The 70,673-nt window shown below is 52.1% G+C and overlaps 1 protein-coding gene across 1 annotated transcript; it reads right to left on the bottom strand.

Annotated features, from left to right (window-relative positions):
* Window positions 1-46,533: 46,533 nt before the first annotated feature.
* Window positions 46,534-66,847, bottom strand: LOC144265837 (tripartite motif-containing protein 72-like). Its single transcript, XM_077818868.1, has 6 exons — window positions 66,664-66,847; window positions 64,622-64,762; window positions 56,277-56,358; window positions 54,794-54,894; window positions 52,151-52,261; window positions 46,534-47,958 (listed from the first exon to the last, which is right to left on the bottom strand). The coding sequence occupies exons 1-6, from the start codon at window positions 66,845-66,847 to the stop codon at window positions 47,381-47,383; spliced, it is 1,197 nt and encodes a 398-aa protein (XP_077674994.1). The 3' UTR covers window positions 46,534-47,380.
* Window positions 66,848-70,673: the final 3,826 nt, after the last annotated feature.

Genomic DNA, 70,673 nt, shown 5'->3' with positions numbered 1-70,673 from the left:
CCTCCCATTATAAATCAGGAGCTGGATTGATTTCATTACATAAGAACGGCCATAGTGGGTGAGACCAAAGGTCCAGCTAGCCCAGTGTCCTGTCTGCCGACAGTGGCCAGTGCCAGGTGCCCCAGAGGGAATGAACAGAACAGGGAATCATCCAGTGATCCAACCCCTGTCGCCCATTCCCAGCTCCTGGCAAACAGAGGTTGGGGTCACCATCCCTGCCCATCCTGGCTAATAGCCACTGATGGACCGATCCTCCATGAATTTATCTAGTTCTTTTTTGAACCCTGTTATAGTCTTGGCCTTCACAACCTCCTCTGGCAAGGAGTTCCACAAGTTGACTGTGCGTTGTGTGAAGAAATACTTCCTTTTGTTTGTTTTAAATCTGCTACCTTTTAATTTCATTGGGTGACCCCCTAGTTCTTGTGTAAGAAGAAGGAGTAAATAACACTTCCTTATTCACTTTCTCCACACCAGTCATGATTTTATAGACTTGTATCATATCATCCCCATAAACCCGGTGTGACCCCTCCAACTTCGTTCTGCTTTTCCCAGGGGAGAAGGAGGATCATAGAATCATAGAATATCAGGGTTGGAAGGGACCTCAGAAGGTATCTAGTCCAACCCCCTGCTCAAAGCAGGACCAATCCCCAATTTTTGCCCCAGATCCCTAAATGGCCCCCTCAAGGATTGAACTCATAACCCTGGGTTTAGCAGGCCAAAGCTCAAACCACTGAGCTACCCCTCTCCCCAGGATCTAACCCTGGACCCAGTCATGGCCCATCCCCTGCTGGAGATCTCGCCGGATGGGAAGGAGGTGAAATGCGGGAGTTTCAGGAAGAACGTCAGTTCCAGCCTCAGCCAATTCGACACGGCCAACTGCCTGGTGGCCCCGCAGAGCTTCAGCATGGGGCGGCATGACTGGGAGGTGTTCGTGGGCCAGAAGACACGCTGGAACCTCAGGCCTGGCAGAGAGACAGGGCAGATTGATCCAGAGGAAATCCCGGTGGCCGACCTTGGCTGAGGTTTGTGCCGAGGGCTCATGGCTCATCGGCTACAACCAGGAGAAGGCCAGGAAGTTGTACTGGGCATTTGACACCAACCCGATGCCCTTTGACTATAACCCCAACCCTCAGACCATCGGGGTCTATCTCGACTACGAGGCCCGGGAGGTCTCCTTCTACAACACCAATGGCCCCAATGAGCCGATCAGCCTGTACACCTTCCACACCGCCTTCTGCGGCACCCCCGTCTATCCCGTCTTCGACCCCTGCTGGCACAACAAGGGGGGCAACACCCAGCCCCTCAAGAGCCTGTGACTTGCCAGCTCCCTATTAGGGACACGGGGGTAGAGACCAAAGCAATCGCAGCCTCCAAGTACCAGCATAGCTATAAGGCCAGCTAGTTATGCCGCACACGTGGGTGGATAGTTGGTAAGTTGGGACTGCACCAGGGACTTCGGATGTTAAAGTACGAGTCTCTTCTGCTCCAGATCCCAGATGCAGTTGCATGGCATGGCTGTTCTGGCTGCATCCAAACTCCTGTGCAGGAGAGACATTGAAAATACAGTGAGCTGAGACAATGAATGCCACAGCAGGCCCCTTCTGACACCCCGTGCCCAGCGCTGACACCAGTGTCACCTCCTCTGCTGAGCAGCAGCTGAATTCAGGGCTTCTCAGGCCAGCTGCCCAATGGAGGAGAAATCAGTGACCCAGAGCCTGGGTGTTTTCTCAATGCACCTTTATATTGCACCAGATACACCAGTCCTGGCACAGAGGTGGGCACAAATGGCACACAGACAATCCCTTCGTTCAGAGATCTCAGCCCAAACATCAGTGTCTGGGGAATGCAGTCTAGTTAGAGAGACTGAGGCAGGAACAAACTCTCCTGCTGCTTGCAACAGTGCCCCCCAGAAAGCCTGCATCCTAAACTACCATCACCACAATTGTGAAATCCCCGTCATTGGAGGTTTTTAAGAACAGGTTGGACAAACACCTGTCAGGGCTGGTCTAGATTAACTTGGCCCTGCCTCAGTGCAGGGGGCTGGACTTGATGACCTCTCAGGGTCCCTTCCAGATCTATGGTCCTACATCTCTTCCAAAGGCTGAACACTTGCTCACACACTAAGAAAAAAACACTTAAGATGTCTTAACAGCATCATCTGGTGGCTCCTGCGCTAACCACATTCAACCTGTTTCCCTGAACTATTGAGGGTTTTCCTGGCCAGTCCTTCAGAAAACCCTCCCTTCCAAACATCATCCCTGTATAAGTCACTGTCAGGGCATTTCATTGTCTCAGCTCTCTGCATTTTGCCTTGATCTACACAGATGGTCAGTCGTGATTGGCGTTATATCAGCTAACTCAGGGAGACATGACCAAAGAGCACTCAACACCACGGTGATGGGCATAGAATAAGATCCAGAACGCACTAGAAAAAGAGGAGCGAACAGATCCTCCCCAACCTTCTGTTGCCCGGCATTTCTTGCTGCAGGACCTGCACCAGACCCCCTATAACACAGAGACCAGGGCTAGGGTTTTCCAAAGCGACGAGTGATTTGGGGTGCCCAAATGGAGAGATCTGATTTGCAGAGCACTTTCTGAAATCCCAGCGCTGTAACTTACTTTTCAAACTCTTGGCCTAATTGTGAGCGGGATCCCAGGCCCCCCAGGAGAGATCAAACATCCATTGTCTCTGTTTAGATTAGTGAAACCCCACTGTGCACCTAATTCCTCTCTGCCCCACTAACCCGTCCCTTGTATTAATCATATTAACTTTCTCAGGAGCGTTTTGATTTGCTATGGGCTTTAGTACATGTGTGGCTAAGATTTTACAGGGCTTGTGCTTTTGATTTCGCCTCAATGTGATTTTTATTTTGCTCAATAGAAAAAGATAATGGAATTCTCCATGGTTCCCTAGCGTCCTGAATCCCGACTCGGTGTCTCTCTCCAGAACCCAGGAAATCCAGGGCTGGCTGAGTTTCTCTTAACCCCCTCCTCAATTTAACCCTCCCACTGCTGTGGACACATAGACACTGCTGAACACACAGTCCTTCCACTCCATCTTCCTCCTGTAATCCCAACTCCCCAGCTCACTGTTGTCACCTTTCAGGGGGCTCAATTCAGACCAGGGAGAGGTGGTGTCAACACCTGCCTTGTAATCCTGAGTGTCTCAAATGCGTCTCTGCTGTCCCAGCCCAGAAACCCACAGCCAGCTGACGGGCGTGTCGTTCCCCGAGTGCCGTGCAGCCCTGGATCGGTGCTTTGACTGCAGAAGCCTGCTTGTTACACCATGGCCACACGCTGGTCTCCGCCAGCCTTGGTGACTACTCACAGGGTGAGCCCAGCGCCCTCAGAGCTAAACTTCCCCCATTTCGGCTGCCCTGAAGTGCCCAGCCCTCTCCGGGGCCACTCAGAGATGTAATAATGTCCCTCACTCCCTTATCCAGAGCAAAGCCCAGGATTTACCCCCAGCTGCTGCTGGAACGGAGCTTTGCATGTTCAGCACCGCTGGTGAGTTCGGGTACGTGCAAGAAAGACACAGTGGTTACAAGCAAATAAAAATGAAATACGCTTCCGAGTGGCTCAGCGTAACTCAACAATCTACTGCCTGGGTCCCTATCGACAAAACAGGGATCATGATACTGACCTCCGTTTGTAAGGCCTACCTGAGAGATTAAAGCTGCTTGGAATGTTTTTCAAACACATTTTTAAAACATCAGAAATTTCGCCTGTTTTGAAAAACAGAATTTTTGGTGAAAATATTTAATTTTTTTCAAAAAGTTCCTTTGAAAAAATCAGACAGAAACTTTCCATTAAAAATACTGGTGGTTTTGCAAAATGGGTTTGCTCTTTGTTTTCAGTTTCCTTTTGTTGTTGTTTGTACCACCCCGTTGTAACCGAGCCTCAGCTTGTCAACAGAAATGTCGAATCAGTCTCACTGCAGGTACGCTAAGGGCTGCAATAAGGAGGCTGTGTTGGTGAGTATCTGAGTGTGTGTTTGTTGTGAGTATCTATCTGAGTGTTTGTTGTGAGGACAGTTTGACCGTGTGCTTGATTGGTGGTTTGAAAAGGGCGGGAACTGGGAGTGCTTTGTTCCAGGTGAGAATTAAGTGGGCCTGACTGTATAAAAAGCCAGACAGCTGCGAACCAGCTGAGCAGTGAACAGAAGGAGTTTGCCTGGGAGTTCGCCCGGGGAGAGCCCACTGAGGCTTACATCTTGCCTAAGTCTCTGAGTAATTACAACTCCTGAGGAAGCTCGTAGAAGGAAGGTAATATGGATGGGGGGTGTTCAGCTGTTGTGACCCACACTGGATGTGCCATGTTTGTCTTTCTTCCACAGGAAAGAAGCGACTTTGTCTGTACAAAGTGCAAGCTGGTCTCCATATTGCAAGAGAAGGTTCAAGGTCTGGAGCAACAGGTATCGACCCTGCGTTGCATAAGAGAAACTGAAGATTTCCTGGTCAGATGTCAGGATGTGCTTCTACGGGCACAAGGTTCTGAAGATTCAGAGCAGGCTGCACATCGGGGACAGGAGGATGGTGAAGAAAGTCGGCATCATGTGACCTCCAGAAGGAAAAAGGGAAACTTCCATGTACCAGCAATGCCGGTACAGGTAAGTAACCGTTTTCACGTTCTCTCCACAGGTACTAATGCAGAGAGTGGACCAGACGAGACATCTGAGGGAAGGGAGCAGAAGGAGACTCCGCCGACTGGAAGGCATGAGATGCGCTGTCCTAGGGTTGGGGGTTCCAGGACCACCGCTCCCAAGAGAAGGAGGTGGGTGGTGGTGGTTGGGGATTCTCTCCTCAGGGGGACTGAGTCATCTATCTGCCACCCCGACCGGGAAAACTGAGAAGTCTGCTGCTTGCCAGAAGCTAAGATTCGCAATGTGACGGAGAGATTGCCGAGACTCATCAAGGCCTCGGATCGCTACCCCTTCCTGCTTCTCCACGTGGGCACCAACGGTACTGCCAAGAATGACCTTGAGCGGATCACTGCGGACTATGTGGCTCTGGGAAGAAGGATAAAGGAGTCTGAGGCACAAGTGGTGTTCTCGTCCATCCTCCTGGGTAGAGACCATCGAATCATGGAAGTCAACGAATGGCTATGCAGGTGGTGTCGGAGAGAAGGCTTTGGATTCTTTGACCATGGCATGATGTTCCAAGGAGGAGTGCTAGGCAGAGACGGGCTCCACCTAACGAAGAGAGGGAAGAGCATCTTCACAAGCAGGCTGGCTAACCTAGTGAGGAGGGCTTTAAACTAGGTTCACCGGGGGAAGGAGACCAAAGCCCTGAAGTAAGTGGGGAAGTGGGACACCGAGAGGAAGCACAAGCAGGAGGGTCTGAGAGGGGAGGGCTCCTGCCTCATACTGAGAAAGAGGGGCAATCACCGGGTTATCTCAAGTGCCTATACACAAATGCAAGAAGCCTGAGAAACAAGCAGGGAGAACTGGAAGTCCTGGCAAAGTCAAGGAATTATGATGTGATTGGAATAACAGAGACTTGGTGGGATAACTCACATGACTGGAGTAGTGTCATGGATGGATATAAGCTGTTCAGGAAGGACAGGCAGGGCAGAAAAGGTGGGGGAGTTGCACTGTATGTAAGGGAGCAGTATGACTGCTCAGAGCTCAAGTATGAAACTGCAGAAAAACCTGAGAGTCTCTGGATTAAGTTTAGAAGTGTGAGCAATGAGGGTGATGTCGTGGTGGGAGTCTACTATAGACCACCGGACCAGGGGGATGAGGTGGACGAGGCTTTCTTCCGGCAACTCATAGAAGTTACTAGATCGCAGGCCCTGGTTCTCATGGAAGACATCAAATCATCCTGATATCTGCTGGGAGAGCAATACAACGGTGCACAGACAATCCAGAAAGTTTTTGGAAAATGTAGGGGACAATTTCCTGGTGCAAGTGCTGGAGGAACCAACTAGGGGCAGAGCTCTTCTTGACCTGCTGCTCACAAACCGAGAAGAATTAGTAGGGGAAGCAAAAGTGGATGGGAACCTGGGAGGCAGTGACCATGAGATGGTCGAGTTCAGGAGCCTGAAAACAAGGAAGAAAGGAGAGCAGCAGAATACAGACCCTGGATTCAGAAAAGCAGACTTTGACTTCCTCAGGGAACTGATGGGCAAGATCCCCTTGGAGAATAACATGAGGGGGAAAGGAGTCCAGGAGAGCTGGCTGTATTTTAAGAATCCTGATTGAGGTTACAGGGACAAACCATCCCGATGTGTAGAAAGAATAGTAAATATGGCAGGCGACCAGCTTGGCTTAACAGTGAAATCCTTGCTGATCTTAAATACAAAAAGAAGCTTGCAAGAAGTGGAAGATTGGACAAATGATCAGGGATGAGTATAAAAATATTGCTCGGGCATGCAGGAGTGAAATCAGGAAGGTCAAATCACACCTGGAGTTGCAGCTAGCAAGAGATATTAAGAGTAACAAGAAGGGTTTCTTCAGGTATGTTAGCAACAAGAAGAAAGTCAAGGAAAGTGTGGGCCCCTTACTGAATGAGGGAGACAACTTAGTGACAGAGGACGTGGAAAAAGCTAATGTACTCAATGCTTTTTTTGCCTCTGACTTCACGAACAAGGTCAGCTCCCAGACTACTGCACTGGGCAGCACAGCATGGAGAGGAGGTGACCAGCCCTCTGTGGAGAAAGAAGTGCTTTGGGACTGTTTAAAAAAGCTGGATGAACACAGGTCCATGGGGCCGGATGTGTTGCATCCGAGAGTGCTAAAGGAGTGGGCGGATGTGATTGCAGAGCCATTGGCCATTATCTTTGAAAACTCATGGCGATTGGGGGAGGTCCCAGATGACTGGAAAAAGGCTAATGTAGTGCCCATCTTTAAAAAGGAAAGAAGGAGGATCCTGGCAACTACAGGCCAGTCAGCCTCACCTCAGTCCCTGGAAAAATCATGGAGCAGGTCCTCAAGGAATCAATTCTGAAGCACTTAGAGGAGAGGAAAGTGATCAGGAACAGTCAGCATGGATTCACCAAGGGCAAGTCATGCCTGACTAATCTAATTGCCTTCTATGAGGAGATAACTGGCTCTGTGGATGAAGGGAAAGTGGTGGACGTGTTGTTCCTTGACTTTAGCAAAGCTTTTGACACGGTCTCCCACAGTATTCTTGCCAGCAAGTTAAAGAAGAATGGGCTGGATGAATGGACTATAAGGTGGATAGAAAGCTGGCTAGATTGTCGAGCTCAATGGTTAGTGATCAATGGCTCCATGTCTAGTTGGCAGCCAGTATCAAGTGCCCCAAGGGTCGGTCCTGGGGCCGGTTTTCTTCAATATCTTCATTAATGATCTGGAGGATGGCGTGGATTGCACCCTCAGCAAGTTTGCAGACGACACTAAACTGGGAGGAGAGGTAGATATGCTGGAAGGTAGGGATAGGATACAGAGGGATCTAGAGAAATTAGAGGATTGGGCCAAAAGAAATCTGATGAGGTTCAACAAGGACAAGTGCAGAGTCCTGCACTTAGGACGGAAGAATCCCATGCACCGCTACAGACTAGGGACCGAATGGCTCAGCAACAGTTCTGCAGAAAAGGACCTAGGGGTTACTGTGGACGAGAAGCTGGATATGAGTCAACAGTGTGCCCTTGTTGCCAAGAAGGCCAATGGCACTTTGGGATGTATAAGTAGGGGCATTGCCAGCAGATCGAGGGACGTGATCCTTCCCCTCTATTCGACATTGGTGAGGCCTCATCTGGAGTACCGTGTCCAGTTTTGCGCCCCACACTACAAGAAGGATGTGGAAAAATTGGAAAGAGTCCACCGTGGGCACTCTGATCTGGGTCGGGCGGTCTGTGCCATTCCCAGCACTGTTTTCAGTGGGGCCTTTGGTTCCACTATAATGCAAAGAAGAAGTAATAGCCGAGAGAGACGGATAGAAAAAGAGAAGCAGTCGGAGACAGAGAGATATTGATTGACCAAGTAGGGGGCCCTGGCTCATGCCCCCAGGCAGGGAATCCCCCTGGCCTGCTGGCTCCTCAGCTGCAATTTGGGGTGGCTTGGAGCAGTGGAAGCTTGCTGGATGAATGAGAAGAGGAATTGGAAGTGGAGAAGAAGGAGGACCCACACTCCCATGATCAGTAGGGACCCTGCAGTGGGGGTGCGGAGAGACATCAGGGTGCGGGGGGCTGAGTGAGGGATTGGGCCCATCTCTCAGGGTCTGCTGGTGGGTTGTGGTGGGGTGGAGTACAGGGAGGAGCCCAGGACTAACAAAAGCCCATTTGGGACTTTTCCAGAGCGATTTAGGGCTGGCTTTAGGCCAGAACTGGCAGGCTGAGTATGTGATTTTCTCGAAATGGGAGTGAAAGCAGGGGAACTTTCCAGATATTTACAGTCTGTTACTGGCACGGAGAGCGCACTGATAAAGTTTGTGGACTACACCAAGCTGGGTGGAGTTGCAAGTGCTTTGGAGGATAGGAGGAACATTCAAAATGATCTGGACAAACTGGAGAAATGGTCTGAAGCCAATAGGATGAAATTAAATAAGGACAAATGCAAAGTCCCCAACTTAGGAAGGAACAATCCGATGCACGCATACAAAACAGGCAATGACTGCCTAGGAAGGAGAACTATGGACAGGGATCTGGGGGTCACAGTGGATCACAAACTAAATATGAGTCAACAGTGTAACGCTGTTGCAAAAAAAGCAAACATCCTTCTGGGCTGTATCAGCAGGAGTTTTGTAAGCAGGACACGAGAATCGATTCTTTTGCTCTGCTCCACACTGATTAGGCCTCAACTGGACTATTGTGTCCAGTTCTGGGCGTCACTTTTCAGGAAGGATGTGGACAAATCGGAGAAAGTCCCGAGAAGAGCAACAACAATGATTAAAGATGTAGAAAACATGACCTGTGAGGGAAGATTGAAAACACTGGGTTTGTTTACTCTGGAGAAGAGAAGACTGAGAGGGGACATGAGAACAGTTTTCAAGTACATAAAAGTTTGTTACAAGGAGGAGCAAGAAAAATTGTTCTCCTTAACCTCTCAGCATAGGCCAAGAAGCAATGGGCTTACATTGCAGCAAGGGCGGTTTAGGTTGGACCTTAGGAAAAACTTCCTACCTGTCCGGGTGGTTAAGCACTGGAATCAATTGCCCAGGGAGGTTGTGGAATCTCCATCATTAAGGATTTTTAAGAGCAGGTTGGACAACCACCTGTCAGGGATGATCTAGAGAATACTTAGTTCTACCTTGAGGGCAGGGGACTGGACTAGATGACCTCACGAGGTCCCTTCCAGATCTATGATTCTCCTTGCAGCCCTCCCCCTTTCTGATCTGTGCTTCTCTTCTTTATCATTACCACACAGCTCCTCCCGAGCTGAGCTTCACCCTCAGTTGAGCCTGGCCCACCCTCCAGGAGCAGCCAGTGTGATGATCAGGGTCCAGACACCCCAGGGTAATGTAAAAGTGTCTCAAGGAAGTCTCTTATGAAAGCTGGTGACACACTGGTGATTAATTGTCATGGAGTCCCTGGGCGATGCTCTGGAACTGCTCCCTGTGAAGCCAGTCAGGACTGTGGGGGAGTCTCCTCTCGGGGAGCAGCCTGTCTGCAGGACACACAGCTCACCCAGCTTCCACCTTCCTGGGTCTGACCTCGGAGCATTCAGCATCCTCTGCCCCTCCGTACGCTTCCCACAGCGAGTCCACCCAGGCGGGGTCCTGGGGAAACCAGGGGGTCCTGCACCCCAACTGCACAGTCAGAAGTGACCCTCAGCCAGCCAGTAAAACAGAAGGTTTATTAGACGACAGGAACATGGTCTAAAACAGAGCTTGTAGGTGCAGAGAACAGGACCCCTCAGCTGGGTCCATTTTGGGGGGCAGTGAGCCAGACAACCCCGTCTGCACTTCATTCCTCATCCCCAGCCAGCCCCAAACTCACTCCCCCTCCAGCCCCCGCTCCTCTGGGCTTTGTGCTTTCCTGGGCCAGGAGGTCACCGGATTCCTTTGTTCTCCAAACCTTTAGCTCTCACCTTGCAGGGGGAAGGGCCCAGGCCATCAGTGGCCAGGAAACAGGGTGTCGGCCATTCTCTGTGTCCAGACCCCTGCACACACCTGCCCTCTAGGGCTCTGCAACGATCATACACCCTTATCCCACCACCTAGAGACTTAAGATCTGCATAGGGGAAACTGAGGCACCCCCACAATATTCAGAGGAAACATTAAGAATAGTCCCGCTCCGTCACATTAATATCACTGTGAAAAGTCTGTATTTAAACTACAGGAAGAATTATGGATACTCACTGATATGCTTTAAAGTGTACGTTGAAAGAAAGGGAGAAACAGGTCTCTCTCAGACAAGAGGGAAGGCAGCTATCTACCTGTCTCCAATGTACATGAAAACAATGGAAGCCCCGTTTACATAGGAATCAGTAGTGGGGTGGGAAGTCCACAGGAAGAGGAGAACAGCAGGGGATCATCCTGACTCTGGGGACAAAACAATGAGTTTTGGAAAACATAAGCAGAAGCAAAAAACATTTTGGCATCTGTTACTGAGGGACCATTAGGTACAACACCCTGCAAGCCAATGAAGGTTGGGTCCCGTGGTCTGGAGCACTAGAGATCCTGATACCTTGATGTAAGTTAGGAAATTGCTTAGGCCAAGATTGTAACTTGCTCGAATTAAGTTTTAGTCACTTTCAAGTGTGTCTTGTTTTGTTTGTAACCAGACCCAGCCAGCTGGGCTGTCAAAGAAGTATCCGAGACACAGCAGAGAACATGAGTCTTTGTTGGCTGTGGCCATGCACGTTGCTCCATCCACTCGGCAGGAAATTTGCCAGGTTAGTCAAGAGCTGCACTGAGACCACTCAAGTGAGCACTTCTTTGGGAAGCTGTCTCGCCTCGTTCCATCAGACATGGGGGGATATCGCCACCAACAAACGGGTGCTAGATGTCGTCACCCACGGCTAGATCATCCAGTTCATCTCGCTCCCACTTCATCCCTCTTCAGGGGCCCTTCTCCCAGGAGCCTTTTACAAACAGAAATGGCCTCGCTGCTCCAGCTGGGAGCCATGGAGGAGCTGGCTCAGGAAATCAGAGGAAGAGGTTTCTACTCCTAGTGTCTCCTCATCCCGAAGAAGAAAGCGGCGCAGTGGGGGGGTCTGCAAGCCATCCTAGACCTGAGGAAACTCAACCAATGCATGCACTGCCTCAGGTTCAGGATGGAAATGTTTGCCTCCACCAGTCCGTCTCCCTCCAAGCTGGATCGTGGCTCTCGACTGGCAGACGCCTGCTTTCCTATCCGCCATCCACCCGGCCCACAGCAAGTATCAGATTCACGGGGGCGCGTGAGCTGCCAGCCATCCAAGTACAGGTAGCCGTGAAGTCCCAGCTTCCTTAGATGCCCTGCCACCAGGCACTTCGTGAACACCCCTGCTGCCGCGGAGAGTCCAAAGGGCAGTAACCTGTACCGGTAATGGCTGAGCTCCCCTGTGGGTCTTCCTAGTTGCCTTCACGCTGGCATGCAGAGTCAGTGAGATCCAGGCCCTCACGGCTGGGTTGCTCTACACATCATCCCACAGGGACAAGGTGGTGATGAGACCAACTCATCTCCCAGGTGGTCTCAGGATTCCCCTTGAATTCTTCCCAGAGCCGCACCTTTCTCCGGGGGAAAGAAGCTTCACACTCGAGATGTCTCCAGAACCTGCTCTACCCCCCGGACAGTGCGACAGATATTGCAACCCCAGGCCGTATCTTGGGGAACCACGCTAGGAAATCTATGACTGGTTTGTATGATTCTCTTCTGCTCCATGGGGGAGGTTAACGGCTCCTCCAGGAACTAACACCAGTGTGGGGTGGTGATTACCCCGGGATTGTTAACAGCTCCAGAGAGCCACCACCCGCCGGAGAGGCTTGTATGGGCTGGCTCAGGCTAGGTTTTCCAGAGACTGAAGGCTTTTGTTATACAAGGCTGAGTTTATCCAGCCTGGTGGCCTCTTTCTGATCCAGCAAACGGACAGGACTTTTGGTCCAACAGGCCCAAGTAGTCTGAGGAAGGGTTGGGATTTTAGCCTCCCTGGTTGGGGGATTTCCGGTACATACAGTGTGCCTGTAAATCCATTTCTTGTCTCCGTGTTTTCCCTGGAGGCTTTTCTCCTGAAGAAGTGAGCTTGCTTTGGAGACACCGTTTGGGTCACTGGTCAATCGCTTGTCATGTCTGTGGAGAGTAACCACGGCACAGGTGCTGGCCTCATGGCAGACCGGCTGCTGGGGATATCCCAGTGAACCACAGTGGGCCACAGCCAAAAACCTCCGGTCAGACGGGAGTGGGTCACGGGCCCCTGCCCGGAGAGAGCTGACAGCTGGAGGCCTGAGACCCAAACAGGCATTTCTACAGCAGGCCACGGAGCGGATCAAAGGTGCAGTTACCCTGAGACTGTGCCAGACGGGACCCAGCTCTTCAGACTTTCTCCTCACCTCCTTTCACCCCAGAGACGCTCCAAGGGGATTGCTTGGCATGTCTCCAACTGTGACAACTGTATGCTAAGTGACTGTTCCCTTTGGTTTTCAGCTCAGAAATTTCCGTTTAGATTTTTTTTCCCAAAATGTCAAAATATTCTACAGAAACAATCCCCCGGTTTCTGACCAGCTCCATCAAAAACCCTTTTACCTGCCTAACGTTTTGGAAAATTCTGGCCTTAAGTTTTCCCCTCTCTAGAGTCTAGAGGGAAGAAGAAGGCTGGGCCAAGAAGGAAAACTTAAAGGGGGATTTTTATGGGCAGGGTAGAATTAGTAAAAGTGAAAGTGACACCGGGGAAGAGTTAACAGCTGGTTACACCAGTCACACTGTGAGATAACAACGTGACTTGAGGCAGAGGGGTGGCTCGTTCTGTGATAGCCAATGGGATTGAAGGGACCTGCATGCTGTACAGCACTCCTGCGCTCTTATTGGCTGGGACGGTATAATTCCAGTCGATATAATTACAGACCGACGGAATATCTACACCGGTGCTTGCCTCAGCCCTTCAGATCTTCCCTCGGCCCTGGGGCTGCGAGTGCCTGGCTCTCGGCGGGTAAGTCAGTCCTGCTCCATGGGGGTTACCAGTCGCTAGATGGGGGGAAGGATAGCTTGGTGGTTTGAGCGTTGGCCTGTTAAACCCAGGGTTGTGAGTTCAATCCTTGAGGGGGCCATTTAGGGATCGGGGCAAAAATTGGGGATTGGCCCTGCTTTGAGCAGGGGGTTGGACTAGATACCTCCTGAGGTCCCTTCCAACCCTGAGATTCTATGAGAGAATGGGCCGTGAGGGAGCAGCGTTGGCTAGTGACTAGGGCAGGAATGAAAGATCTTGGGTTTCTCTTGGCTTTGACTTTAACTCGCTGGGGGAGTTTGAGCAAGTCAGCCTTGGGCCGGGGGGCTGCTGGAAGAAAAGTTTGCCCTCGCGTCTGATGAGTGAATTTGGGCTGCACCTTGCCCGCTCCCTGCGCCCCCAGCCAGCCGGGGGCACCCAGCCACAGCCACAGGCAATCGGGGCTTCCCTGGAAGGGGAGCCGTCCCTTCCCCGCTCCCTCCCCTTGTCTGGATTCATCCTGCTGGAGGAATTTTCCCTTCCAGAGAGGAAGTTTTGTCTCCCCCACACACACACACACTCTGGTCAGCACCCCCTCCTCCCCGCATCAGGATGGATTGATTCCCTTCCCCTGGATCCATCCCCCGACCCCCCCGCTCCCTGGGAATTTCTCCCATCACATCCAGCCCAGTCCCCTGGATCAGCTTCCAGCCAGGAGCCTCTTTCCCCGGACAGCGCTAGGCAGGCAGCCAGCAGCCCAGTGAGCAGGGGCGGGAAGGGAAAGATATATGTAAGCGGGGGAATTGTCCCGCTCTTGTGGGGAACTTTCCTGGCTTCTGCACTACCCCGGTGAAGTGGGCCAGCGAAAGGATCCGAGTCCTCGCTCCCACTTCCTTTACCCAGTGGCCTCCCTGCCCTTGAGGACTCCCCTTCCACTCTCCTGTCTGGCAGAGTCCTCGTAACCTCGACAAGGCTGCCCCAGGATTCCTGGGGGGCTTGACCCCCAACCCTGCTGCGGTCACCTAGGACAGGGGCTCGGGTATCCCCACTCCGGGGCACTCTCTCTGCACCGCGCACTTCTCTGACCCACTGACCCTTACATACAAGTTAAAGCAAACGCAAGTTATTTAATCAACAATTAATTTAAAAAAGAAGAAGGGAAAATGGGAAAGGTTAAAGGAAACACATCACCCCGCTCTGTGGCAGGGAACATCACAAACAGTGTCTCTGGAACGTCCGGGCAGTTCACAGTCTGTTCCTGGTAAGTCCCGAGCCTTCTTCTCCAGCCCTGGCCCTGCTGCAGGGATGCTGTGGGATGGACACTTGCTCTGGTGGGGGCCACACGTCCTCGGGCTCTAAGTGGTAGGACCCTTCTGCCCAGTGTCGCCCCCACCCTCTTGGGGTTACGATCCAGAGCCCCTTGGCTGAGGCGTCTCCCGCTGCCCAGGGTCCCCCTCGCTCTCCCCAGCTGCTCACCGCACCCAGCTCCGGACTGCTCCAGCCCCAGCTCCACCACTCGGTCTCTGCTGCTCGGCCTCCAGCTCCCTGGGCTGCTTCTCTCCCCCCTCTGGCTCTGGTTGCTGCAGCTCTGCTCCCAGGGCAAGTCTGCTCTCTCTGGGCTGTGCCTCTGGTCCCTCTGGATCTGGCTCCCCAGCTCTGCTCCCCAGCTTAGCTCGGGCCCCTGCTTTCTCCTTAGCTCAGCCCCACTCAGTCTGACCCAAGCAAATCCAGCTCACACAGAGGACGGGACCTCCCTGGCCTCCTGACTCCCTGATTAGCCGGCCCACCCTGTCAATCAGGCTGACCTGGAGCATTGGCCTCTCCCCATTGCTCCTGGGGGCTGTCAGGCTCAGGGTCCTGATTCCCCATCAACCCTTCCCCCTCTTTAGTACTGGGAGCTAGCAACTAAAACTCCCCCTCTGAATGTTAGTAAGGAGGCAACAGTCCCCTTACATAAAGGAAAATAATGAAGCAGAAAGCCGCCTTTTAAAGCTTTGCTTTCGCTGATTGCAAACCCGGGAGCCAGTCATGCTCTCCGCCAGGACATTAAAGACAAACCAACCCCCCAAAAAAAGGCAGAAGCCCGAAGCCACCCAGCCTGGGAAAGCCCCCAAACTAGCAATGTGCTGCTTAAGGAAATGAAATGGCGATTACACACACACAGAAGCCAGTCTGTGCTTGTTCCCCCCTCGCCTTTGGCCATGTCCCACCAGCTGCTCCCCTCCCACAAACATTGCAGCGTGTGTGAGAGTCCGCGAGCTTCAAAGCGGGGTGTGTGTGTGTGGGGGTTGCAGCCCTGGGGACTGGGAGGAGCTGGAGCACAGACACCTGCTGGGCTGGCGGCTGGAGGGAGAGGATGGGCACCCCCCCCAAACTGACAGAGGACCCCCAAATACAGACACCTTGCCCTAAAGGCAGGAAGAGGCAGAATGGAGAAAGCAGTGGGTGGGAGGCATTGGGGGTGCAGGGGACAGTCAGAGAGCCAAGAGGTAATGATTAAATCCATCAGGGATTAACGTGGATGTGTGTTTTCTAGGAATAAAGCAGAGGCAACAACATCCCCAGATCCACTTAGATCTGGTCAGTCAGATTGCCTGGATCAACTTGAGACAAGCCTTGGAACTTGAAATTGGCGATGGCTGCCCCAGTAGGTAGATTTTTCCTCTTTTTGCTCTAAGGATCGCGGCATAAGTATCCCCCGCCCCCGACCCCACTCACCCACTCCTTTTTTTAAAGTCGTAATTTGATCGCTGGTCAGCGTGAAGGGTGATACCAACTCAAGTGAATAAGGAAGAATATATTGAATTAACAGGTAAAAAGACATGCATAGTCTGGGGTCATGTGTCCCTCAGGCTGGAGAATAGAAAAGCACGTCAGAGAAGTAGCGTAACTCAAGTCGACGTAGCTTAGATCTACTTGCCGTGGGGTCCACACGGCACTGGGCTGACGGGAGAAACTCTCCCATTGACTCCCCTTACTCATCTCGTCCCAGTGGGGTACCAAACATTTATATTCCAATCGATTTATTTTATAATTATATGGTAAAAATGAGAAAGTCAGCCATTTCTCAGTAACGGGGTGCTGTGACGCTTTTGTATTTTTATGTCTGATTTTGTCAGAAAGTAAAAGGAAAAGGAGGACTTGTGGCACCTTAGAGACTAACCAATTTATTTGAGCATGAGCTTTCGTGAGCTACAGCTCACTTCATCAGATGCATACCGTGGAAACTGTTGCATGAAACCGTGGATGCAGTTTCCACGGTATGCATCTGATGTAGGCAGTTTCCACGGTATGCATCTGATGAAGTGAGCTGTAGCTCACGAAAGCTCATGCGCAAATAAATTGGTTAGTCTCTAAGGTGCCACAAGTCCTCCTTTTCCTTTTGCGAATACAGACTAACACGGCTGTTACTCTGAAACCTGTCAGAAAGTAGTTTTTAAATGAGGTGAAACTTCGCAGTCAGCAAGACAAATCAGCCTCCTGAAAGGGGTCCAGTAGTCTGGAACGATTGAGAACCACTGATCTGGGTGCCTTCATGTGAATAGAGGACCATCAAGGTTTAACGACCCTCCTGTGTCACCATGCCTTGGAATTTCCCTCTGAGATGGAGGTAGAAGGACAGTAGGGAAGGCACAGACCAGGCTTACAATCAAAATGGAGATGGTAGCTGGATGCATGCACACAGGGAGCTCCGAAAATTAATCCAAACTCATGAACTGTACATAGGTTCCCCAAATCATCACAGTCCCCCCTTCTCCCTTTGCCCACATGCCCTTGCCCATAGCTCTGGCTCATTTTAAGGTCCAGATACTGAAGTTTAGATAAAGCCCCGGTGCAACTTGATCACAGTTGGAACCTGAGTTAGTACATGAAGATGGTGAAAGATCTGCATCTCTACCATCTGCTGTGTAAAGAACCAGACGTCTCGGAGTCATCTCTTGCTTTCCGAGCTCCAGGACCGTTTCAGCTGTTCCTTCGCTCGCTGAACTGCTTTCTGATATTCTTCAATTCCCTGTTGACAAGGAAATGAGACAGAACCACTTGAGCCTATTTTCCTTTAGTCACAAATTCAATACGCCCAAGATCAATTTCCCTTCCTTGCTGGGAACAGGCTGTACTGGTCTGAGCCCCTTTAGACCAGTCTAGGGCATCCATAGTTAACACCTCACAATTTTTGTGCCTAGAGAGGAGCACAGCAGCAATATGAGCTCGGTCACCTCCGTCCAGCCCTGATTTTACCGAGGCTGTCAGAGCATGCTTTGCTGTGACCTCTCACACCTTTCCCGATGGGGATGGGCATTCCCTCATGTTGTCATGTTTGGGTCGGTGGTGGTTGTAGCTGAAACACCTTAAAACTACTGTAGGACAGAGTACTTTTTGGAGTAGCATAGAACCCAGGAGTCCTGGCTCCCAGGCCCCCTGCTCTAACCCACTAGACTCCACTTCCCTCCCAGATCCAGAGATAGACTCGAGCATTCGGAGGCAGCATTGCCCAGTGTATAGGGTAATAGACCAGGGCTCAGGATGCATGAGGTCTATTCCCAACTCTGCTACTGACTATTTGTGTCACCTTGGCCAAGTCATTTCCCCTCTCTGGTCCTTTGTTTCCCCTCCCGCTCTTTGTCTGCCATTTCTACTTGCTGTGAGCTCTTCAGGACAGTGACAGCTTCTCATGGAGTGTCTGGGCAGCACCTGGCACCTGGGAGCCCAGGTCAGTGTAGCGCCCGGTGTAACGGGCTGCAGTCTTGGTCAGGAGGTCTGTGCAACACCTAGTGTGATGGGGCCCCTATCTCAGTCAAGGAGGGTCTGTGGAGTGCCAGGGTCCCCGATCTTGCTTGGGGCAGGGGGGGGGCGGTCTGTGAAGTGCCCTGCCCCATGGAGGGCCCCAGTGTTGGTCAGGGTCTTTGTATAAAGCAATGGGGCCTGGAAAGACTCTCAACTGCCCTTTTGCTCTCCCACCAGAGCAATAAAATGTGGCCAAGGAAAAAAGCTACCAAGACTGGCCACGAGGACATACCAGGTGAGTGAGGACGACTAGCCAGAGACCAAGCATCTGATCCTGCACAGAGCCAGCCAAGGGGGGAGCAGGGGAAGAATGGAGGAGCTGGAGGGGAAAGTGGGGGGAGAGAGAGAAGAGGAGGAGGGGCAGCTGGGGAACGTGAGGAGGGGGGAGCTAGAGGGAACAGAAGCCAGGCCTCAGTCAAACTCAACAGGAGGTCACAGCTCCCCCCAACCTTGGAGTGGTGTAGGGGGAAATCTGGAGGGTTAGGCCTATAGGATCATCAGGGGTCTCCCATGGCCTAGTGTACGTTCCCAGGCTAAGCGGGGTGACCATGGGCAGCGACTTGGATTCCCCCCTGCAGACTTTCAGTGCAGTCCTGGCTGTCACTGGGCAGGGGGAGCGGTCCTGCTGAAATGACACCCCCACTGGCCGGAGTGCTGGGTAGAACAATCCTTAGGGTCTCTCGTCCCATGGGTCCCCAAAACACATCCCAGACTGGGTATAACTCTGTGTTGGCAGGAGCGGGGCGTGTAAGACACAGGAGGTAACTGTCCCACTTTACTCAGTGCTGGGGAGGCCCCGGCTGGAGAACTGTGTCCAGTCCTGGGTGCCGCGCTTTAGCAGAGATGTGGGCAAACTGGAGAGAGTTCAGAGGAGAGCAGCAAAACTGATGAGAGGTTCAGAAACGCTGACCTGTGAGGCAAGGTTAGAATAACTGGGCATGTTTAGTCCGGAGAGAAGTTGGAGCGGGGACCGGATGACAGTCTTCAGATACGTTACGGGCTGTTATACAGAGGATGGGGATCAATTGTTCTCCAGGGCCTCAGAAGGCAGGACAAGACGTAATGGACTTAATTGGCACTGAGGGCAATTTAGGTTAGCTATTAGGGGAAAGTTTCTCACTCTAAGAGCGGTTAAGCTCTGGAACTGCATTCCAAAGGAGGTCGTGGGATGCCCGTGACATAAGTTCCCTCTAAGCCACATGGCCGTGCAGCAGGCTATCAAGGGCCGCATGGCGGGGAGAGGTGCCTCTCCCCTGTCCCCGGGCTGCTGCAGTGAGAGAGCGCTGGGGGGAGTCCTCTCTCCTTTGGGCAGCCCTGGGGCAGCCTGCACCCCAAATCCCTCATCTCGGCCCCCCCCCAGAGCCCAGCACCACAACCCTCTGCCCCAGCCCTGAGCCCCCTCCCGCACCCTGAACCCCTCATCCCCGGCTCCACCCCAGACCCCACATCCCCAGCCAGAGCCCTCACCCCCCCGCACCCCAACCCTCTGCCCCAGCCCAGAGCCCCCTCCCACACTCCAAACCCCTCTGCCCCACCCCCACCATCCATCACCTCCATGTTGGTGCACATACAATTCATTCCGCACATGGACGTAGAAAATTCGAGGGAACATTGCCCGTCCCTGGAGGTTTTTAGGAACAGGCTTCACAAACCCCTGTCAGGGCTGGTCTAGGGTTACCTGTCCCTGTGCAGAGGGCTGCTTTAGGTGACCTCTCGAGGTCCCCTCCCTCCCCACATTTCTAGGATTCTGTGATTCTATAACAAGGATCCATCAGCTGGCACTGAGATGCGGCCACCTCTGGGATGGGGCAGCTGTATATACACCCCACTGCCGGCCGCACAGCACCCTCTAGCGCGGCATGACTGGGGTGTTGGGGCCAGCACTGACTGAAAGGGGAGAGCAGCCCTCACTGAGCCCCCTGCCGGGCTCCCTGCAGCACCACACCCCCTACTGCCCTGCTGAGTCCAATGGCAGAGTCCCTCCCAGTGCTTTCCAGGGAGATCTCCCCTCCAAACCGCGACCCGGCCCACTTCTGCTTAGCATGAGACGGGCTGGGCTCACAGCAGGGGTGGGAAATCTGTGGCCCTCCCTAAAAATCAATATCAGGGGATGGCTACGATGGAAACAGCCATAAACCTGCAGAATAAAACCTTTCCTCCGACCCCCTCTGCCTTTCCCAGTGGAGAAGGAGGATCTAACCCTGGACCCAGACACGGCCCATCCCGAGCTGGAGATCTCAGCGGACGGGAAGGAGGTGAAATGCGGGAGTTTGAAGAATGTCAGCTGCAGCCCCAGCCAATTCGACACGGCCAACTGCGTGGTGGCCCAGCAGAGCTTCAGCTCAGGGCGGCACTACTGGGAGGTGTTTGTGGGCCAGAAGCCACGCTGGAGCCTGGGCATCGTCTCGGAGCGAGCGGAGAGAAAGGGCAGATTGATTCAGAAGACCTCAGAGTCTGGTGAGGTCTTCACCGAGGGCTACTGGCTGATCGGCTACAACAAGGAGAAGGCCGGGAAGCCATACTGGGTGTTTGACACCAACCAGATGCCCTTTGACTGTAGCCCCTACCCTAAGACCATCGGGGTCTATCTCAATTACACGAGCGGGGAAGTGACCTTCTACAACGCCAATAACCCTGATAATTTGATCCCCCTGTACTCCTTCTACAACGTTGCCTTCAAGAACGCCCCCGTCTACCCCATCTTCGACACCTGCTGGCATGACAATGGGGGCAACGCCCAGCCCCTTAAAATCCTGTGAGTGGCTGATTTACTAGTGGGGGTGGGGACCAAAGCCATCCCAGCCTTGGGGCTACCAGCATATACCGCGGGCTAGCCAGCTTCACCGCACTGTTCTGAGAGCCACACTAACCTCACCCAGCGACCAGGCAAAGCCGGCACGGTCAGCTGAGACAGGCCGGGGGGGTTGGGAAGGGGCTGAAAAAGCAGCAAGCTGAGACCATGAGATACTCACTCGCTACGGTATATTCACCCTCCTTCCCAGAGCTACTGGAGGGGGTTTCCCTTCAGCAACACCCCACCTCCACCCCCCGCCAAGGCCCTTCCTCCAATGCGTTTCTTACTATCACAGTATCTAGGTTACCCCTTCCAGAGCCAGGGAAGGACCCCAGGAGTCTTGGCTCCCAGCCCCCGACCCCTGCTCTAACCACTAGATCCCACTCCCCTCCAGCATTGGGGAGAAAACCCAGGAATGGATCCAGATTGCACCTGGTGTCGTCATTCTCACCAGAGCAAAGTGCACCTAAAACGCCACCCAGAGCATAAATGAAGGGACAAGCTCGTGGGGAGGGGTGAATTCTGCTCTCAGACAGGCCGATATATGTCACGAGTTACCCCATCAGGGAGCTCAGGGCTGATGCTGCTCAGTGCAAATGAGGAGTAACTGTTGGACTCCCTGCAATGTAAAGCCAGCGTAAGAGCGAGGACAGTGAGATTCGGTGTTGACACTGGATTTGATTTACATTGATCCAGAATGCACTGGCTGCTGTATCCCTTTCTACCGCTGTCTGCAATCTGCTGTTGCCTCTCGCTGCTCCAGCCCAGGGATTGTGATTCTCTGAGGATTTTATTTTACTTTGCTCAATAAAGAAAAATATTTGCCATAATTCCCCAGAATCCTGAGTTGTGACTCAGTTTCTCCGTCCAGATCCCTGGGAATCTGCAGCCTGCTGAGACCTTTCCTCGGGTTAACCCTTGTGCTGCTGCAGATGTATACTGTGATGGGGTCCCCCGGGCACAACTTGGAACTGGGGTACCACTTTGCCCTCTTAACTCTCCACCCTGGGCTGTCTCTCACAGTGCTTTGCTCGTGACAAGGAGCAAACCCCTCCGGGCACTGTGATCACTCAGCCATCAGCATGTGGAGCCCCACACCCCGCTGAGTTGCATGAAGGCTCCCTGAGCCACTCACGAATCACACAGAGAAAGGCACCAGCCAATTCCCCCAGCTCCACAGCCTTGCACCCCAGAGCTGCACCATCTTGCCCTGGTTAGAGGCCTGATGAGTGCAAGTATTTAACCCAGTAAATCCCTCCCTCCATGTGGAGAGGACACCAACTAGCCTTTGTAGCCTGCAGGGCCATCCCTAGCTATTCTGGGGCTCTATGCAGGCCCCCCCCCGGGGGGTGGGGAAGCAGGCCCCAGGCTTCCATGGGGGTGGAGTGGGGCTGACTTGGGGAGCAGGGGGGAAGCACCCTGCAGCACTCACCAGCGGCTGGGACTGGGTCGCTGCACTTCCTGCTGCCTGGCCCTGCCGCAGTCCTCAGGGGAGTGGGGGCCGGGCAGGGGCAGGAAGAGGCGGGGCAGGGACTGGAGCAGCAGGCAGCTGCGCAGGGCACCAGGAAATGTGGTGCCCCAAATTGCCTGGTGCCCTATGCAGCTGTGTACTTTGCGTAGGCGTAAGGATGGCCCTGGGAACCTGAGCTGAGATTTCCCAAGCACTTCCCGCAAAACACACTGTTTTAGGTAAAATATAAAACAGATTAATTCACTCCAGAAAGACAGGCTTTAAGTGATTATATGCGGTAGGTACAAAAGGTCAGCAATAGTTACCAAAGAAAATAAAAGGTAAGTGCACCCTCTAAATCTTCAACCTTATTACACTGGCCAGTATTTGGATCAAGCGATTTTCTCACCCCACTGCATGTTACAGTTCTTCATACACAGGCCTCTCTCTCAAGCCTGGCACCAATCTCCTCAGTTTAAGTTTTTGCCTTCTCAGTGTTCTTGTTGTTTCCAGCCTACGTGGGGGAGGAGAAAGGCCAAGGCATGCTGCCACTGTCCCCTATTTTATACCCTCAGTCCACGGGCATAAAAGACTCTTGCCCAGACATGTCCTGATGGGCTTTGCTGACTCACAGGGTTGAACAATCCCCCTGGTGATCTTGTGCTACTCAGTCAAAGGGTTGAGCAGTCCCCATTGTGTGGTGCTTGGGCAGCTGTCATTGAATTGTAAACCCCTTGATCACAACTCCCCTGCTGATTAATGGTCGGTTAATACCCGCCCGGGAGCGGTTAGCATAGAGACTCTCAAATTTACAACGTATTTCAGAAACAACCATACAGCAAATTAAATCTCATAACTTCATACACACTAGTGACATACATATCTGGACAGAACAACAGGTTTCAGCAGATCATGACCTTTCATAAGATATCATCCATGGCTTTGTATGAAATATCACAACCGTATATAAGTGATGAATATGGGGGTTACAGAGGCTATTCTGAGGTCCCGCTTGTCACATATACACAGCTGTAAATGAGGCCTTCTGCTCAAGACCCCTCCCATAATCCCTGCCCCCTTCTCCCGGATTGCCAACATCCCCATGCTGAGTCCAGGCTGGCAACGCCCTGGCTGCAGAGCCTCAGCTGCAACAGGTTAGTCAATATTAACAAGGGATGGTGTTAAACTCTCACAACCCGTTTATAGGCTAACCAAAATCCCGTCCCTGTTGTTTTTCCGTTTACATAGTCCTCTGTATCTAGGACGCTGAATAGTTCTGTCCTTCAGTTGAACCTAGTGAGGGAAAGGAAAACTCCTATTCCCCTGCCCCGATTACCCTTCCCCCCGCATTAGCCATTCACTGCAGCTTCTGGCAAACTCTTATTAAAACCATTCTGAATTTTGCTCCCCAAAACGGCGAGTGGAGGCTGTGGACATGCCGGGCGTCACCAGCAAGTGACTTAGATGTTTCTTTTGGGGAGTGCTGTATCTCAGGAACCCCACGGTCAAATGGCCCCACATTTGGATCTCTGACCATCCCCGGCACCCCCAATGCCAAAGCGATCCGTGCAACCATACGGATTGGAGAGCACATGGAGCAGTCCGGCTTTAAACAGTCTTTACCTCTAGCCGCACTGGTGCTCCCCTCTCCCACACAGAAGAGAGTCCATTACCTGGCAGCTCCCCAGCTCTGTCCTCTCCCCCAGGGACACAGGGCAGCTTGAGAAAGGAGGGGAATTCTCACTGCAGTGCAGAAGGCGACGGTCACCGTAAATATAGCCCTGAGTCGGGGGTCTGGCTCTGACCTGGATACACTGTGTAGGAAGGACGGGAGGTGGAATGAGGAAACGGGGGGGCGGTGGTGAGCAGAACCAGCTGGAAAATAATTATTTTTCTTGTGGAAATGTTGAAATTTTTTTTCTCTTTTTGAAATTTCCCACCAAAATGTTGCAGTTTTTTATGACAAAGCGAAACAAACCAACGGTGTGGCTGGAAACCGGCCCATTTGCTGGCATTTGGCGTCTGCGGAAAATGGAAACCCTGGACGAAGAAAAATATTTGGATGGGAAAACTCCCACGTGCTCGAGTACTGGGCTTTGGGTGATTGCCCAAGCTGGGAGGAACGGTTACGTCTCTCCACCTCAATAGGGCACTAACCCGATCCCATCCCTCTTCTGAGCACTCCCTCCCCACATCACAAACACCCTGACTGACACCTAACTCTCCCTTGCCTGGGAAACAGCTCTTAGCGAGGATGATAACATGCACCAAAGTTTGGCAGACAGTGAAAGTTTGATCATGTGATTTACAGTAGCTGGAGTGAAATTGGGGAAACCTCCCTAGTGGGGAGGGGGAAACCTCCCTAGTGGGGATGGGGAGACCGAGATGCAAATAGTTCAGGGGAGTCAGGAGCTATCCCCCCCTTCTTAGCCCATAGAGAGACTGTCATAGGGCCTGGCCACCGCAGTGTGCCCTCTTCTGGTCAAACATGGTGCTGCAGGGAACCCTGCCTCAGTTTCCTTTTCCAAGGTGGGTCCCCTTGGCTTTCCCCACACTGGTCAGTGACGGAGATGTGGGTTGGCTCTCTGACCAAGTCACTAAACAAATTAAACCTCTTCCGGGTGTGGTGTATTGAGGACTGTGTTGGAATTGCAAGCTATTGCTTCAAGAGGAGGAGAGTTTAGGTCCTGCTTCCAGGCCTGGGGCTCCGGAGGGAAGTGTGAGCTCTGGGTCTAGCAGCAGGGTCTGCAGAGAGCCAACCTGGAGAAAGGTGGGGTGAGGTGGGCCTCACTGCAGAGGGAGCAGCCTGCTTTTGTCTCTTTCTGTTTTTGGTTCCTGTGTGTTCTGGAGAAATAAAGTCATGTTACATTGCAACTGTCAGGTGAGGGCACTTATGCATTGATCTAAAAACTTCACTCCAACAGAACTGACCAGAACTGCACTGGTCTTTGTTATTTGCACATGTGCAGAGAAGTGGGATAAAAACATAGTCTCCTCTTGCTGGAATGTGGCACCGCTTTAGAATTCAGAATGAGAACACACAAGAATTCAAAACCAGAGAGAGACAAACCAGGCTGCTCCCAAAGGCAGCGAGGTACAACTCATCCTACCTTCCTCTAGCTGACTCTTTGCCCACTGACTCACATCTCATGCTTCCCTACAAGGCCCCCTGTCCTAAAAGCGGGGCCAGGAAATCCCACTCACTTAAGGTGATAGCTTGCAATTCCAGCACAGTCCTCAACACAGCACTGTCTTTTCAGAGCAGCCAAGCCCAGATCTTCTCCCTGGGCCTGTCCACAGAATGCAAACCTGGAACCAAAATCCAGTGCTACATAAGCATCATCTGCCCCTCTCTGGGCTTGATCCCCTTGTCCCACGGGGGCTCCTCTTCCAGAAAACCAACAGCCAGGAGTGGAGCCTATCCCTTGTGCCAGTGCCTCCCAGTGGCATTAGCTCCGCTCATAGATTTCAAGGCCCGAAGGGACCGCGGTGATGGTCTAGTCCAGGGCTCTCAAACATGTGGCCCACGGAGTTCTTTGCTGCAGTCGCTAAGCTCCCCGCTTCCCCCCCCCACCACATGCTGCTCCCTGCTCCTCTGCCTACTTCCAGGGAAGATATTGGGGGGTCTGAAGAGGAGGTTGGGGAGATATTGGGGGTCTCTGATGGGGGATGTCAGGGGCTTTCTGGGGTCAGATATTGGGGATTTCTGAGGAGGGAGGTTGGGGGTCTCTGAGGGGGGAGATTGGGGGGGCTCTGAGGGGAGAGGTTGGAGAGATATTGGCAGCCTTAGGGGGGATACTGGGATCTCTGAGGTGGGAGATTGGGAAGATATTGGGGATCTGTGAAGGGGGGGTGTCACAGGTCTCTGAGGTTCTAGGTTGGAGAAATATTGGGGATTTCTGAGGGGGGGACGTCAGAGGGTTTCTGAGGTCAGATATTGGGGATCTCTGAGGGGGAGGTTGGGAAGATATTGGGGGACTCTGAGGTCAAATATTGGGGAGTCTCTGAGGGGAGAGGTTGGGAAGATATTGGGGGGTCTCTGGGGGGTGTCACAGGTCTCTGAGGGGGAGGTTGGGGAGATATTGAAGGTTTCTGAGGGGGGATGTTGGAGAGATATTGGGGGTCTCTGATGGGGGATGTCAGAGGGTTTCTGAGGTTGGATATTGGGGATCTCTGAGCAGGGGAGGTTGGGGAGATATTGGTGGTCTCTGAGGAGGATATCAGGGGGCTGTTGGGGGGGTTTCTTGGGGGCAACTGAGGAGGTTTTCATGGATACCTTTGCCCAGGGTAGGGGAGGGTCGGGGCATCACAACACAGGTGGGGTGTAGATGGGGGCGGGGAAGGGACCCAATGCAGGGAGGGCTGTGTCTGTGATTTGGAAGAAAGGGGGGAGTTTTACTTGTCCCCACACACTCCCTCCACCTCCCTCTTCTGTTCCCCACCGGAGCTGGGTGAGTTCATTCTCAGGGACACTGGTGTCGTTTACGAGTGGTTATTAATTAGATTTGTGAGGAAGCGGAGGTGGAGAGGGAGGGGATAATAGCAGCAGGGAGCCCAGATGTGGCCCACAGTCCGGTGATCAGTAGGGACCTGGCAGGAGGGTACGGAGAGACTTCAGGGTGAGGGGGGCTGAGTGAGGGATTGGGCCCAGCTCCCAGGGTCCCTGGGTGGGTAGCGGTGGGGTGGGCTAGAGGGAGGAGCTAACAAAAGCCCTCTGGGATCTTTTCCAAAGTGATTTGCAGCTGGCGTTTGGCCAGTACTGGCAGGCTGAACACGGGATTTCCTCGAAAGCAGGGAAATTTTCCAGATATTTACAGTCTGTTACTGGCACAGAGAGCGCACTGATAAAGTTTGCGTACGACACCAAGCGGGGAGGGGTTGCAAGTGCTTTGGAGGACAGGATGAAAATTCCAAACGATCTGGACAAACTGGAGAAATGGTCGGAGGTAAATAGGATGAAATTCAATAAGGACAAATGCAAAGTCCCCCACTTAAGAAGGAACAATTCGTTGCACGCATACAAAACGGGCAAGGACGGCCTAGGAAGGAGAACTGCGGACAGGGATCTGGGGGTCAGAGTGGATCACAAGCTAAATATGAGTCAACAGGGTAACGCTGCTAAAAAAAAAGAAAAAAAAAGGCAAACATCCTTCTGAGCTGTATCAGCAGGAGTGTTGAAAGCAGGACACGAGAAGTGATTCTTCCGCTCTGCTCCACACTGATTAGGCCTCAACTGGAGTATTGTGTCCAGTGCTGGGTGCCACGTTTCAGGAAGGATATGGACAAATGGGAGAAAGTCCCGAGAAGAGCAACAAAAAAGATTCAAGGTCTAGAAACCATGAGCTGGGAGGGAAGATTGAAAACACGGGGTTTGTTTAGTCTGGAGAAGAGAAGACGGAGAGGGGACGTGAGAACAGGTTTCCAGTAGGTGAAAGGTTGTTCCAAGGAGGAGGGAGAAGAATTGTTCTCGTTAACCTCTCAGGATAGGACAAGAAGCAATGGGCTTAAATTGCAGCAAGGGAGGTTTCAGTTGGACATTAGGAAAAACTTCCTATCTGTCCAGGTGGTTAAGCCCTGGAATAAATTGCAGAGGGAGGTTGTGGAATCTCCATCATTGGCGATTTTTAAAAGCAGGTTGGACAAACCCCTGTCAGGGATGGTCTAGATCAGAGGTGGGCAAACTTTTTGGCCCGAGGTCCACATCTGGGTAGAGAAATTGCATGCAGGGCCATGAATGTAGGGCTGGGGCAGGGGGTTGGGGTGCAGGAGGGAGCGTGGGGTGTTGGAGGGGGTGCAGTGTGCAGAAAGGGGCTCAGGGCAGGGAGTTGGGGGCTCAGGGCAGGAGGGGTTGGGGTATGGGCTCCGGCCTTGCACCTCTTACCTCCAGCGGCTCCAGGGTAGCAGTGGCGTGCAGCGGGGCTAAGGCAGGCTCCCTGCCTGCCCTGGCCCTGCACCACTCCCGGAAGTGGTCAGCATCCCCAGCAGTGGCTCTGGGGGTGGGGTGGGGCCGGGCAGGTGGCTCCACTGCATGCTGCCCTCGCCTGTGGGTGCCACCCCCAAAGCTCCCATTGGCTACGGTTCCCCGTTCCTGGCCAAAGGGAGCTGTCAGGGGTGGCACCTCCAGGCAAGGGCAGCCCACAGAGCCCTCTGCTCCTCCCTTCCCCACAGGCTGCAGGGACATGGTGCTGGCCGCTTCCGGGAGTGGGGCCAGGGCAGGCAGGGAGCCTGCCTTAGCCCCGCTGTGCCACAGGGCTGGCAAGTCCACGGACCGGATTGAAAGCCCTGATGGGCCGGATCTGGCCCGCAGGCCGTAGTTTGCTCTCCCCTGGCCTAGGTAATACTTAGTCCTGCCATGAGTGCAGGGGTCTGGACTAGAAGACCTCTCGAGGTCCCTTCCAGGCCTATGATTCTCAAAAGCCAAAGCCCACTACTTCCAGCCTGCTGTCAAACCCACTACACACTCAGCCTGCTGGCTGTCGGCCTTATATACTGGTTGCTCTCTCAAGGTCAGCTCCTCTCAGCCAATCAGCTTTTCCAGCTCCTTCCCATGACATCATTCCTATTGTTAGGTAGGAAAGCTCCTCTCCTGGCACCATCTTGGATTCTAGACCTTTCTAAGCTCCTCCCCCTGACACCAGCAGGTTTGCTAGAACTTTCCATCACCTAAGTTATCCCTGTCTGCACCATTTTGATCCGCATTGTTGGATTTTTTAAATTTAAACTATCATTAATGCCTACTTAATTAGAGCCTTAATCTGAAACTGATTCCTGTTTTATGCAAACCAAAGCATCCTGATACTGTCACCACCTTAATTATATCAACTGGGAGAAATGAATTTTGCCGAGGTTTTTCTGTGAGCTTCTATTAAGGTGCTGCAAAGTATCTCAGAGCATTCAAAGCAAAAATCTCTCGCTACACGGCGAGCTCTCCACAGGCCACTGTCAGAGACAGGATCCTGGGCCAGATGTTCCCAGGTCTGACCCAGTCCGGCAGCTCTGGCACTCTGAGAAGCGCTGTTTGTGGGGCAGCACCGAGGGGTTCAAACGCCGAACCAGGCCGTGGAAGCCAGCAGGTGAGTTCCAGGGCACAAGGAGGGAGACAGAAAGGAAAGTCGGCTCTGGTGGGCTGTGCCCCGGGAAGGCTGGAGTGTCTGTGGGGTGAGGCGGGGTGGAGCACATGGACTAGCTGGAGGCAGGGGGTGGCGGGGCAGAGCCCCTCCCCCAGATGTGGGCCTGCTGCAGGGGGAAGGGGCTCTCCAGGCCCACCTGCACCATTGGAAGCTGAGAGAGGTGTGGTGGTGAGAACACCCAACCCCATGGAGATGACACAGCCTGACACTCTGGCTCTGAGACATGTGACCTGCCCCTTTCATCTCAGGGGTGTTCCTGCCCCCTGTCCCTGTGTTGCCAGAGCTTGTGGGCCTGTGCCGTGCACCGAGCGTGCCTGCTCTCAGCTCCCCACCCAGCCTTGGCACAGCTCAGTGCCCTGAGCCACTCACTGTCTGCAAACCCTCCGGCCTGCACCCAGGCCTGTGCCCACTTCCCGTTCTCTAGCCTGTCAGTTTGCCTTGAGCTAAGCTGATGTCACCATGGTTACCCTGGATAGCGTCGCTTCCCAAAGGGGCAGTGGGGGCCGGACACCGGCTGAGATCAATCCTGGTCAGGGGAGACCAGGCTGGGCAGGATCAGAGCCATGATCCCGTCTCCACAGCTCCCAAGGCGGCCTGTGAGCGCCAAGCTCCTCCCGTTAACTGGGGGGAGGAGCCGCAGCCGGAAACCGAAAGCGGCGGCGGCTGTAGCCAGGCAGTTGCTGGGCCCTGCTCCAAGCCGTGGGGCTGCAGGGAGAGGCGAGGGCGGCGGGATGGCCGGGGAAGGTTTCCTGCAGCGGTTTTATGACGCCAGCGTGTTCGTGCGAGGGGACGATGAAGACTTTTGCGCGTGGAGGAGCTACGAGGTGGTGGAAAAGACGGTGGCCAAGCTCGTGGAGTGGCTGTATCAGAGCAGCACCGGGCTGTACCCCGAGCGTGCCCAGCCCACGGGGAGCCACCGGCAGGGGCTGCACCTCCAAAGACCTCCTACGTCTGCGGGGCCCAAGGGGTGTCGCTGTTCCGCTGCGGGAGCAGGTTGGTGGTGGATCTGGACACCCTGAGAGCAGACGGTGAACCCACCCCCCGCCGGCCCCCCGCTAGCCCAGCCCTGCCCCCCGCAGCCCTGCCGGTGCCCCTCACTCCTGACCCGCAGCCCCTGCCAGCCCAGCCCTGGTACTAATGTATTTTGCGGGGGGCCCAGTCCAGATTTGTAAAGCCTGGTGTTGATAATACTGCAGGCAGGTATCTTAGCCCTGGTCTACACTGGGGGCAGGAATTGATCTAAGATACACAACTTCATCTACAAGAATAGAGTAGCTGAAGTCGACGTATCTTAGATCGACTTACCTCGCGTTCCCACGGCGCAGGGTCGACTGCCACCGCTCCCTTGTCAACTCCACTGTACCAGAGTCAACAGCAAAGCGATCGGAGATTGATTTATCACGTCTACGCTAGACACAAAAAATCGATTCCCCGGGATCCGGCGGGTAGTGTAGACGTTCCCTTCGTTATCTCGCAGCATTTTAACCTTCCGGCAGGATTAATTTGTTGTTCCCTGTGATTTGGGGCTTTGTCCTACATTCGATCCCTGATGCCTTGTGATGTAGGTGGAGAAAAGATCTGATGGATTTTCCCCTCCTTTCCCAGGAAAGCATCGACAATCACCACTTGGATCCTGTCCACATCCTGCAGGACTTCCACAGATATGTGCAAAATGCTCTGACTGCAGGTAATTTTTGGGGGCAGGAGCAGAGGGTGGATATGTGGGAGCCAGGGTCTGGGGGGCCAGGAATGTGGAGTCAGCAGAGGAGTTGGGGTACTGGGAGGGTGAATTTGGGGGTGGGCATCAGATTGTAGGGGGTGAGAGGGTGGATTGGGCATTGAGGTGGGATTGGGGGGTATGGGAGGGTGGGGAAGGGACCAGGAAGCTAGGAAGATGAATTTGAGGAGTGGGGACAGGCTTGGGGTTATGGGGAGGGATCAGCTGTTAAAGGAACCATCTGGGTAATTGCTCATAACACTTTCATTTTCGATTTCCTCTGTCTTCAGATGAAAACAGCCACCCCAGAGACAACGGTGAGTACGAAATAAATGGCGGGATATTGTCAAATAACTGTGGGCCACTTTTATTAAAGAGTGCCAAATACTAGAGCAGATAGACCAGGTACTGACCTCAGCTCCCTGGGGTCAATCCGGAGTCGCTCTCTAACTACAGTGGGATGACTCGAGAGCTACACTCCTTTAACTGAGAGCAGAAATCAGCCCCAAGTCATATTCTGAAATACTGTCAGAGTTTTGGATGCTATGTCTGTTCCTGGGTTAGACGCTGAAGGTGAACGAGGATGTGATGTTGGGGTACTCCAGTTTTGGGGGTGCCCTTGCTCAGCCCTGATGGAGAGAGGTGCCAGGGCTTCCTTTTTGATGGTCCAATAGTTTAGTGCCCGAGGGAACAGATTCCTGCTCATGTAGAGGGTTGGATGTCCCTCATCATCCACCTTCTGGGGTAGCCCTGCCCCAAGGCCTGTCTGCAAGACACCCATCTGTAGGGTGAACTGTTTTGAGAAGCCAGGGTGGAAGAGGACCCGGCTTGTGGGTTAGATGGTTCTTAAGGCTTTGAACATACTGTTGCCAGCTTCCATCCATTTGACCTTTTGGTTGGTAAGAGGGGCTGCTACTGTGGCAAAGTCCAGTACAGATGGCTGTAACAGCTGGCCAAGCCCCGAACTCCACCAGCAATGGGGTCTACAGTACAGGTCGACGGTGGTCTAAGGTCCAGTGGTCCACAGCCAGTCTAGCAGCTTCTGCACCCCGGGCTTGGGTAACCAAAGGAGGCCCAGAATCCCCTGGTGTGGTCTCCCATACAGCAGCTCAAATGGCAAAAACCCTGTGGAGGTTTGAGGGACCTCCCATACAGGGGTAGCATTCGGTCCCAGTGGCAGAGGTTAGAGACTGCAAACTTTTTCAGCACCATCTTCATGGTCCTTTTGAACCACTCCACTAACCCGTCCGTCTGCTGGTGGTAGACTGACGTCTTGAGGGATTTGACCTTTAGCAGCTCATGCAATTCCTGCATCAGTCTTGATGTGAAATTGAACCCCAGGTCCACCAGGATTCTCTAGGCATCCCGACCCTAGTCAAGACCTTCATGAGTTTGGTCGCAATGGTGGGTGTGTTTGTCATGCAGCGGCTGGGGGGAGAATAGCCTCAGGTGTACTGTGTCCTGTAATCCTCTGTCACCAATACGTGCCAAGAACCCAACGGGTTTTTCTCAAGTGGCCCCATTAAGTCCAGGCCTGTTCATTCAAAGGGTACCTCCAGCACCAGGAGGGGGACCAGGGGAGACTTTGGGGTTCTCTTGGGCCCCGCCGGGTGACAGTCGGTATCGCAGGCCAGTGAAATCTGAGGCTCACCCTTTCCAGTGTCTTCTCCCTCCCCAAGTACCCATCTCATGGCACCAATTGAACTGGGTGTAAGACTCATTTGCAGATCTCTTGGGGACCAGAAGCTGAACCCTATTTCCCTGGTTTGGGTGTTCACTGTCACCTGGTGCAGTCGTTGGTTTCTACATTCAAAGGGTCGATCTCTTTGCCATTAGCCATAGCTCTGTGTTCATATGCCTAACTCAGGGTCTGGTCTTCGTGCTGTTCCTTGGAAATCCACATCTTGCATTAGCCACTTGATACTTACAACCTTGGGTGCCCGGCGGTTGGTGGGGTGCTGGGTCGAGCTTCCTGGCTGCAGGGAGGTTCCATCTTCTGGGTCTTCTCTCTCTCCAGCTCCAATGAGTTCCCCTGGTTTGGTTGTTTCCATTGTCCCTAGACCTCCAGCTGGTCTCCAGTCCATGGTCTCAGGATCTCCCCAAAATGCTTCAGATCCCAACCTGAGATTACAGGGTAGGCCAAAGCGGGTGACAACCCCATACAGCAAGTCTCCATGTGGTTCCCTGCCATCAGCTGCACTTCCTCCATGGGATAGGGCCACACGTCCTGTGGATGCTTTGCCGGCAGATCGTGGCACCAGGTGGATCATGGGCCTGCACTAAGTTCTCACGCACTGATGTCCTGAATCCTTAGGCCTGTCACCTCGGCCCCAGTGACCCTCACCGGTACTGTCATTTTGGCCAGGCCCTGTTTGTGAGCTCTCGCATTGGCTGTCCAGGCTTGCCCGTTGCTGCAATCCATGAAGGCCCAGTCACACCACAAGTGCCCCCTCTGGCCACACTCAGAGCACTGGGGGTCCTTCTTTGGAAGTGTTTACTGGTCCAGGGGTCTGCAGTGATTGTCCACTGTCAGTTTTAGCTCCTGGACAGAGTTCAGTAACCCACCCCAACCAGCCAGCGTGCAATCTCTGGCCCAGAGGTGCTGATAACTTTTATAAAGTGGAGATGGGTGTCACAGAGAGATGCCTGGGTTTGTCAGAACTGTCACAGCAGAGGCTTAAATATGGATTTAGGTACCAAACTTTAGGCAGTCAGCTTTGGAAACTTTTAACTTGACCTTATAAAACAGGAGCAAACAATGATGGGCCAAAAGAAACCTTTGGTAATGCTGATCCCACAATTTCCTTCCCCTCTCTCTCCTTCTAGACCCAGTGTTCCAAGCAAGAATGAACAAAGATAGCATGCCTCAGATTCCTAAATCAACAAAAGGTAAGTTGGACATTGTCATAAATATCAAGGGAAGGGTAAACACCTTTAAAATCCCTCCTGGCCAGAGGAAAAACCCTTTCACCTGGAAAGGGTTAAGAAGCTAAAATAACCTCGCTGGCACCTGACCAAAATGACCAATGAGGAGACAAGATACTTTCAAAAGCTGGAGGGGAGGGGGAACAAAGCCTCTCTCTCTGTCTGTGTGATGCTTTTGCCGGGGACAGAACAGGAATGGAGTCTGAGAACTTAGTCAGTAATCTAGCTAGAGACGCGTTAGATTCTGATTCCCTTAAATGGCTGATAAAATAAGCTGTGCTGAATGGAATGGAGATTCCTGTCTGTGTGTCTTTTTGTAACTTAAGGTTTTGCCTCGAGGGATTCTCTGTGTTTTGAATATGATTACCCTGTAAGGTATTCACCAGCCTGATTTTACAGAGGTGATTCTTTTCCTTTTTCTTCTATTAAAATTCTTCTTTTAAGATCCTGATTGCTTTTTCATTGTTCTTAAGATCCAAGGGTTTGGGTCTGTGTTCACCGATGCAAATTGGTGAGGATTTTTATCAAGCCTTCCTCAGGAAAGGGGGTGTAAGCTTTGGGGAGGATTTTGGGGGGGAAGACGTTTCCAAGAGGGCTCTTTCCCTGTTATATATTTGTTAGACGCTTGTTGGTGGTAGCAATAAAGTCCAGGGACAAAAGGTAAAATAGTTTGTACCTTGGGGAAGTTTTAACCTAAGCTGGTAAAAATAAGCTTAGGGGATTTTCATGCAGGTCCCCTCATCTGTACCCTAGAGTTGAGAGTGGGGAAGGAACCTTGACAGACATTTAAGAACATAAGAATGGCCAGACTGGGTCAGACCAAGGGTCCATCTAGCCCAGTCTCCTTTCTTCCAACAGTGGCCAGTGCCAGGTGCCCCAGAGGGAATGAACAGAACAGGGAATCATTAAGTGATCCATCCCCTGTAGCCCATTCCCAGCTCCTGACAAACAGAGGCTGGGGACACCATCCCTGGACATCCTGGCTAATAGCCACTGATGAACCTGTCCTCCACGCATTTATCTAGTTCTTCTTTGAACCCTGTTATAGTCTTAGCCTTCACAACATCCTCTGGCAAGGAGTTCCACAGGTTGACTGTGCATTCTATGAAGAAATACTTCCTTTTATTTGTTTTAAACCTGCTGTCTATTAATTTCATTGGGTGGCCCCTAGTTCTTGTGTTATGAGAAGGGATAAATAACACTTCCTTATCTACTTTCTCCACATCAGTCATGATTTTATAGACCTCTATCATATCCCCCCTTAGCTGTCTCTTTTCCAAGCTGGACAGTCCCAGTCTCATTAATCTCTCCTCATACGGCAGCCGTTCCAGAGCACTCATCATTTTTGTTGCCCTTTTCCAAACTTTTTCCAATTCCAATATATCTTGTTTTGAGATGGGGCGACCCGATCTGCACGCAGTATTCCAGATGTGCACTTACCGTTGATTTATAGACAGGCAACGTGATAATTCCCGTTTTATTATCTATCCCTTTCTTAATGATTCCCAACATGCTGTTAGCATTTATTTTCTTTTGGGCAATTTCTTTGTTTTCTGTGTTGTAATCTATTACAATAGATCCATTGTCTGGAAATATTACACTTGTGTGTAAGATATAAGAGGTAATTGTTCTGCTCTGCTGAACAGAGGTGAGGTCTGAGCTGTAGTTCTAGAAAACAAGACCTTTCATAGATTCCAAGGCCAGAAGGGACACTTGTGCTGTTAATAAATTGTATAGTCAGTTGTTTGACCACACTTCGGTTCTTTATTTCATGATGAAATATACCTGAGACCAAATGGCCAAGGCAGCTTTATTAATATGGTAGAAGAAGAAGGTTCTGTATCTTACCAATTTCTGAAGAGCCGTCCTGTGCAGCGATGTTACATTCACCTTACACAGACAGTGATTGTAACGATTTTGGGGTTCATTAAACAACAAACTAGTGAAAGAGAAAGGAATAAAACCCGTAATAAACCAAACTAGAGAGCGTCTGCGGAGAACTGCTGAACAGGGCTACCTGGGGTTCTCAACCCCAGCTTCCGGGCAGAGCTCGAAATTCCTATATTCATAGACTGTCCCTTTTGAGGGAGCATCTCTAAATCTTCCACAAACATGTCTCTACAGCTTCCCTCTTAAAGAAAAACGAATGAACTCTTACCTAGAGATATATATAAACAGCTAACGTCTATCTATCAGCACATGCATTAAATTTTCCACCCACCTAGTAGATTTCCATAAACCCAATGTGTCAGCTACCTAGCAAGGAAAGGTTGTTAGCACATCACTCTGGAGTGAGTTTTTACCACTCACTTTCCTCAACTTCCCCTTCTCCAGAATGGTTAGTAAGAATCTGTGAGTCAGGACATTTAATCTCCTGCTCTGATCTTCTCAGTACCAGCCTTTCACTGGAGTCTGAGTTGTTCTCGTGTTCCTTCGACAGTTTCTCCTTTGTGTGTGGATGATAAAGGATCAGTCAGATGGGAAATGCCAGAGTCCACATCTACTGTCAATGTCTTGGAACTTTCTGGGATGACTCGTAGATCCCTTCAATTTCATCAACATGTGTCTCCCTGGTCTACCTTAGACCAGGAATGCAGCTGTTCTTTAATGGTGCCCCTTTGGCCTCAAGTATTAGAGGTGGGATCCCTCAGGCACACTCTATCATCTGGGTTAGAGATGGGAGATCACGGGCCCTTTTCTCAATATAAAGTTTCTGCTTCCGCTTCTGATTGTCTTTCATCTTCCGTATGGTTTCATTGTTATGAGATTTCAGCAAGTTATCAGTGACTGGTAAGTTCTTCCCATTACCAGCTGAGCTGGAGAAAAGCCATTTCTCCGGGGGTGTACTTTGGTAAACCAGTAATGCTTTATACAAATCACCCCAAATGTCAAATTCTTTACTGTCCGTACAGACCTTTCCACAAGTCCATCAGATTGGGGGTAATTTGGACTTGATTTTTGTGATGAAATCCCAATCCAGGGCAAATTGCCTAAAATGTGCACTGGAAAATGGCAGCCCATTATCGCTGAAGACTTCATCTGGAATTCTGTTTCTGGAGAAGATTCCCTTCATGCCGGCTACCACTGACTACTGTTAGTACTATGCAGCGTTCAATTTTCTAGACATAGAGAACAATCATAGACTCCTAGAATATCAGGATTGGAAGGGACCTCGGGAGGTATCTAGTTCAACCCCCTGCTCAAAGCAGGGCTAACCCCAAGTAAATCATCCCAGCCAGGGCTTTGTCAAGCTGGACCTTAAAAACCTCTAAGGAAGGAGATTCCACCACCTCCCTAGGGAACCCATTCCAGTGCTTCACCATCCTCCTAGTGAAATAGTGTTTCCTAATATCCAACTGGACTAATAATAATAATCTGTGACTATTGAATAATCCTTTGATTGCCAGGTAACTCAGTCAATGCCAACCTTCTCATAAGGCCTTTGTGGACCTGAATGAGGTCTCAGCAGCTCTGCTTGTTGGCTTGGCTTGTATTTCAGGCATGAAAAGCCGTTTCTTACCACGTTAGTAATGTCGTGAGTGATCTTCAGCCTACACCACACCTCTCATGCTCGTTGTTTGCGCTTTTTAATTCCTAAATGTCCCTCCGGGATCTTCCGTAGCATTACTTTTCGGCAGCTCATTGGAATTACAACCTTACTGCCCTGGAAAATCACCCCCTCTATCACAGTAAGTTCATATCGGCTGTTCCAATAGTCTCTTATACTGGAACAGCAACTGCTTATTTCTTCTGGCCACCCTTCAATGATCACTTCTTTAAGGATCCCCAATGATTCATCTTACTTCATTTCCTCTCTCATTTGTTGCAGTTTCCTGTTAGCTACTGGAATTGCCTTTAAATCAGATCTACATAGGCTTACATCTCTGTCTCTAAAGTCTTCTCTGGTTTCGTGGGCGCCACTGCTCTGGAAAGTGCATCTGCCGTGAAGAGGAATTTCCCGGGTGTGTAGGTCACAACCAAATCATACATTTGCAGCTTTATCCTCATTCTCTGAATCCTTAAGTTTCAGTCGTTTAGCAGTTTGCTAAATAACGCTACCTGGGGCTTGTGATCTGTCAAGGTTCCTCCCCCACTCTGAGCTCTAGGGTACAGATGTGGGGACCTGCATGAAAACCTCCTAAGCTTACTTTTACCAGCTTAGGTTAAAACTTCCCCAAGGTACAAATTAATTTTATCCTTTGTCCTTGGAATATCCACTGCCACCACCAAACTCTAACTGGGTTTACTGGGAAACATACTTTGGACATGTCTTTCCCCCCAAAATCCTCCCAACCCTTGCACCCCACTTCCTGGGAAAGGTTTGGTAAAAATCCTCACCAATTTGCATCGGTGACCAAAGACCCAAACCCTTGGATCTGAGAACAATGAAAAAGCATTCAGTTTTCTTAGAAGAAGACTTTTAATAGAAATAGAAGTATATAGAAGGAAAGGAATCACCTCTGTAAAATCAGGATGGTAGATACCTTACAGGGTAATTTGATTCAAAACATAGAGAATCCCTCTAGGCAAAACCTTAAGTTACAAAAAAGACACACAGTCAGAAAGAGTCATTCTATTCAGCACAATTCTTTTCTCAGCCATTTAAAGAAATCATAATCTAACACATACCTAGCTAAATTACTTACTAAAAGTTCTAAGACTCCATTCCTGGTCTATCCCCGACAAAGACATACTATAGACAGACACACAGACCCTTTGTTTCTCTCCCTCCTCCCAGCTTTTGAAAGTATCTTGTCTCCTCATTGGTCATTTTGGTCAGGTGCCAGCGAGGTTACCTTTATCTTCTTAACCCTTTCCAGGTGAGAGGATTTTTCTTCTGGCCAGGAGGGATTTTAAAGGGGTTTACCCTTCCCTTTATATTTATGACATCATCCATTTCAACTTTCACTCTCCAACCATAAATATACTGACTGAATCTCTCACAGGCAAACAATATTCCTAAAAACTCCTCTCAATCTCTGTGTATCTGGTTTCTGCCTCAGTCAGGGATTTGGATGCATATGCCACTGGCTGCCAACAATCCTCATTCTGCTGTAAAATCACTGCTCCTAACCCAGACTGTGAAGCATCTGCGGAGATTTCAGTCGGCCTTCCTGGTGCATAGAACTTCAACACTGGCTCTTGGATCCATTGCTGTTTTAAACTTTCCCATGATTCCTTCTGTTCTGCATCCCAGGACCATTCATTTGTATTCTCTGGGAGTTTTCGCAGAGCTAATGAACCATTCTCAGGAACTGTTGGAAATCTTCCTTTGACTGCAGCTGGGGCATCATTTCTTCCTCTTAGCTGGTTTTACACCTTTGTTGGAAATAATGTCTCTAACAAAAGTCTGTTCTGTAACCCCGAAAACACCTTTCTCCCTATCGAGTTTGAAGTTTGCAGTTCTAGTTGAAACCAGGACTTCCCGAAGTCTACGATCATGCTCCTTTTCCTTTGGGCCCCAGATGATTATGTCCTCCACTGAGGTGTCGTCACCGTTAGTATGTTCGTGGACCATATGCATGGTTTTGCAGCACACGTCTGGTGGTGAAGCTCTGCTGAAGGGTAAAGTGCAAGAATCTGTATCTTCCCAACAAGCAGGGTATTATATGGGCATAGTTTTTAGCTTTCTTCCATTAATTTTAGCTGCCAAAAACCTGAGGACCTCTGCCGAACCCCGGGCTGCCCCTCTGCAGCCCCAGTGCCTTCATTAGGCCTTGCTCCAGGCCTGCAGCTCCTCCTCCCTTTCCCGAGCACCGCTCTGTCTCCACCTTCTCTCCCAGGCAGCGAAGTCCCTCTCTCTCAAGAGCTAACCCAGGGCTCGGCAGCCTTTCAGAAGTGGGGCGCTGAGTCGTCACTTATTCACTCTAATGTAGGGATTCCCGGGCCAGTGGTATATTTTAACCTTTCTTAGAAGGTCTCTCTCAATAAGTCGATATATTATAGAACTAAACTATGGTCGTATGTAAAGTAAACAAAGTTTTCAAAATGTTTAAGAAGCTTCATTTAAAATTAAATTAACATGCTGACCTTACGCTGCCAGCCCGCTCAGCCCGCTGCCAACCTGGGGTTCAGTTCACCCAGACCAGCAGCGGGCTGAGCGGGGCTGGCGGCCGAGACCCTGGGCCGGCAGCGGGCTGAGCGGGGCCGGCGGCCGAGACCCTGGGCCGGCAGCGGGCTGAGCGGGGCCGGCGGCCGAGACCCTGGGCCGGCAGCGGGCTGAGCGGGGCTGGCGGCCGAGACCCTGGGCCGGCAGCGGGCTGAGCGGGGCCGGCGGCTGGGACCCCCAACCACTGCCACTCAGCCCGCCGCCAAACTGGGGGTCCATCTGCCGGCTCCTGCCAGCTAGGGTCCCAGGTGCCGGCCCCACTCAGCCCGCTGCCAATCTGGAGTCCCAGCCCTGCCCACGTAGAGTGGGTACCTACCTTCTCCCCGGTTTTAGCCCATTCTCTTTTTCTCTCTGCACTGAGCTGAGGGTGGGAGTGCACTGAGCACAGGGCTGGGGGTGAAGGAGCAGGCTGGGGGTTGGGGTGCAGGGTCTGGCCAGGGCAGGAGGTTTGGATGTGGACTGCGTACCTGGGGCAGCTCCCATTTGGTGCGAGGGGTGCAGGTGGGAATGTGGGGTGTGTGTGCAGGAGATCCCGTATGGTGCTCAGGGTGGGGAGTGGGGATGTGGGGGGTGCAAGAGTCAGGGCATGGGGTGTGGGGGGCTGGGGGTGTGTGGGGGGTGCAGGGGTCAGGGTAGAGGGCTGCGGGTATGTGAGGGGGGTGCAGGGGTCAGGGCAGAGGGCTGGGGTCTGTGAGGGGGGTGCAGGGGTGAGGGCAGAGCACTGGGGGTGTGGGCTGGGGTTGTGGGGGTGCTCCCAGTCCCCTGCCCTGAGCGGCTCACGGCAGGGGGCTGGAGGGGATATGCCAATTCCACCCCCTTCCCCAAGGTCCCCGGAGCAGAGAGCTCACTGCCACCCCACTTTTCCCTGTCCCCCTCTGTAGCAAGGGGCATTGCTTATGGGCTGCAGGGAGGGAGCGGAGGAGGGGCAGGAACCCAGCACGCTGGGGGAAGAGGCAACGGGAGGGGGAAGCTCGCCTGCCCTGCCATTAATAATTGGCTCGCGTGCCGTGTTTGGCCCGCGTGCCATAGGTTGCCGACCCCTGCTCTAGACCGTCCCTGACAGGGGTTTGTCCAACCTGCTCTTAAAAATCCCCAGCGGTGGAGATTCCACAACCTCCCTTGCTGCAATGTAAGCCCATGGCTTCTTGTCCTATTCTGAGAGGTTAACGAGAACAATTCTTCTCCTTCCTCCTTTGAAGAACCTTTTACCTACTGGAAACCTGTTCTCACGTCCCCTCTCCGTCTTCTCTTCTCCAGACTAAACAAATCTCGTGTTTTCAATCTTCCCTCCCAGCTCATGGTTTCTAGACCTTGAATCATTTCTGCTGCTCTGCTCCGGACTTTCTCCAATTTGTCCACATCCTTCCTGAAACGTGGTGCCCAGAACCGGACCCGATACTCCAGCTGATCCCGTTGTCAGAGCGGAGTGGAGAGGAAGAATCACTTCTGGTGTCCTGCTCACAACACATCCCAGAAGGATGTTGCCTTTCTTTGCAGCAGCATTACCCTGTTGACTCATATTTAGCTTGTGATCCACTCTGACCCCCAGATCCCTGTCCACAGCTCTTTCCTAGGCTGTCATTGCCCATTTTGTATGCGTGCAACGGATTGTTCCTTCTTAAGTGGGGGACTTTGCATTTGTCCTTATTCAATTTCATCCTATTTACCTCCGACCATTTCTCTCGTTTGTCCAGATCATTTGGAATTTTCATCCTGTCCTCCAAAGCACTTGCAACCCCTCCCCGCTTGGTGTCCTCCACAAACTTTATCAGTGCGTTCTCTGTGCCAGTAACAGACTATAAATATCTGGAAAATTTCCCTGCTTTCGAGGAAATCCCGTGTTCAGCCTGCCAGTTCTGGCCAAACGCCAGCTGCAAATCACTTTGGAAAAGATCCCAGAGGGGCTTTTGTTAGCGCCTCCCTCTACCCCACTCCACCGCTACCCACGCAGGGACCCTGGGAGCTGGGCCCAATCCCTCACTCAGCCCCCCTCACCCTGATGTCTCTCCGTACCCCCCTGCCGGGTCCCTACAGATCACCGGAGCCTGGGCCAGATCTGGGCTCCCTGCTGCTATTACCCCCTCCCTCTCCGCCTCTGCTTCCTCACAAATCTAATTAATAACCACTCGTAAATGACACCAGTGTCTGTGAGAATGAACTCACCCAGCTCCGGTGGGTAACAGAAGAGGGAGGCGGAGGGAATGTGTGAGGACGTGTAAAACTCCCCCGTTTCTTCCAAATCACAGACACAGCCCTCCCCACATCAGGTCCCTTCCCCACGCCCATTTACACCCTGTGTTGTGATGCCCTGACCCTCCTCTACTCTGGGCAAAGGTATCCATGAAAACCTCCTCAGTTGCCCATGAGAACCCCCCCCAACAGCCCCCTGATATCCCTCCTCAGAGCCCACCAATATCTCCCCAAACTCTCCCTTAGAGACCCTCAACATCCCTCCTCAGAGATCCCCAATATCCAACCTCAGAAACCCTCTGACATCCCCCATCAGAGACCCCCAATATCTCTCCAACATCCCCCCTCAGAAACCTCCAATATCTCCCCAACCTCCCCCTCAGAGACCTGTGACACCCCCCCAGAGATCCCCAATATCTTCCCAACCTCTTTTCTCAGAGGCCCCCAATATCTTCCCAATGTCCCCCCTCAGAGACTCCCCAATATTTGACCTCAGAGACCCACAATATCTTCCCAACCTCCGCCTCAGAGATCCCCAATATCTGACCTCAGAAACCCTCTGGCGTCCTCCCTCAGAAATCCTCAATATCTCTCCAACCTCCCACCTCAGAGACCTGCGACACCCCCTCAGAGGTCCCCAATATCTTCCCAATCTCCCCCCTCAGAGACCCCAATGTCCCTCCTCAGCAATCCCAATATACCCCTCAGAGACCCCCAATATCTCCCCAACCTCCCCCCTCAAAGATCCCCAATATCCGACCCCAGAAACCTCCTGACATCCCCCATCAGAGACCCCCAATATCTCCTCAACCTCCTCTTCAGACCTCCCAATATCTTCCCTGGAGGTAGGCAGAGGAGTGGGGAGCAGCACATGGTGGGGGGGGAAGTGAGGAGCTTAGCGACCACAGCAAAGAACTCCGTGGGCCACATGTTTGAGAGCCCTGGACTAGACCACCACTCACCCCACCTTTCTCCAGGCTGGCTCTCTGCAGACCCTGCTGCTAGACCCAGAGCCCACACATCCCTCCAGAGCCCCAGGCCTGGAAGCAGGACCCAAACTCTCCTCCTCTTGAAGCGATAGCTTGCAATTCCAACACAGTCCTCAATACACCACACCCGAAAGAGGTTACATTTGTTTAGGGACTTGGTCAGAGAGACAACCCACATCACCATCACTGACCAGTGTGGGGAAAGCCAAGGGGACCCACCTTGGAAAAGGAAACTGAGGCCGGGTTCCCTGCAGCACCATGTGTGACCAGAAGAGGGCACACTGGGGTGGCCAGGCCCTATGACAGTCTCTCTATGGGCTAAGAAGGGGGGATAGCTCCTGACTCCCCTGAACTATTTGCATCTCGGTCTCCCCATCCCCACTAGGGAGGTTTCCCCCTCCCCACTAGGGAGGTTTCCCCAATTTCACTCCAGCTACTGTAAATCACATGATCAAACTTTCACTGTCTGCCAAACTTTGGTGCATGTTATCATCCTCGCTAAGAGCTGTTTCCCAGGCAAGGGAGAGTTAGGTGTCAGTCAGGGTGTTTGTGATGTGGGGAGGGAGTGCTCAGAAGAGGGATGGGATCGGGTTAGTGCCCTATTGAGGTGGAGAGACGTAACCGTTCCTCCCAGCTTGGGCAATCACCCAAAGCCCAGTACTCGAGCACGTGGGAGTTTTACCATCCAAATATTTTTCTTCGTCCAGGGTTTCCATTTGCCGCAGACGCCAAAAGCCAGCAAATGGGCCGGTTTCCAGCCACACCGTTAGTTTGTTTCGCTTTGTCATAAAAAACTGCAACATTTTGGTGGGAAATTTCAAAAAGAGAAAAAAAATTTCAACATTTCCACAAGAAAAATAATTATTTTCCAGCTGGTTCTGCTAACCACCTCCCATTTCCTCATTCCACCTCCCGTCCTTCCTACGCAGTGTATCCAGGTCAGAGCCAGGCCCCCGACTCAGGGCTATATTTACGGTGACCGTCGCCTTCTGCACTGCAGTGAGAATTCCCCTCCTTTCTCAAGCTGCCCTGTGTCCCTGGGGGAGAGGACAGAGCTGGGGAGCTGCCAGGTAATGGACTCTCTTCTGTGTGGGAGAGGGGAGCCCCAGTGCGGCTAGAGGTAAGGACTGTTTAAAGCCGGACTGCTCCATGTGCTCTCCAATCCGCATGGTTGCACGGATCGCTTTGGCATTGGGGGTGCCTCTTGGGGGTGCAGGGGATGGTCAGAGAGCCAAATGTGGGGCCATTTGACCGTGGGGTTCCTGAGATACAGCACTCCCCAAAAGAAACATCTAAGTCACTTGCTGGTGACGCCCGGCATGTCCACAGCCTCCACTCGCCCTTTTGGGGAGCAAAATTCAGAATGGTTTTAATAAGAGTTTGCCAGAAGCTGCAGTGAATGGCTAATGCGGGGGGAAGGGTAATCGGGGCAGGGGAATAGGAGTTTTCCTTTCCCTCACTAGGTTCAACTGAAGGACAGAACTATTCAGCGTCCTAGATACAGAGGACTATGTATACGGAAAAACAACAGGGACGGGATTTTGGTTAGCCTATAAACGGGTTGTGAGAGTTTAACACCATCCCTTGTTAATATTGACTAACCTGTTGCAGCTGAGGCTCTGCAGCCAGGGGGTTGCCAGCCTGGACTCAGCATGGGGATGTTGGCAATCCAGGAGAAGGGGGCAGGGATTATGGGAGAGGACTTGAGTAGAAGGCCTCATTTACAGCTGTGTATATGTGACAAGCGGGACCTCAGAATAGCCTCTGTAACCCCCATATTCATCACTTATATACGGTTGTGATATTTCATACAAAGCCATGGATGATATCTTATGAAAGGTCATGATCTGCTGAAACCCGTTGTTCTGTCCAGATATGTATGTCACTAGTGTGTATGAAGTTATGAGATTTAATTTGCTGTATGGTTGTTTCTGAAATACGTTGTAAATTTGAGAGTCTCTATGCTAACCACTCCCGGGAGGGTATTAACCAACCATTAATCAGCAGGGGAGTTGTGATCAAGGGGTTTCCAGTTCAATGACAGCTGCCCAAGCACCACACAATGGGGACTGCTCAACCCTTTGACTGAGTAGCACAAGATCACCAGGGGGATTGTTCAACCCTGTGAGTCAGCAAAGCCCATCAGGATATGTCTGGGCAAGAGTCTTTTATGCCCGTGGACTGAGGGTATAAAATAGGGGACAGTGGCAGCATGCCTTGGCCTTTCTCCTCCCCCACGTAGGCTGGAAACAACAAGAACACTGAGAGGGCAAAAACTTAAACTGAGGAGATTGGTCCCAGGCTTGAGAGAGAGGCCTGTGTATGAAGAACTGTAACATGCAGTGGGGTGAGAAAATCGCTTGATCCAAATACTGGCCAGTGTAATAAGGTTGAAGATTTAGAGGGTGCACTTACCTTTTATTTTCTTTGGTAACTATTGCTGACCTTTTGTGCCTACCGCTTATAATCACTTAAAGCCTGTCTTTCTGGAGTTAATTAATCTGTTTTATATTTTACCTAAAACAGTGTGTTTTGTGGGAAGTGCTTGGGGAATCTCAGCTCAGGTTCCCAGGGCCATCCTTACGCATACGCAAAGTACACAGCTGCATAGGGCACCAGGCAATTTGGGGCACCACATTTCCTGGTGCCCTGCGCAGCTGCCTGCTGCTCCAGCCCCTGCCCTGCCTCTTCCCGCCCCTGCCCGGCCCCCACTCCCCTGAGGACTGCGGCAGGGCCAGGCAGCAGGAAGTGCAGCGACCCAGTCCCAGCCGCTGGTGAGTGCGGCAGGGTGCTTCCCCCCTGCTCCCCAAGTCAGCCCCACTCCACCCCCATGGAAGCCTGGGGCCTGCTTCCCCACCCCCCGGGGGGGGGCTGCATAGAGCCCCAGAATAGCTAGGGATAGCCCTGCAGGCTACAAAGGCTAGTTGGTGTCCTCTCCACATGGAGGGAGGGATTTACTGGGTTAAATACTTGCACTCATCAGGCCTCTAACCAGGGCAAGATGGTACAGCTCTGGGGTGAAGGCTGTGGAGCTGGGGGAATTGTCTGGTGCCTTTCTCTGTGTGATTCGTGAGTGGCTCAGGGAGCCTTAATGCAACTCAGCTGAGTGTGGGGCTCCACATGCTGATGGCTGAGTGATCACAGTGCCCGGAGGGGTTTGCTCCTTGTCACGAGCAAAGCACTGTGAGAGACAGCCCAGGGTGGAGAGTTAAGAGGGCAAAGTGGTACCCCAGTTCCAGGTTGTGCCCGGGGGACCCCATCACAGTATACATCTGCAGCAGCACAAGGGTTAACCCGAGGAAAGGTCTCAGCAGGCTCCAGATTCCCAGGGATCTGGATGGAGAAACTGAGTCACAACTCAGGATTCTGGGGAATTATGGCAAATATTTTTCTTTATTGAGCAAAGTAAAATAAAATCCTCAGAGAAGCACAAGCCCTGGGCTGGAGCAGCGAAAGGCAACAGCAGATTGCAGACAGCAGTAGAAAGGGATACAGCAGCCAGTGCATTCTGGAACAATGTAAATCAAATCCAGTGTCAACACAGAATCTCACTGTCCTCGCTCTTAACGCTGGCTTTACAGTGCAGGGAGTCCAACAGTTACTCCTCATTTGCACTGAGCAGAATCAGCCCTGAGCTCCCTGATGGGGTAACTCGTGACATATATCGGCCTGTCTGAGAGCAGAATTCACCCCTCCCCACGAGCTTGTCCCTTCATTTATGCTCTGGGTGGCGTTTTAGGTGCACTTTGCTCTCGTGAGAATGACGACACCAGGTGCAATCTGGATCCATTCCTGGGTTTTCTCCCCAATGCTGGAGGGGAGTGGGATCTAGTGGTTAGAGCAGGGGTGGGGGGCTGGGAGCCAAGACTCCTGGGGTCCTTCCCTGGCTCTGGAAGGGGTAACCTAGATACTGTGATAGTAAGAAACATTTTTTACCCTACTCTCAACAAACGCATTGGAGGAAGGGCCTTGGCGGGGGGTGGAGGTGGGGTGTTGCTGAAGGGAAACCCCCTCTAATAGCTCCAATAGGAAGGAGGGTGAATATACCGTAGTGAGTGAGTATCTCATGGTCCCAGCTCCCTGCTTTTTCACTGCCCCTTCCCAACCCCCCAAGCCTGTCTCAGCTGACCTTGCCGGCTTTGCCTGGTCGCTGGGTGAGGTTAGTGTGGCTCTCAGAACAGTGCTGTGAAGCTGGCTAGCCCGCGGTATATGCTGGTAGCCCCAAGGCTGGGATGGCTTTGGTCCCCACCCCCACTAGTAAATCAGCCACTCACAGGATTTTAAGGGGCTGGGCGTTGCCCCCATTGTCATGCCAGCAGGTGTCGAAGATGGGGTAGACGGGGGCGTTCTTGAAGGCAGCGTTGTAGAAGGAGTACAGGGGGATCAAATTATCAGGGTTATTGGCGTTGTAGAAGGTCACTTCCCCGCTCGTGTAATTGAGATAGACCCCGATGGTCTTAGGGTGGGGGCTACAGTCAAAGGGCATCTGGTTGGTGTCAAACACCCAGTATGGCTTCCCGGCCTTCTCCTTGTTGTAGCCGATCAGCCAGTAGCCCTCGGTGAAGACGTCACCAGACTCTGAGGTCTTCTGAATCAATCTGCCCTTTCTCTCAGCTCGCTCCGAGACGATGCCCAGGCTCCAGCGCGGCTTCTGGCCCACGAACACCTCCCAGTAGTGCCGCCCTGAGCTGAAGCTCTGCTGGGCCACCACGCAGTTGGCCGTGTCGAATTGGCTGGGGCTGCAACTGACGTTCTTGAAACTCCCGCATTTCACCTCCTTCCCGTCCGCTGAGATCTCCAGCTCGGGATGGGCCGTGTCTGGGTCCAGGGTTAGATCCTCCTTCTCCACTGGGAAAGGCAGAGGGGGTCGGAGGAAAAGTTTTATTCTGCAGGTTTATGGCTGTTTCCATCGTAGCCATCCCCTGATATTGATTTTTAGGGAGGGCCACAGATTTCCCACCCCTGCTGTGAGCCCAGCCCGTCTCATGCTAAGCAGAAGTGGGCCGGGTCGCGGTTTGGAGGGGAGATCTCCCTGGAAAGCACTGGGAGGGACTCTGCCATTGGACTCAGCAGGGCAGTAGGGGGTGTGGTGCTGCAGGGAGCCCGGCAGGGGGCTCAGTGAGGGCTGCTCTCCCCTTTCAGTCAGTGCTGGCCCCAACACCCCAGTCATGCCGCGCTAGAGGGTGCTGTGCGGCCAGCAGTGGGGTGTATATACAGCTGCCCCATACCAGAGGTGGCCGCATCTCAGTGCCAGCTGACGGATCCTTGTTATAGAATCACAGAATCCTAGAAATGTGGGGAGGGAGGGGACCTCGAGAGGTCACCTAAACCAGCTCTCTGCACAGGGCCAGGTAACCCTAGACCAGCCCTGACAGGGGTTTGTGAAGCCTGTTCCTAAAAACCTCCAGGGACGGGCAATGTTCCCTCGAATTTTCTACGTCCATGTGCGGAATGAATTGTATGTGCACCAACATGGAGGTGATGGATGGTGGGGGTGGGGCAGAGGGGTTTGGAGTGTGGGAGGGGGCTCTGGGCTGGGGCAGAGGGTTGGGGTGGGGGGGGTGAGGGCTCTGGCTGGGGATGTGGGGTCTGGGGTGGAGCCGAGGATGAGGGGTTCAGGGTGCGGGAGGGGGCTCAGGGCTGGGGCAGAGGGTTGAGGTGCTGGGCTCTGGGGGGGGGGGCGAGATGAGGGATTTGGGGTGCAGGCTGCCCCAGGGCTGCCCAAAGGAGAGAGGACTCCCCCCAGCGCTCTCTCACTGCAGCAACCCGGGGACAGGGGAGAGTCACCTCTCCCCGCCATGCGGCCCTTGATAGCCTGCTGCACGGCCATGTGGCTTAGAGGGAACTTACGTCACGGGCATCCCACGACCTCCTTTGGAAGCCAGTTCCAGAGCTTAACCGCTCTTAGAGTGAGAAACTTTCCCCTAATAGCTAATCTAAATTGCCCTCGGTGACAATTAAGCCCATTACGTCTTGTCCTGCCTTCTGTGGCCATGGAGAACAATTGATCCCAATCCTCTGTATAACAGCCCGTAACGTATCTGAAGACTGTCATCCGGTCCCCGCTCCAACTTCTCTCCAGACTAAACATGTCCAGTTATTCTAACCTTGCCTCACAGGTCAGCATTTCTAAATCTCTCATCAGTTTTGCTGCTCTCCTCTGAACTCTCTCCAGTTTGCCCACATCTCTGCTAAAGCGTGGCACCCAGGACTGGACACAGTTCTCCAGCCGGGGCCTCCCCAGCACTGAGTAAAGTGGGACAGTTACTTCCTGTGTCTTATTTCAGAGTAACAGCTGTGTTAGTCTGTATTCGCAAAAAGAAAAGGAGTACTTGTGGCACCTTAGAGACTAACCAATTTATTTGAGCATGAGCTTTCGTGAGCTCACGAAAGCTCATGCTCAAATAAATTGGTTAGTCTCTAAGGTGCCACAAGTACTCCTTTTCTTTTTTCCTGTGTCTTACACGCCCCGCTCCTGCCAACACAGAGTTATACCCAGTCTGGGACGTGTTTTGGGGACCCATGGGACGAGAGACCCTAAGGATTGTTCTACCCAGCACTCCGGCCAGTGGGGGGTCATTTCAGCAGGACCGCTCCCCCTGCCCAGTGACAGCCAGGACTGCACTGAAGGGCTGCAGGGGGGGATCCAAGTTGCTGCCAATGGTCACCCCGATTAGCCTGGGAACGTACACTAGGCCATGGGAGACCCCTGATGATCCTATAGGCCTAACCCCCCAGATTTCCCCCTGCACCACTCCAAGGTTGGGGGGAGCTGTGACCTCCTGTTGGGTTTGACTGAGGCCCGGCTTCTGTTCCCTCTAGCTCCCCCCTCCTCACGTTCCCCAGCTCCCCCTCCTCCTCTTCTCTCTCTCCCCCCACTTTCCCCTCCAGCTCCTCCATTCTTCCCCTGCTCCCCCCTTGGCTGGCTCTGTGCAGGATCAGATGCTGGTCTCTGGCTAGTCGTCCTCACTCACCTGGAATGTCCTCGTGGCCACTCTTGGTAGCTTTTTTCCCTGGCCACATTTTATTGCTCTGGTGGGAGAGCAAAAGGGCAGTTGAGAGCCTTTCCAGGCCCCATTGCTTTATACAAAGACCCTGACCAACACTGGGGCCCTCCATGGGGCAGGGCACTTCACAGACCGCCCCCCCCCTGCCCCGAGCAAGATCGGGGACCCTGGCACTCCACAGACCCTCCTTGACTGAGATAGGGGCCCCATCACACTAGGTGCTGCACAGACCTCCTGACCAAGACTGCAGCCCGTTGCACCGGGCGCTACACCGACCTGGGCTCCCAGGTGCCAGGTGCTGCCCAGACACTCCATGAGAAGCTGTCACTGTCCTGAAGAGCTCACAGCAAGTAGAAATGGCAGACAAAGAGCGGGAGGGGAAACAAAGGACCAGAGAGGGGAAATGACTTGGCCAAGGCGACACAAATAGTCAGTAGCAGAGTTGGGAATAGACCTCATGCGTCCTGAGCCCTGGTCTATTACCCTATACACTGGGCAATGCTGCCTCCAAATGCTCGAGTCTATCTCTGGATCTGGGAGGGAAGTGGAGTCTAGTGGGTTAGAGCAGGGGGCCTGGGAGCCAGGACTCCTGGGTTCTATGCTAGTCCAAAAAGTACTCTGTCCTACAGTAGTTTTAAGGTGTTTCAGCTACAACCACCACCGACCCAAACATGACAACATGAGGGAACGCCCATCCCCATCGGGAAAGGTGTGAGAGGTCACAGCAAAGCATGCTCTGACAGCCTCGGTAAAATCAGGGCTGGGCGGAGGTGACCGAGCTCATATTGCTGCTGTGCTCCTCTCTAGGCACAAAAATTGTGATGTGTTAACTATGGATGCCCTAGACTGGTCTAAAGGGGCTCAGACCAGTATAGCCTGTTCCCAGCAAGGAAGGGAAATTGATCTTGGGCGTATTGAATTTGTGGCTAAAGGAAAATAGGATCAAGTGGTTCTGTCTCATTTCCTTGTCAACAGGGAATTGAAGAATATCAGAAAGCAGTTCAGGAAGCGAAGGAACAGCTGAAACGGTCCTGGAGCTCGGAAAGCAAGAGATGACTCCGAGACGTCTGGTTCTTTACACAGCAGATGGTAGAGATGCAGATCTTTCACCATCTTCATGTACTAACTCAGGTTCCAACTGTGATCAAGTTGCACCGGGGCTTTATCTAAACTTCAGTATCTGGACCTTAAAATGAGCCAGAGCTATGGGCAAGGGCATGTGGGCAAAGGGAGAAGGGGGGACTGTGATGATTTGGGGAACCTATGTACAGTTCATGAGTTTGGATTAATTTTCGGAGCTCCCTGTGTGCATGCATCCAGCTACCATCTCCATTTTGATTGTAAGCCTGGTCTGTGCCTTCCCTACTGTCCTTCTACCTCCATCTCAGAGGGAAATTCCAAGGCATGGTGACACAGGAGGGTCGTTAAACCTTGATGGTCCTCTATTCACATGAAGGCACCCAGATCAGTGGTTCTCAATCGTTCCAGACTACTGGACCCCTTTCAGGAGGCTGATTTGTCTTGCTGACTGCCAAGTTTCACCTCATTTAAAAACTACTTTCTGACAAAATCAGACATAAAAATACAAAAGTGTCACAGCACCCCGTTACTGAGAAATGGCTGACTTTCTCATTTTTACCATATAATTATAAAATAAATCGATTGGAATATAAATGTCTGGTGCCCCACTGGGACGAGATGAGTAAGGGGAGTCAATGGGAGAGTTTCTCCCGTCAGCCCAGTGCCGTGTGGACCCCACGGCAAGTAGATCTAAGCTACGTCGACTTGAGTTACGCTACTTCTCTGACGTACCTTTCTATTCTCCAGCCTGAGGGACACGTGACCCCAGACAATGCATGTCTTTTTAACTGCTGATTCAGTTTATTCTTCTTTATTCACTTGAGTTGGTATCACCCTTCACACTAACCAGTGATCAAATTACGACTTTAAAAAAAGAAGTGGGTGAGTGGGGTGGAGGGGGGAGGATACTTATGCCATGATCCTTAGAGCAAAAAGAGGAAAAATCTACCTACCGGGGCAGCCATCACCAATTTCGAGTTCCAAGGCTCGTCTCGAGTTGATCCAGGCAATCTGACTGACCAGATCTAAGTGGATCTGGGGATGTTGTTGCCTCTGCTTTATTCCTAGAAAACACACATCCACGTTAATCCCTGATGGATTTAATCATTACCTCTTGGCTCTCTGACTGTCCCCTGCACCCCCAATGCCTCCCACCCACTGCTTTCTCCATTCTGCCCCTTCCTGCCTTTAGGGCAAGGTGTCTGTGTTTGGGGGGCCTCTGTCAGTTTGGGGGGGGTGCCCATCCTCTCCCCCCAGCCGCCAGCCCAGCAGGTGTCTGTGCTCCAGCTCCTCCCAGTCCCCAGGGCTGCACCCCCCCCCCACACACACCCCGCTTTGAAGCTCGTGGACTCTCACACACGCTGCAATGTTTGTGGGAGGGGAGCAGCTGGTGGGACATGGCCAAAGGCGAGGGGGGAACAAGCACAGACTGGCTTCTGTGTGTGTGTAATCGCCATTTCATTTCCTTAAGCAGCACGTTGCTAGTTTGGGGGCTTTCCCGGGCTGGGTGGCTTCGGGCTTCTGCCTTTTTTCGGGGGGTTGGTTTGTCTTTAATGTCCTGCCGGAGAGCGTGACTGGCTCCCGGGTTTGCAATCAGTGAAAGCAAAGCTTTAAAAGGCGGCTTTCTGCTTCATTTCTTTCCTTTATGTAAGGGGACTGTTGCCTCCTTACTAACATTCAGTGGGGGAGTTTTAGTTGCTAGCTCCCAGTACTAAAGAGGGGGAAGGGTTGATGGGGAATCAGGACCCTGAGCCTGACAGCCCCCAGGAGCAATGGGGAGAGGCCAATGCTCCAGGTCAGCCTGATTGACAGGGCGGGCAGGCTAATCAGGGAGTCAGGAGGCCAGGGAGGTCCCATCCTCTGTGTGAGCTGGATTTGCTTGGGTCAGACTGAGTGGGACTGAGCTAAGGAGAAAGCAGGGGCCCGAGCTAAGCTGGGGAGCAGAGCTGGGGAGCCAGATCCAGAGGGACCAGAGGCACAGCCCAGAGAGAGCAGACTTGCCCTGGGAGCAGAGCTGCAGCAACCAGAGCCAGAGGGGCCAGAAAAGCAGCCCAGGGAGCTGGAGGCCGAGCAGCAGAGACCGAGTGGTGGAGCTGGGGCTGGAGCAGTCCGGAGCTGGGTGCGGTGAGCAGCTGGGGAGAGCGAGGGGGACCCTGGGCAGCGGGCCCAGCACAGGGAAATGCCTCAGCCAAGGGGCTCTGCAGGCCAGGCTTGGATCTTAACCCCGAGAGGGTGGGGGCGACACTGGGCAGGAGGGTCCTACCACTTAGAGCCTGAGGACGTGTGGCCCCCACCAGAGCAAGTGTCCATCCCACAGCATCCCTGCAGCATGGCCAGGGCCGGAGAAGAAGGCCTGGGACTTACCAGGAGCAGACTGTGAACTGCCCGGACGTTCCAGAGACACGGTTTGTGATGTTCCCTGCCACAGAGCGGGGTGATGTGTTTCCTTTAACCTTTCCCATTTTCCCTTCTTTTTTAAATTAATTGTTGATGAAATAACTTGCGTTTGCTTTAACTTGTATGTAAGGGTCAGTGGGTCAGAGAAGTGCGCGGTGCAGAGAGAGTGCCCCGGAGTGGGGATACCCTAGCCCCTGTCCTAGGTGACCGCAGCAGGGTTGGGGGTCGAGCCCCCCAGGAATCCTGCGCTCAGCCTTGTCGGGGTTACGAGGACTCTGCCAGACAGGAGAGTGGAAGGGGAGTCCTCAAGGGCAGGGAGGCCACTGGGTAAAGGAAGTGGGAGCGAGGACTCGGATCCTTTCTCTGGCCCACTTCACCGGGGTAGTGCGATAGCCAGGACAGTTCCCCACAAGAGCGGGACTATTCCCCCGCTTACATTTATCTTTCCCTTCCTGCCCCTGCTCGCTGGGCTGCTGGCTGCCTGCCTAGCGCTGTCCGGGGAAAGAGGCTCCTGGCTGGAAGCTGATCCAGGGGACTGGGCTGGATGTGATTGGAGAAATTCCCAGGCAGCGGGGTACTGGGGGGGTGGATCCAGGGGAAGGGAATCAATCCATCCTGACGCGGGGAGGAGGGGGTGCTGACCAGAGTGTGTGTGTGTGGGGGGGAGACAAAACTTCCTCTCTGGAAGGGAAAATTCCTCCAGCAGGATGAATCCAGACAAGAGGAGGGAGCGGGGAAGGGACGGCTCCCCTTCCAGGGAAGCCCCGATTGCCTGTGGCTGTGGCTGGGTGCAGAGGGAGGGGGTGAGGTGCAGCCCAAGTTCACTCATCAGACGCGAGGGCAAACTTTTCTTCCAGCAGCCCCCCGGCCCAAGGGCGACTTGCCCAAACTCCCCCAGCGAGTTAAAGTCAAAGCCAAGAGAAACCCAAGATCTTTCATTCCTGCCCTAATCACTAGCCAACGCTGCTCCCTCACGGCCCGTTCCCTCATAGAATCTCAGGGTTGGAAGGGACCTCAGGAGGTATCTAGTCCAACCCCCTGCTCAAAGCAGGACCAATCCCCAATTTTTCCCCTGATCCCTAAATGGCCCCCTCAAGGATTGAACTCACAACCCTGGGTTTAGCAGGTCGCTGAAACCACCAAGCTATCCTTCCCCCCATCTAGCGACTGGTAACCCCCATGGAGCAGGACTGACTTACCCGCCGAGAGCCAGGCACTCGCAGCCCCAGGGCCGAGGGAAGATCTGAAGGGCTGAGGCAAGCACCGGTGTAGATATTCCGTCGGTCTGTAATTATATCGACTGGAATTATACCGTCCCAGCCAATAAGAGCGCAGGAGTGCTGTACAGCATGCAGGTCCCTGCAATCCCATTGGCTATCACAGAACGAGCCACCCCTCTGCTTCAAGTCACGTTGTTATCTCGCAGTGTGGCTAGTGTAACCAGCTGTTAACTCTTCCCCGGTGTCACTTTCACTTTTACTAATTCTACCCTGCCCATAAAAATCCCCCTTTAAGTTTTCCTTCTTGGCCCAGCCTTCTTCTTCCCTCTAGACTCTAGAGAGGGGAAAACTTAAGGCCAGAATTTTCCAAAGCGTTAGGCAGGTAAAAGGGTTTTTGATGGAGCTGGTCAGAAACTGGGGGATTGTTTCTGTGGAATATTTTGACATTTTGGGAAAAAAAATCTCAACTGAAATTTCTGAGCTGAAAACCAGAAGGAATAGTCAGTTCGCGTACAGTTGTCACAGTTGGAGACATGCCAAGCAATCCCCTTGGAGCGTCTCTGGGGTGAAAGGAGGTGAGGAGAAAGTCTGAAGAGCTGGGTCCCGTCTGGCACAGTCTCAGGGTAACTGCACCTTTGATCCGCTCCGTGGCCTGCTGTAGAAATGCCTGTTTGGGTCTCAGGCCTCCAGCTGTCAGCTCTCTCTGGGCAGGGGCCCGTGACCCACTCCCGTCTGACCGGAGGTTTTTGGCTGTGGCCCCCTGTAGTTCCCTGTGATATCCCCAGCAGCCGGTCTGCCATCAGGCCAGCACCTGTGCCGTGGTTACTCTCCACAGACATGACAAGCGATTGACCAGTGACCCAAACGGTGTCTCCAAAGCAAGCTCACTTCTTCAGGAGAAAAGCCTCCAGAGAAAACATGGAGACAAGAAATGGATTTACAGGCACACTGAATGCACCGGAAATCCCCCATCAGGGAGGCTAAAATCCCAACCCTTCCTCGGACTACTCGGGCCCGTTGGACCAAAAGTTCTGTCCGTTTGCTGGATCAGAAAGAGGCCACGAGGCTGGATAAACTCAGCCTTGTATAACAAAAGCCTTCAGTCTCTGGAAAACCTAGCCTGAGCCAGCCCATACAAGCCTCTCCGGCGGGTGGTGGCTCTCTGGAGCTGTTAACAATCCCGGGGTAATCACCACCCCACACTGGTGTTAGTTCCTGGAAGAGCCGTTAGCCTCCCCCATGGAGCAGGAGATAATCATACAAACCAGTCATAGATTTCGTAGCGTGGTTCCCCAAGATACGGCCTGGGGTTGCAATATCTGTCGCACTGTCCGGGGGGTAGAGCAGGTTCTGGAGACATCTCGAGTGTGAAGCTTCTTTCCCACGGAGAAAGGTGCGGCTCTGGGAAGAATTCAAGGGGAATCCTGAGACCACCTGGGAGATGAGTTGGTCTCATCACCACCTTGTCCTGTGGGGTGACGTGTAGAGCAACCCAGCCGTGAGGGCCTGGATCTCACTGACTCTGCATGCCAGCGTGAAGGCAACTAGGAAGACCCACAGGGGAGCTCAGCCGTTACCGGTACAGGTTACTGCCCTTTGGTCTCTCCACAGCAGCAGGGGTGTTCACGAAGTGCCTGGTGGCAGGGCATCTAAGGAAGCTGGGACTTCACGGCTACCTGTACTTGGATGGCTGGCTGCTCATGCGCCCCCGTGAATCTGATACTTGCTGTGGGCCGGGTGGATGGCAGATAGGAAAGCAGGCATCTGCCAGTTGAGAGCCACGATCCAGCCTGGAAGGAGACGGACTGGTGGAGGCAAACGTTTCCATCCTGAACCTGAGGCAGTGCATGCATTGGTTGAGTTTCCTCAGGTCTAGGATGGCTTGCAGACCCCCCCACTCCGCCGCTTTCTTCTTCCGGATGAGGAGACACTAGGAGTAGAAACCCCTTCCTCTGATTTCCTGAGCCAGCACCTCCATGGCTCCCAGCTGGAGCAGCGAGGCCATTTCTGTTTGTAAAAGGCTCCTGGGAGAAGGGCCCCTGAAGAGGGATGAAGGGGGAGCGAGATGAACTGGATGATCTAGCCGTGGGTGAGGACATCTAGCACCCGTTTGTTGGTGGCGATATCCCCCCATGTCTGATGGAACGAGGCGAGACAGCTTCCCAAAGAAGTGCTCACTTGAGTGGTCTCAGTGCAGCGCTTGACCAACCTGGCAAATTTCCTGCCGTGTGGATGGAGCAACGTGCATGGCCACAGCCAACAAAGACTCATGTTCTCTGCTGTGTCTCGGATAATTCTTTGACAGCCCAGCTGGCTGGGTCTGGTTACAAACAAAACAAGACACACTTGCAAGTGACTAAAACTTAATTCTAGCAAGTTACAATCTTGGCCTAAGCAATTTCCTAACTTACATCAAGGTATCAGCATCTCTAGTGCTCCAGACCACGGGACCCAACCTTCATTGGCTTGCAGGGTGTTGTACCTAATGGTCCCTCAGTAACAGATGCCAAATGTTTTTTTGCTTCTGCTTGTGTTTTCCAAAACTCATTGTTTTGTCCCCAGAGTCAGGATGATCCCCTCCTGTTCTCCCCTTCCTGTTGACTTCCCACCCCACTACTGATTCATATGTAAACGGGGCTTCCATTGTTTTCATGTACATTGGAGACAGATAGATAGCTGCCTTCTCTCTTGTCTGAGAGAGACCTGTTTCTCCCTTTCTTTCAACATACACTTTAAAGCATATCAGTGAGTATCCATAATTCTTCCTGTAGTTTAAATACAGACATTTCACAGTGATATTAATGTGACAGAGCGGGACTGTTCTTCATGTTTCCTCTGAATATTGTGGGGGTGCCTCAGTTTCCCCTATGCAGATCTTAAGTCTCTAGGTGGTGGGATAAGGGTGTATGATCATTGCAGAGCCCTAGAGGACAGGTGTGTGCAGAGGTCTGGACACAGAAAATGGCCAACACCCTGTTTCCTGGCCACTGATGTCCTGGCCCTTCCCCCCTGCAAGGTGAGAGCTAAAGGGTTGGAGAACAAAGGAATCTGGTGACTTCCTGGCCCGGGAAAGGCACAAAGCCCAGAGGAGGTGGGGCTGGAGGGAGTTTCAGTTTGGGAGAGAGTTTGGGGGAGAGAAAGGACACGGAGTGAAGTGCAGATGTGGCTGGGGACATGGAGTGAAGTGCAGAAGTGGTTGTCTGGCTTACTGCCCCCCCAAAATGGACCCAGCTGAGGGGTCCTGTTCTCTGCACCTACAAGCTCTGTGTTAGACCATGTCCCTGTCGTCTAATAAAGTTTCTGTTTTACTGGCCGGCTGAGAGTCATGTCTGACTGCGGAGTTGGGGGGCAGGACCCTCTGGCTTCCCCAGGAGCCTGCCTGGGCGGACTCACTGTGGGAAGCGCACGGAGGGGCAGAGGATGCTGAATGCTCCGAGGTCAGACCCAGGAAGGTGGAAAGTGTGTGAGCTGTGGGTCCTGCAGAGAGGCTGTTTCCATAAAGGAGACTCCCCCAGAGTCCTGACTGGCTTCGTCGGGAGCAGTTCCAGAGCATCGCCCGGGGACTCCGTGACAATTAATCACCAGTGTGTCACCAGCTTTCATAAGAGACCTCCTTGAGACACTTTTACATTACAGTAATATTGTGTATAATCAGTTGATTCAATTGCTTATTCTCAGGGGCTCAGACCCCTTTCTCTCCCCCTGGGCTGTCTGGACCCTGATCATCACACTGGCTGCTCCTGGAGGGTGGGCCAGGTTCAACTGAGGGAGAAGCCCAGCTGGGGAGGAGCTGCGTAGTGATGATAAAGAAGAGAAGCACAGATCAGAAAGGGGGAGGGCTGCAAGGAGAATCAGAGAACTGGAAGGGACCTCGTGAGGTCATCTAGTCCAGTCCCCTGCCCTCAAGGTAGAACTAAGTATTCTCTAGACCATCCCTGACAGGTGTTTGTCCAACCTGCTCTTAAAAATCCCCAATGATGGAGATTCCACAAGCTCCCTGGGCAATTGATTCCAGTGCTTAACCACCTGGACAGGTAGGAAGTTTTTCCTAAGGTCCAACCTAAACCGCCCTTGCTGCAATGTAAGGCCATTGCTTCTTGTCCTATCCTGAGAGGTTAAGGAGAACAATTTTTCTCCCTCCTCCTTGTAACAAACTTTTATGTACTTGAAAACTGTTCTCACATCCCCTCTCAGTCTTCTCTTCTCCAGAGTAAACAAACCCAGTGTTTTCAATCTTCCCTCACAGGTCATGTTTTCTAGACCTTTAATCATTGTTGTTGCTGTTCTCGGGACTTTCTCCGATTTGTCCACATCCTTCCTGAAATGTGGCGCCCAGAACTGGACACAATACTCCAGCTGAGGCCTAATCAGTGTAGAGCAGAGCGGAAGAATCACTTCTCGTGTCCTGATTACAACACTCCTGCTGATAAAGTCCAGAAGGATGTTTGCTTTTTTTGCAACAGCGTTACACTGTTGACTCATATTTAGCTTGTGATCCACTGGGACCCCCAGATCCCTGTCCGCAGTTCTCCTTCCTAGGCAGTCATTGCCCATTTTGTATGCGTGCAACGGATTGTTCCTTCCGAAGTGGGGGACTTTGCATTTGTCCTTATTTAATTTCATCCTATTGGCTTCAGACCATTTCCCCAGTTTGTCCAGATCATTTTGAATTTTCCTCCTATCCTCCAAAGCACTTGCAACTCCACCCAGCTTGGTGTAGTCCACAAACTTTATCAGTGCGCTCTCTGTGCCAGTAACAGACGGTAAATATCTGGAAAATATCCCCTACTTTCACTCCCATTTCGAGAAAATCACATACTCAGCCTGCCAGTTCTGGCCAAACGCCAGCCCTAAATCACTCTGGAAAAGTCCCAAATGGGCTTTTGTTAGTCCTGGGCTCCTTCCTGTACTCCACCCCACCGCTACCCACCAGGGGACCCTGAGAGATGGGCCCAATCCCTCACTCAGCCCCCCGCACCCTGATGTCTCTCCGCACTCCCACTGCAGGGTCCCTACTGATCATGGGAGTGTGGGCCCTCCTTCTTCTCCATTTCCAATTCCTCTTCTCATTCATCCAGCAAGCTTCCACTGCTCCAAGCCACCCCAAATTGCAGCTGAGGAGCCAGCAGGCCAGGGGGATTCCCTGCCTGGGGGAATGAGCCAGGGCCCCCTACTTGGTCAATCAATATTTCTCCGTCTCCGACTGCTTCTCTTTTTCTATCCGTCACTCTCTGCTATTATTTCTTCTTTGCATTATAGTGGAACCTAAGGCCCCACTGAAAACAGTGCTGGGAATGGCACAGATCGCCCGACCCAGATCAGAGCACCCATGGTGGACTCTTTCCAATTTTTCCACATCCTTCTTGTAGTGTGGGGCCCAAAACTGTACTCCAGATGAGGCCTCACCAGTGTCGAATAGAGGGGAACGATCACGTCCCTCGATCTGCTGGCAATGCCCCTACTTATACATCCCAAAATGCCATTGGTCTTCTTGGCAACAAGGGCACACTGTTGACTCATATCCAGCTTCTTGTCCACTGTAACCCCTAGGTCCTTTTCTGCAGAACTGCTGCCAAGCCATTCGGTCCCTAGTCTGTAGCGGTGCATTGGATTCTTCCATCCTAAGTGCAGGACCCTGCACTTATCCTTATTGAACCTCATCAGATTTCTTTTGGCCCAATCCTCCAATTTGTCTAGGTCCCTCTGGATCTTATCCCTACCCTCCAGCGTATCTACCTCTCCTCCCAGTTTAGTGTCATCCGCAAACTTGCTGAGGATGCAATCCACACCATCCTCCAGATCATTTATGAAGATATTGAACAAAACCGGCCCCAGGACCGACCCTTGGGGCACTCCACTTGATACCGGCTGCCAACTAGACATGGAGCCATTGATCACTAACCATTGAGCCCAACAATCTAGCCAGCTTTCTACCCACCTTATAGTCCATTCATCCAGCCCATACTTCTTTAACTTCCTGGCAAGAATACTGTGGGAGACTGTGTCAAAAGCTTTGCTAAAGTCAAAGAACAACAAGTCCACTGCTTTCCCCTCATCCACACAGCCAGTTATCTCCTCACAGAAGGCAATTAGATTAGTCAGGCATGACTTGCCCTTGGTGAATCCATGTTGACTGTTCCTGATCACTTTCCTCTCCTCTAAGTGCTTCAGAATGGATTCCCTGAGGACCTGCTCCATGATTTTTCCAGGGACTGAGGTGAGGCTGACTGGCCTGTAGTTCCCAGGATCCTCCTTCTTCCCTTTTTTAAAGATGGGCACTACATTAGCCTTTTTCCAGTCCTCCGGGACCTCCCTCGATCGTCATGAGTTTTCAAAGATAATGGCCAATGGCTCTGCAATCACATCCGCCAACTCCTTTAGCACTCTCGGATGCAACGCATCCAGCCCCATGGACCTGTGCTCATCCAGCTTTTTTAAACAGTCCCAAACCACTTCTTTCTCCACAGAGGGCTGGTCACCTCCTCTCCATGCTGTGCTGCCCAATGCAGGAGTCTGGGAGCTGACCTTGTTCCTGACGACAGAGGCAAAAAAAGCATTGAGTACATTAGCTTTTTCCACATCCTCTGTCACTAAGTTGCCTCCCTCATTCAGTAAGGGGCCCACGCTTTCCTTGACTTTCTTCTTGTTGCTAACATACCTGAAGAAACCCTTCTTGTTACTCTTAATATCTCTTGCTAGCTGCAACTCCAGGTGTGATTTGGCCTTCCTGATTTCACTCCTGCAAGCCCGAGCAATATTTTTATATTCATCCCCGGTCATTTGTGCAATCTTCCACTTCTTGTAAGCTTCTTTTTTGTATTTAAGATCAGCAAGGATTTCACTGTAAAGCCAAGCTGGTCGCCTGCCATATTTACAATTCTTTATACACATCGAGATGGTTTGTCCCTGGAACCTCAATCAGGATTCTTTAAAATACAGCCAGCTCTCCTGGACTCCTTTCCCCCTCATGTTATTCTCTCAGGGGATCTTGCCCATCAGTTCCCTGAGGGAGTCAAAGTCTGCTTTTCTGAAGTCCAGGGTCCGTATTCTGCTGCTTTCCTTTCTTCCTTGTGTTAGGATCCTGAACTCGACCATCTCATGGTCACTGCCTCCCAGATTCCCATCCACTTTTGCTTCCACTGCTAATTCTTCCCGGTTTGTGAACAGCAGGTCAAGGAGAGCTCTGCCCCTAGTTGGTTCCTCCAGCACTTGCACCAGGAAATTGTCCCCTACATTTTCCAAAAACTTTTCTGGATTGTCTGTGCACGGCTGTATTGCTCTCCCAGCAGATATCAGGGTGATTGACGTCTCCCATGAGAACCAGGGCCTGCAATCTAGTAACTTCTGTGAGTTGCCGGAAGAAAGCCTCGTCCACCTCATCCCCCTGGTCCGGTGCTCTATAGTAGACTCCCACCACGACATCACCCTTGTTGCTCACACTTCTAAACTTAATCCAGAGACTCTCACGTTTTTCTGCAGTTTCACACTTGAGCTCTGAGCAGTCATACTGCTCTCTTGCACTGTATTTAACTCCCCCACCTTTTCTGCTCTGTCTGTCCTTCCTGAACAGCTTATATCCATCCATGACAGTACTCCAGTCATGTGAGTTATCCCACCAAGTCTCTGTTATTCCAATCACATCATAATTCCTTGACTGTGCCAGGACTTCCAGTTCTCCCTGCTTGTTTCCCAGGCTTCTTGCATTTGTGTATAGGCACTTGAGATAACCCGCTGATCGCCCCTCTTTCTCAGTATGAGGCAGGAGCCCTCCCCTCTCACGCGCTCCTGCTCCTGCTTCCTCCCGGTGTCCCACTTCCCCACTTACTTCAGGGCTTTGGTCTCCTTCCCCCAGTGAACCTAGTTTAAAGCCCTCCTCACTAGGTTTGCCAGCCTGCTTGCGAAGATGCTCTTCCCTCTCTTCGTTAGGTGGAGCCCGTCTCTGCCTAGCACTCCTCCTTCTTGGAACACCATCCCATGGTCAAAGAATCCAAAGCCTTCTCTCCGACACCACCTGCATAGCCATTCGTTGACTTCCACGATTCGACGGTCTCTACCCAGGGCTTTTCCTTTCACGGGGAGGATGGACGAGAACACCACTTGCCCCTCAAACTCCTTTATCCTTCTTCCCAGAGCCACGTAGTCCGCAGTGATCCATTCAAGGTCATTCTTGGCAGTATCATTGGTGCCCACGTGGAGAAGCAGGAAGGGGTAGCGATCCGAGGCCTTGATGAGTCTCGGCAGTCTCTCCATCACATCGTGAATCTTAGCTCCTGGCAAGCAGCAGACTTCTCGGTTTTCCCGGTCGGGGTGGCAGATAGATGACTCAGTCCCCCTGAGAAGAGAATCTCCGACTACCACCACCCACCTCCTTCTCTTGGGAGCGGTGGTCCTGGAACCCCCAACCCTAGGACAGCGCATCTCATGCCTTCCAATCGGCGGAGTCTCCTTCTGCTCCCTTCCCTCAGACGTATCATCTGGTCCACTCTCTGCATTAGTACCTGTGGAGAGAACGTGAAAACGGTTACTTACCTGTACCGGCATTGCTGGTACATGGAAGTTTCCCTTTCTTCTTCTGGAGGTCACATGATGCCGAATTTCTTCACCATCCTCCTGTCCCCGATGTGCAGCCTGCTCTGAATCTTCAGAACCTTGTGCCCGTAGAAGCACATCCTGACATCTGACCAGGAAATCTTCAGTTTCTCTTATGCAACGCAGGGTCGATACCTGTTGCTCCAGACCTTGAACCTTCTCTTCCAATATGGAGACCAGCTTGCACTTTGTACAGACAAAGTCACTTCTTTCCTGTGGAAGAAAGACAAACATGGCACATCCAGTGTGGGTCACAACAGCTGAACACCCCCCATCCATATTACCTTCCTTCTACGAGCTTCCTCAGGAGTTGTAGTAATTACTCAGAGACTTAGGCAAGATGTAAGCCGCAGTGGGCTCTCCCCGGGCGAACTCCCAGGCAAACTCCTTCTGTTCACTGCTCAGCTGGTTCGCAGCTGTCTGGCTTTTTATACAGTCAGGCCCACTTAATTCTCACCTGGAACAAAGCACTCCCAGTTCCCACTCTTTTCAAACCACTAATCAAGCACACGGTCAAACTGTCCTCACAACAAACACTCAGATACTCACAACAAACACACACTCAGATACTCACCAACACAGCCTCCTTAATGCAGCCCTTAGCGTACCTGCAGTGAGACTGATTCGACATTTCTGTTTACAAGTTGAGGCTCGGTTACAACGGGGTGGTACAAACAACAACAAAAGGAAACTGAAAACAAAGAGCAAACCCATTTTGAAAAACAACCAGCATTTTTAATGGAAAATTTCTTTCTAATTTTTTCAAAGGAACTTTTTGAAAAAATTTAAATATTCTCACCAAAAATTCTTCTTTTTCAAAACAGGCGAAATTTCTGACGTTTTAAAAATGTGTTTGAAAAACATTCCAAGCAGCTTTAATCTCTCAGATAGGCCTTACAAATGGAGATCAGTATCATGATCCCTGTTTTGTCGATAGGGACCCAGGCAGTAGATTGTTGAGTTACGTTGAGCCACTCGGAAGCGAATTTCATTTTTATTTGCTTGTAACCACTGTGTCTGTCTCGCATGTACCCGAACTCACCAGCGGTGCTGAACGTGCAAAGCTCCGTTCCAGCAGCAGCTGGGGGTAAATCCTGGGCTTTGCTCTAGATAAGGGAGCGAGGGACATTATTACATCTCTGAGTGGCCCCGGAGAGGGTTGGGCACTTCAAGGCAGCCGAAATGGGGGAAGTTTAGCTCTGAGGGCGCTGGGCTCACCCTGTGAGTAGTCACCAAGGCTGGTGGAGACCAGCGTGTGGCCATGGTGTAACAAGCGGGCTCCTGTAGTCAAAGCACCAATCCAGGGCTGCACGGCACTCGGGGAACCACACGCCCGTCGGCTGGCTGTGGGTTTCTGGGCTGGGACAGCAGAGACGCATTTGAGACACTCAGGATTACAAGGAGGGTGTTGACACCACCTCTCCCTGGTCTGAATTGACCACCCGAAAGGTGACAACAGTGAGCTGGGGAGTCGGGGTTACAGGAGGGAGATGGAGTGGAAGGACTCTGTGTTCAGCAGTGTCTATGTGTCCACAGCAGTGGGAGGGTTAAATTGAGGAGGCGGTTAAGAGAAACTCAGCCAGCCCTGGATTTCCTGGGTTCTGGAGAGAGACACTGAGTCGGGATTCAGGATGCTAGGCAACCATGGAGAATTCCATTATCTTTTTCTATTGAGCAAAATAAAAATCACATTGAGGCGAAATCAAAAGCACAAGCCCTGTAAAATCTTAGCCACACGTGTACTAAAGCCCGTAGCAAATCAAAACGCTCCTGAGAAAGTTAATATGATTAATACAAGGGACGGGTTAGTGGGGCAGAGAGGAATTAGGTGCACAGTGGGCTTTCACTAATCTAAACAGAGACAATGGATGTTTGATCTCTCCTGCGGGGCCTGGGATCCCGCTCACAATTAGGCCAAGAGTTTGAAAAGTAAGTTACAGCGCTGGGATTTCAGAAAGTGCTCTGCAAATCAGCTCTCTCCATTTGGGCACCCCAAATCACTTGTCGCTTTGGAAAACCCTAGCCCTGGTCTCTGTGTTATAGGGGGTCTGGTGCAGGTCCTGCAGCAAGAAATTCTGGGCAAAAGAAGGTTGGGGAGGATCTGTTCGCTCCTCTTTTTCTAGTGTGTTCTGGATCTTATTCTGTGCCCATCACCGTGGTGTTGAGTGCTCTTTGGTCATGTCTCCCTGAGTTAGCTGATATAACGCCAGTCACGACTGACCATCTGTGTAGATCAAGGCAAAATGCAGAGAGCTGAGACAATGAAATGCCCTGACAGTGACTTATACAGGGATGATGTTTGGAAGGGAGGGTTTTCTGAAGGACTGGCCAGGAAAACCCTCAATAGTTCAGGGAAACAGGTTGAATGTGGTTAGCGCAGGAGCCACCAGATGATGCTGTTAAGACATCTTAAGTGTTTTTTTCTTAGTGTGTGAGCAAGTGTTCAGTCTTTGGAAGAGATGTAGGACCATAGATCTGGAAGGGACCCTGAGAGGTCATCAAGTCCAGCCCCCTGCACTGAGGCAGGGCCAAGTTAATCTAGACCAGCCCTGACAGGTGTTTGTCCAACCTGTTCTTAAAAACCGCCAATGACGGGGATTTCACAATTGTGGTGATGGTAGTTTAGGATGCAGGCTTTCTGGGGGGCACTGTTGCAAGCAGCAGGAGAGTTTGTTCCTGCCTCAGTCTCTCTAACTAGACTGCATTCCCCAGACACTGATGTTTGGGCTGAGATCTCTGAACGAAGGGATTGTCTGTGTGCCATTTGTGCCCACCTCTGTGCCAGGACTGGTGTATCTGGTGCAATATAAAGGTGCATTGAGAAAACACCCAGGCTCTGGGTCACTGATTTCTCCTCCATTGGGCAGCTGGCCTGAGAAGCCCTGAATTCAGCTGCTGCTCAGCAGAGGAGGTGACACTGGTGTCAGCGCTGGGCACGGGGTGTCAGAAGGGGCCTGCTGTGGCATTCATTGTCTCAGCTTACTGTATTTTCAATGTCTCTCCTGCACAGGAGTTTGGATGCAGCCAGAACAGCCATGCCATGCAACTGCATCTGGGATCTGGAGCAGAAGAGACTCGTACTTTAACATCCGAAGTCCCTGGTGCGGTCCCAACTTACCAACTATCCACCCATGTGTGCGGCATAACTAGCTGGCCTTATAGCTACGCTGGTATTGGAGGCTGCGATTGCTTTGGTCTCTACCCCCTTGTCCCTAATAGGGAGCTGGCAAGTCACAGGCTCTTGAGGGGCTGGGCGTTGCCCCCCTTGTTGTGCCAGCAGGGGTCGAAGACGGGATAGACGGGGGTGCCGCAGAAGGCGGTGTGGAAGGTGTACAGGCTGATCGGCGCATTGGGGCCATTGGTGTTGTAGAAGGAGACCTCCCGGGCCTCGTAGTCAAGATAGACCCTGATGGTCTGAGGGTTGGGGTTATAGTCAAAGGGCATCGGGTTGGTGTCAAATGCCCAGTACAACTTCCCGGCCTTCTCCTGGCTGTAGCCGATGAGCCATGAGCCCTCGGCACAAACCTCAGCCAAGGTCGGCCACCGGGATTTCCTCTGGATCAATCTGCCCTGTTTCTCCGCCAGGCCTGAGGTTCCAGCGTGTCTTCTGGCCCACGAACACCTCCCAGTAGTGCCGCCCCATGCTGAAGCTCTGCGGGGCCACCAGGCAGTTGGCCGTGTCGAATTGGCTGAGGCTGGAGCTGACGTTCTTCCTGAAACTCCCGCATTTCACCTCCTTCCCATCCGGCAAGATCTCCAGCAGGGGATGGGCCATGACTGGGTCCAGGGTTAGATCCTGGGGGGAGGGGCAGCTCAGTGGTTTGAGCTTTGGCCTGCTAAACCCAGGGTTATGAGTTCAATCCTTGAGGGGGCCATTTAGGGATCTGGTGCAAAAATTGGGGATTGGTCCTGCTTTGAGCAGGGGGTTGGACTTAGATACCTTCTGAGGTCCCTTCCAACCCTGATATTCTATGATTCTATGATCCTCCTTCTCCCCTGGGAAAGGCAGAACGAAGTTGGAGGGGTCACACCGGGTTTATGGGGATGATATGATACAAGTCTATAAAATCATGACTGGTGTGGAGAAAGTGAATAAGGAAGTGTTATTTACTCCTTCTTCTTACACAAGAACTAGGGGCCACCCAATGAAATTAAAAGGCAGCAGATTTAAAACAAACAAAAGGAAGTATTTCTTCACACAACGCACAGTCAACTTGTGGAACTCCTTGCCAGAGGAGGTTGTGAAGGCCAAGACTATAACAGGGTTCAAAAAAGAACTAGATAAATTCATGGAGGATCGGTCCATCAATGGCTATTAGCCAGGATGGGCAGGGATGGTGACCCCAGCCTCTGTTTGTCAGGAGCTGGGAATGGGCGACAGGGGATGGATCACTGGATGATTCCCTGTTCTGTTCATTCCCTCTGGGGCACCTGGCACTGGCCACTGTCGGCAGACAGGACACTGGGCTAGCTGGACCTTTGGTCTCACCCACTATGGCCGTTCTTATGTAATGAAATCAATCCAGCTCCCGATTTATAATGGGAGGGGATACCAGGCTTCCCCTCTGACATCACAACTTAATTACCTGGCCATTCACCAGGAGACGTCGCCTATCGACATGAACAGGACGGATCCTGGTTGATTCAGAGCATAGCGGAGGTCTTCAAGGAGTCTCAAGGGTTTTTTGTGCTGGAGTTACTTACCGAGGTAAGGGACGCAGGAGACATGTTCTCCTACCTCTGCATCTGGTGACTCCCTCCTACATCTCTCTGTATATCGCTGGGTGTCTTAGCCAAGGCTGTGATTTGGAGTGTGAACCATTTCCCAATGTCCACAGGGAGAGAGCTGCCTCCCTGTAATACAGACAGCTCAGACGCCGGACCTGGGTCTGGGGAGCTCCGTGGAAGATGACCTGGACTCTGATCACTGAGAGCATGGACGCCCCCATCACAGTAATGCACCTTCGCTCTCTCAGCCTAGTAGGTCGTTCTGTAAGTTGAACAGTGTCACTATCTTCCCGAGCTATTGCTTCATAGAGGATGTGGACACTTAATTCATTTCAGCGTGGACTGACATGGCCTCTCTATAGATTAGCCTGGTTCTTTATTTGGCCAAAAGAAAACTGTCTCTTCAGTCCTTTTGGTCTCTTCCAAAGTGCTCGTGCAGTTACCCTCTGCCATAGGACATTGGGAGACTGATGCTGGACTAGTGCACCCACTGCTGGGGTGTGTGTTTTGTAAGAGGAAGTTGAAAGGTTGAAGAGGGGGCAGAAAACAGCCCCAAGGATTATCCGAGGGCTGGAGAAAATCCCTGGCAGTGGGAGACGGAAAGAGCTTGGTGTGTTCAGCTTTCCAAAAAGAAGAGTGAGAGGTAACAACACTAAAGCAAAAGTGGCCATCTAAATAAACCAGCTTCCTTTTCCCAGCCAAATTATTCAACACCGTGTCTGATCCCCTCTAAAGCCAGGGATTTTCCTTTGAAATGACTCTATCCAACTAAATGGGGAAGGGGATTAAAAAATGTGACTTCCTTGACTTTTTATCTTTCAAATGCTCTAGCTGTTTTCCTTCCGGTGTGTGTGAAACAAAAGGCTGGAAGTTTGGCATTTTATTTAAATGTGGATTGTTGGAGCTCCCTGGCTAGGGCTGTAACAGATCAGATCCTCCCTAGCCAGCCACAGAGGGGACCTGGAACATGCACTGGGCATTTGAGCTAACACCTCAGGCATGGGTGTGTAAGGGGACTGTTGCCCCCTTACTAACATTCAGTGGGGGTGTTTTTGTTGCTAGCTCCCAGTACTCAAAGGAGGACGTGTTGATGGGGAATCAGGACCCTGAGACTGACAGCCCCCAGGAACAATGGGGAGAGGTCAATGCTCCAGGTCAGCCTGAATGACAGGGCGGGTAGGCTAATCAGAGAGTCAGGAGCCCAAGGAGGTCCCGTCTCCCATGTGAGCTGGAATTGCCTTGTTCAGACAGAGTGGGTCCGAGCTAAGAGAAAGCAGGGGTGCGAGCTGAGCTGGGGAGCAGAGCTGGGCCAGACCCAGAGAGAGCAGACTTGCCCTGGGAGCAGAGCTGCAGCAACCAGAGCCAGAGGGGCCAGAGAAGCAGCCCAGGGAGCTGGAGGCAGAGCAGCAGAGACCGAGTGGTGGAGGTGGGGCTGGAGCAGTCCTGAGCTGGAAGCGGTGAGCAGCTGGGGAGACTGAGGGGGACCCTGGGCAGCGGGCCCGGCACAGGGAGATGCCTCAGCGAAGGGGCTCTGCAGGCCGGGATTGGATCGTAACCCCGACAGGGCGGGAGCGACACTGGGAAGAAGGGTCCTACCACTTAGAGTCTGAGAGCGTATGGCCACCACCAGAGCAAGTGTCCAACCCACAGCATCCCTGCAGCACGGCCAGGGCCTGAGAAGGAGGCCTGGGACAAGAAACAGACTGTGAATGGCCCTGATGTTCCAGAGACACTGTTTGTGATGTTCCCTGCCACTGTTGCGAATTATACCTGATAGGTCACGTGCAGTTCGAGTCTCGGCTGAGGCACACAAACAAAGTCCACAACTGCAGAGTTCCCAAAGACATTAAGTTTATTATGCTTGAGCAGTCAGCGTTACCTTCTGGGCAGTCAGTCATTGCTTCAAATATCTCCTTTTTATACAAATACCCTCGTTAATGGCAGGCAAAACAGAGGAATTACCCATATTTTCTTGTATTTGTTTCATAGGCAGCCCAGGTTTCAGTGGCTTCTACCTTATCAGTTAGGTAATTTACATTAACACAGATGCTTTCCAGCTTGCTTTTGGATCCAAAGCTATCCACAGCTTAAAAATGCTTACTTTAAAAAGGGCACAATAAACTTTACCAGACTTTTGATTGTCTTTTACTTTTAACTCCTGCTGTCAAACACACAGCGACCTGAAAAGGAAGACACCACCTACTGTAGCCCCTTGGAGCCTGATAAGATAGTAATTAAGTAGCACTCTATAACTGCATTCCTTTGGAGAAGGCCCCATTTTCCTCAAAATGGCTGCAATGAAACCAAGAATTCTTTTTCTTTCTCGTATTTCACAAAGTTCAACTGCTTAATTCCCTCCAACAACGACAGAGTTAACTTCTCACTTTCCTTTCTTAAATCACTCGCTTATCTCCCAAAACCACACCCATTCAACTCAGATTTTACCATTCCAAGCATTATTCCGGGATTTACGTTTCCCATTTCTGTAATTATTTACTCCTCTTTTTCCACTATCCCCTCCAAGTTTCTAACCTGTTTTCCA

This window comes from Eretmochelys imbricata, chromosome 6 (assembly GCF_965152235.1).
Source record: "Eretmochelys imbricata isolate rEreImb1 chromosome 6, rEreImb1.hap1, whole genome shotgun sequence".
Taxonomy (NCBI): domain Eukaryota; kingdom Metazoa; phylum Chordata; order Testudines; family Cheloniidae; genus Eretmochelys; species Eretmochelys imbricata.
The sequence above is the reverse complement of the archived record's forward strand: the minus strand, read 5'-3'. Positions and strand labels throughout refer to the sequence as shown.

Coding starts and splice junctions, on each gene's coding strand:
- LOC144265837 (XM_077818868.1), bottom strand. CDS start 66,847: ATGCCCTTTGACTATAACCCCAACCCTCAGACCATCAGGGTCTATCTT. Junction 64,763..66,663: donor CTGCTGGCACAACAAGGGGG/GCAACGCCCAGC, acceptor CTGCTGTCCCAG/CCCAGAAACCCACAGCCAGC. Junction 56,359..64,621: donor CCTTGGTGACTACTCACAGG/GTGAGCCCAGCG, acceptor GGGTCTTCCTAG/TTGCCTTCACGCTGGCATGC.